The sequence below is a fragment of the Rhea pennata genome, chromosome 4 (assembly GCF_028389875.1).
Source record: "Rhea pennata isolate bPtePen1 chromosome 4, bPtePen1.pri, whole genome shotgun sequence".
NCBI lineage: Eukaryota > Metazoa > Chordata > Aves > Rheiformes > Rheidae > Rhea > Rhea pennata.
Window position 1 is genome coordinate 53,954,032 of NC_084666.1, and position 72,089 is coordinate 54,026,120.

At 36.9% G+C, this 72,089-nt stretch overlaps 2 long non-coding RNA genes across 2 annotated transcripts; both read right to left on the minus strand.

The window, feature by feature from the left end:
• Positions 1-2,313: 2,313 nt before the first annotated feature.
• LOC134139980 (uncharacterized) lies at positions 2,314-6,677 on the minus strand. Its single transcript, XR_009958301.1, has 4 exons — positions 6,537-6,677; positions 3,329-3,550; positions 2,748-2,896; positions 2,314-2,459 (listed from the first exon to the last, which is right to left on the minus strand). It is a non-coding gene; the product is annotated as an uncharacterized LOC134139980 (long non-coding RNA).
• A 41-nt stretch (positions 6,678-6,718) lies between these two features.
• LOC134140420 (uncharacterized) lies at positions 6,719-19,930 on the minus strand. Its single transcript, XR_009958399.1, has 4 exons — positions 19,888-19,930; positions 11,503-11,661; positions 9,616-9,687; positions 6,719-6,777 (listed from the first exon to the last, which is right to left on the minus strand). It is a non-coding gene; the product is annotated as an uncharacterized LOC134140420 (long non-coding RNA).
• Between the last annotated feature and the right edge of the window lie 52,159 nt (positions 19,931-72,089).

The following is a 72,089-nucleotide window of genomic DNA, read 5'->3' on the forward strand; positions in this document are numbered from 1 at the left end:
TCTCATCTTGATCCTGATAATTTGCCAGTAGTAAACCACAACAGTGATGCAAAGGGGTGGCAATCTAAAAATAGAGTGATGGGAAAAGCAGATTTCCATACTGCTTTGAAACAGCCAACATGATTGGTTTCTTAATTTCAGAGACTGTTTCCCTAGGAACTCATATCAAACAGCAGTTATTCTAGTACACAGTAAAGGATGCAATGCTACCAAAGATCAGAACGTGAGACTGTTTTAGGGTCCCTGCTGTTCCTATCTGATTATTTCTGCCATCCTTATATATATAGATCAACTTTCTATTCTGAAAGCTTTACATTTTTTGCCGTTGTTCACATTCTTGATTTCCCTCTTACATATCAGCCACTTTCTCCATCATGAAAATCATTGTTAATTTTTCATCCAATTTGTTTTTTCAAGGAGTCTCCTCTAATTCCACTGTCCTGTAATAGATGAGATCATCCCCCAGTCTTTGAGCTAATGATTTAAAAAAATAAATTTTCAGTCCTTACATTCATTCATATTTCAACCTGACTACTCAAGATCTTTACCTAGATGTTAGTCATCAAAAAAAAAAAAAAAAAAAGGAAAAAAAGAAATAAAATACTGGTAGCAATAGGAATAATAAATCAGTTTTGAGTATCAAATCCTAGCTGGTATACATAGATTCTGTTTATGCAAGTTTGCTGTAATACTATTAGGGGATCTGCATCCTGTTCTCTGCTTCAATAATTTCTCTTTTTCCATATCTCTAAAGGCTTAAGTAACCATGAAGTTTAAAGGGATCCAACCCTTTTTTCTTGGCTTAAGTGTGACTTTCAAATGGAACCAATATATGCAGCCAGTGTAAATTTCCGACAGAATGACTTTTCATTTTTTCCCTCTGCCTCACATCCCCTCCTGTCACCCTCACAGCTTTTCCCCCCACCCTCATGCATGAACAACAGTTATAAGACAGAGAGCCATGAAAATGATTTCTAGAAGAAATTCCTGCCTATGATATTAAAATTAAGAAAAAAACACTTCCATCCTTTAAATGTAATTATACTAGAAGGGAATTCTTCCTTTCATCAATTTTCAGTAAGACTGATCATTTGCATTTAATTTACAAAATTTGAATCCCTGTTCTTACACACACAGAACATAAAACCATATCTTCCTGTCTCTGTGAGATGGTTTATGGTCACATACTCCACGAAGTCCACAGCCATATCCTCCGGCTGATCTGCATATGAAAATGAAGCTAGCCTTAATTCCTTCACTTGGTGATAATTCCTACTGCAAGACATAGGGCTTGTGTGTGTCCTTTTTATTTTAATTTTTATTTTTAATTTTATTTTTAATTTTTATTTTAATCTCGGGGAAATAAATTCTGAATAGAAATTTTTTGTGAAAATGTAATTGGTCAGTGGTTGCACAAAACCCACGTTGTACAGTGGGAAGCGGAAGAGCCCAGAAGGAGACATCTTACTCAGTCCGGCTGAGAAAAGCAGCGGAGAACATGGAGCCAGGGCTAACAGAACAGGAGCCTCGATGGTTTCTGGTACATAGCCCAAAATGACTTCCAACACTGTCAGCAGAGGAATGAGGCATTGACTTACCTGCAGACAGAAGGCAGAAGCTAATGTCCACACAATTTCTTTATCCGTAAGAAGAAACAAAATTTGAGAAAATGAAAGAAAGAGAGGACAAAAATAAACTAACTCCCCCCAAAACTCAAGTTATATACAATGTGATGCTGTACACCACTCTTTCCTTCCTATACCCTTCCTACAAATTTACTTCCATCATCCTTTAGGTCACAGCTAAGCTAGTACTACGAAGCTTCCTCCCAGACTCAGAATTTAAGCTGGAAATCATCTTAATTTAGTCATTTAAATTAAAAAAAAAGAAATAAAAAAAAGCAAGCATGGTGTATGGTAAACTGTAACTTTCATTTCCTCCTATAAAAAATGCAGAAGCTTATTAAAAAATTCTCCTTCTGCTCCAGAGCCCTGAAACTAAATCATTGATTTCATAATGTTTAAATTTTAATTAAAACTAAACTCCTGCAAAACACATTAGAAATACATAAATATTGTGTGTTAGGAATACCAAAGGATTGCTCTGACAAGGTACAATGCCAGTACCTCTGTCTCTGTGGATGCAGAACAGTACAAAAACGTGTTTTGAGGTTTCCCCCATCCTAGCTTCAGCTTGTGATCAAAGGAGCTTGTCAAATAAATGCCACAAAATTGTCACTACATTAAAAATGAACATAACTTTTTTTTAAAAAAATGGCTAAGGTTATTACCATTAGAAACTACTAAACGTCCTGGAATCCACTGGAGAACGCTTTTCAATGCAGAAGTCCTGTTACCTTCTTTGCGGGGTTCGGCGGGCTCCCCGAGGCGCTGCTGTGCCGGGCGTCCCACGGTGCCCTGTGCAGCAGCCTCCCCGCTGGCAAACGCCACGGGCGTCTCCTACAGGAATAATGAAAACAATTTTTCCCTTAGCAGTCCATTCATAAAGTTTTCAACGTCATTATCTACATGACACAACGCAGGACTGAAGATTATCTTAAAAGTAAAACGTTTTCACTGGCACGTGTGTTTCACAACCCTTCGTACGCAGGGTGATCATAGTAGTTAATCTATTTTTACAGAATTCATGGGGAAAAACGTTAGAAAAGTTGTAAATATTAAAAGTAAAAGCAAGCTTACACGAGACTGAAGTTTCAGTGAATACCGGCACCACAAACTGCTACATACCTGGAGTAGCTTTATGCAGGCGAGAAGCCAGCCGATCCTAGGGGAACTCCTGAGAGGAAAACTCAGCACTAGCTCGTATGACTTTTGCACAGCCAGGGCTGCTGACTACGGAAAGCTGGGCACGCTACGAAGCGCCCGTCATTCGGAACCTGAGGAAAGAACGCTCTGCATTTATTGTGCTTACTGTGCTTTGTTGCAAAAATGTTTCTTCTGAGTACATGCAAAACCTGTATTTTGCGTGAAGTTCCACCTCTAAACTCATAGAATAAAACAGTGTAAAAACAGTAAGTATATTTCCAAATGATACTAACAGAAAGCATTCCAAAGGAATCGTCCAGCAGACCCTACTACCTACTATCAGAAAACTTTTTTTTTTTTGGTCGCCTAATTCAAAAGTTCATTCAAAAGCTTTAAGCATTTCCACTTATGAAACACAGACTTGTCTCTTGCAAGAAGGACTCTTCTTTTACTGGCAAAAAAACAAATGCTAAAGCCATCCTAAGACTCTGGTCGTAGTTTGCGTATTGCTCAGCATTTTGGCAGACGAATTCTCTGAAGAGCCCCCCCCCCCCGGCACTGACCTGCCCCAGTCCAGGACTGCAAGGACTGTGTGGAATTTGGTCTGTAACTGCTGCAGCTAGATGCCACTGTGGCACAAAGTTCTGTGTCTGAAAGCAAAGATCCTTCCCTTCCCTCTTCAGTGTCTCCCAGGCACCCGCAGCAGGACGAGGGAAGCAGCCAGGAGCTGGGCAGCACCAGGAGGTTTTGCATACAGAAAGGCTTGGATCTGGATCCAAGAGAAGCTAATGAATCAGAGAAGGGAGGAGAGAGCGAATTAGGCACAAGAAAATATTGAAAAATAAAGAATTGGATTGTGTGGAAAGATAGAAACTTAGCAAATTAGCAGGAGCAAGTGAGCAGCTGGAGATACTGTGGTATCACGTCACAAGGTCTACAGGCAGAAAAGGCTGGAGAAACTCGGTCTGGGTCTGTCATTCTTCTTCCTCTAGAGCTTGAAACAGAACCTAAGATTTTGTGTAAAACATCTGCCTCCTGACAATTCACTGCCTTTATCATTTTTCCCTCATTAATGGCAGAGTGATATATCCTGTAGATCTCAATGTTGATTAGCCACAGTCACTCTGTTCAAAACATGAATTTTCAAAAAACTGAGTGAAAACTGAGAGTTTGAATAGGAAAACCAAGGCAGATCTAAGGTACTGCTCTTTCCCATATTATGCCTTGTAAAAATAAATTCCTTCACTTGCATTGCTCTCTTTTTGTTACAAAGAGCCATTTATAACATTAAGCTGTGTTATACGTGAGACATATTTAACACAATCTACTTAAATGAACAATAAAATTCCTGAATCCAATGTGATGAAGTTTGGAGAAGCTTGCTCTTTTCTGAAATCTATACCAATAAGAGATATACTCGGAAATGAAAAAAACAAACAAACAAACAAACAAACAAACAAACATGTATCACAGCTTACTTCTGTGAAACAGAGTTTTATCACGAAGATATGACTGAAAAGGACTGAATAGCAGTACCGCAAGAAGATACAACTGGAAAGGACCTGAAAAGCTGTCTTGACCCTATGCAAAATAGTGTTAGCCTGAGACAAATATGCTCCTGAAGAGAAATTAAGCCTCTTGTTTGAGAGCTGCTGTCATACTCTGAACTTCTTAGAATTACTATCTGATAAAAGGAAAGCGCTCTAGTTAATTTTAAAAAAGCTAAGCACTCAGCAATAATGCTATTGCATTTGTCCCTGACAGCTGTATTCTTTTAATGACTCTTCTTTGCTTGGAGTTAAAAGTTTTGCTGCTTATTGCGTATCTGTAAAAACTACATAAAAACCACAGTGTAAATCTCCAGAAGCTGCAGAGAGACTGAGTCTGATGATTTCTGTCAAGTTTAAACCTTCGGTGCTACTCTGAAAACTTAGAAGATCCATTTTGGGAATTCTCCCTTCAACAGAAGTAATTTTACAGAAGGATCATGGAAGTCGTTCTGGGGAAATTATGCTGATTGCTAGCGGAGACTTTATCTGGAGGAAAAAATAAAAATACTGTACTATACTTATCCTTAACAAGATAACACACGCACAAATAGAAAAAGAAGTCGCACCCAATGTTTCCTCTCGCTCCCCCTCTCCACCCAAGTTAAGACGTCCTCTCCTTTTCCTGCCGTTTCCCAGCGCTCACCTTTCCCCCCGGCTTGCTCGCTTTCCGGGCTGCGAGACCACCAGCTGCGCCAGAGCCGGACTGCACACCCGCACCAGCGCGCGGCTTGCGGTCAGTCCCGGGCTGCTCAGAAGGTGGACGCCCAAGCGCTGACAACCTGCTCCCTGAACTGGTACGTTCCCTCAGAAGTACGTTTGACTAGCAGGTGTTTTCTGATGGAAAACACTTCAGTAAAAGGAACTAGCTTGTTTCAAGCCTTTCTTTTTTCGCTATAGAATCTTTTCTTTTTCTTGCTACAGAACCACCCACATTAGCCAGCCTCACGATTATTAGTGCATTGCAAAGACCTTGAAATCTCAATCTGATATACAGCTACTTCAGTCTCTGTTTCTTCCTACCCCATTATAAACTTGACCTTAATTAACCCTCTTAGTGAAATGGAGTTTGTTGACTCTCAAGGACAGCCTCTTTGAAAAACAATGTTGCAATGTCAATCAAAAGCTAAAGTAATGCTGCTTTATAAAGGGATTTGTACTAATAACCCTTGAATATTAATAGCTTCTTATTCTATGTGGCTTATATAAATCTATCTATATAAGCTAGGACTGAGCCCTGTCTTTCCTGGACTCTAAGAAAGAAAATAAATAACGCTCTAAATTTCCTTTAGCAAAATATATATCTTTTTGGCAATCCTACATCACTTTTGTGAAAAATTTGTTTACATGTAGGTTCCAGAGCAAATACCGCAGATTTCACCACTCGTAAATTGAAACACTCCTCGTCAAAAAGGTAAAAAGGGTCTGTGCTAGCATCCCATCTATATGTTCCAAATATAATATAAGGTAACTTAACAGCAACTGATCTTTTAAGATATATTTTAAAGGATCTATGTTATTCTTATGAGAATAATTGAGACCATAAAAACTAAATTCTTTTGTTTGTCTCGAGTTTAGAGTTATAGATTTCAGAGTTGATAGTCACATGCTTTTTCCACTTATACAACTGTGTGCCAGTCATCACTTTGAAGGACCATTATATCAAGCTATAATTATTTCTTAGACTATTTAGAGACTGAACAAAGATAATGCGTTAGTTTAACAATGAAAATATTCATACTGAGCATATAACTCGCTGAAGTTACAAGAAATTCCATTGGTATTTTCTGAATGGTTTTTGAACATTAATGGTTTTTTGCCAATAAATTACACACTATTTCACAGATGTACAGTACATTTATTACCTTGTCATTAAATATATTTTATCCCCTAGATTCTGAATAACAGTGTGCATATATAGCATTACTGCAAAACAAGGAAATATAAGAAAACATTTACATGCCAGAGAACCAAAAATAAAAGCTATTATTTACCAGTGGGGTAGCATGCAAGCATTTCTCACCAGTCGGCATTATAACTGCAATTTGCAGAAACTCACATTTTTACCCAGGTCTAATGTATTTCTCATTCAGTTTATTTTTCTGCTACTGCCTGGAAGTATTTAAATAAAAACCAAAATAATGAAATGCTTCATCCATGAAAAAGCATGTGCTACTATGCAAAGAATGCAACATCGGTTGGTGACAAAGGACGCGTTCTTTACCTCTGAAAAGATGTCTCAGTGGGTACTGCTTCAGCTCAGTTTTCAGTGCATATCCGACGTTTGGGGTGTTTCAAAGTCCAGCATTGCAGAAGGCTGGCCACTGCACTATCTTAAGGAGGAGCTCAACGCACATTCCCATTGCATATCCCAGCCCTCCTTCTAGTGAAGGCTGCACGGACTTGTGAAATTGGTTCACAAGCACCCAAATCTCTCATCTGTCTTCTTGGAGAGGCTCCTTTCCCTTAAGCAGACAACACAGAGAAAGTAAATTCACATCAAATTCTTGTGGAAACTTCAGTACAGCACTGACAGCCTTTCGTTCTACAATGTAACCTGGAATGACCAACGACTATCAGACCCTGTTCCTTACCATTTTTTAGTCTGTCTTTGGAGTGTTCAGCTGTTGAAAATTATGAGATTGAAGGTTCCCCTTATATGCACACTAAAATAAACTAATTTTCCTCAAAATTATTAAAATACATTAGATAACTTGTTGATGTTACTGTATTTGCAAAGACAGAATTATATATTGCTGAAAGAGGAAGAAGTCTAAAATAAACCCCTAATGCTCAAATCAGTTTATATACAGATGCTATAGACATTTAAAAGCATACTGTGTCTCCCTGTCACAGTAAAATTATTAATTCTTTGTCCAAGTAATCCAGCAAAAATACTGCCGTGTTAGCAGAAAACTCGGAATTATTTCTCTCATACTGAAGTTGCATGCTGTGACTCCAGCATACAACACACAACAGAGAAACACAACTGCTTTCTTTCTTTTTCCCCTGAAGCTCTTCCAGGTTTCGTAAGTGTTCACAGTAGCCTGGCAAAATTATTTAGGATAAAGTAATAATTTTACCTGCAGTGTATGAAATTGCCACCTGTCAGAACAAGCTTTTGTAAAGTTTCTTTTGAATGAAAGAAATTGTTTTAAATGTATCAACAAGTGACCTTGACTGCTCTTCAGACCAGCCATTTTTGGTTCAAAATATTTTAGAGGCCTGTCGCATGCTGCTTATTTAAATGCTGTGGGAGAGGACTGATTCAAGGCTTGCATTATCTTAACCAGTGTGCCTTTACAACCCAAAAAAACCCCAAACAAAACCAAAAATCTCCCAACGACAAACAAACCCCTTGCTATAGCAGCCAGTATAGTCAGCATTCAAAACGTATTACATGCTTTCTTCACTACCATTTCCTTCTTTGGGCTTCATCCTGGAACACGATCCACCGACCACTACTTGCCTGTTGTGTACAGTTATATGTCAGTAAAGGCCAAATTAAACTACATCTGCTCGTGATGAAGTTGGGGACTATGAATCTGAGTAGTTTATGTATCCAACTCAAGATTTATCATCTTTACAGGGTTTATTTGCCATTCTGGCATGCACAGAGCATATTTTCTCTTTCTCCTGTGACAAATAACCTTTAGGATCTAGGACTCAATTTTTCAAACATGTCAAAGTGTTTAGCAATGCTTAAAAAAGTAACATTTTTGTGTGTGGAATGTGCAACTTTTTGATTGATGACATTGTTCCAGAATATTTAACCAAAACAGGAGAGCCTAACACACTGTTGGGAGTGATCTACTGTTTAGTTTGTTTTTCCTTTCCTCTAATATCATATAAATTGTGTAAGCTAGTTCTATTTACCTTCTCAGATAGCCCAAAGTAAATACATGCAAGAAAATGTTTACTTTTTATATTTACTTGGTAACCTTAAATGAAACAGCTGCTTTGAAACCAAAATTGATAAAGTATACTGCAAGTGCAGACAAGTAGCACGGAGTGTGGCTCTTCCATTTCTGCGGTTTAAAGAGGGAAGAACATGGCAATATTCCTCAAGTAACAAAGTTATGACATGATTTCCTTTAACACAGCTCTGTTTACTTTCAGGTATTTGTATCTTAGAACACATAGATTTCTTATAGATACTAGAACTGAAAATACAATATATATCTAGTTATATCCAAAAGTGATACTGTTGCCTTTTTGGAAAAGTCTAAATACGTAAAGGTTGGTAAGCTGAAGATAATGTTTTACAAGCGAGTAGGCCATGATAGGCTTTCTCTTTGTAGGAGAAAAACTGTCAAAAGGACAGGTAGCTCATGCAAGAACTTCTGTGGGATTGAGCCCATCCTTCAGAAGCTACAGGATGAAGAAAGAGAAAATAAACATGACTTCTGTCAAAATCATTCAACGCCTCTTCCACTAGCCCTCTAGAGCCCCATGCTGACTATGGAGCACATCAAAATCTGAGAATTAGGACTTATACAACAGAATGAATCATTCCAAAGTAGTCTAAATTTCTGTCTTCAAATAAGCCATCTCTGTGATTCCAATGCATATTTTATCTTTGACTAAGTGTTGTAGATACAGACACCAAGAAGGGGAAGAATAACAGTTTCATGCTTTCAGTCTCATTACTATAATCAAGTCAGACAACGCATACATTTAATGCAAAGTCTAATAATGGATTAATATACAAAGAATTACATTATTAATATGGATTTTCTTCTTGTTAAATACCACACTTCCATTTGGGATACATGGCCACCTAGTGATTAATTTAAATTGATCGAAACATTCATGTGATGTACACAGTTAATTACTTTTCACCTTCACCACTTTAAAATATTCTGAACCAACTGTCAAGGATGCAGCACCAGCCTGTAATTGGAGGCTGTGTGATGTGTAGCTTTGATAGAGGCTGGGTGAAAACTGTGCTGGTGATTACATGAAGACATTATTTTAAATCAGTCAGAAGCAGCCCCACCATTTGAAAACATGTGTACATATTCTTATTTGGAAGAATTGAACATAACAATAGGAATCGAGGAGGAGATTTTTCCTTTTTATAAGTAAGTAAGTTTAAGATCCAACCTGTCTTTTAATGCAGCAACAAAGCACAACTCTCACTAAAATATAAGTCACTGATCCATTTGAGCAAGTCTGCAGAACTTTAAAAGTTGATCCAGTTTGTATTTTTTTGCCTTTTAACTAGTGTGATATTAGATAAAATATGTATGATGATTATATTTCTGTAATTCCAATTTTTATCCAGAACTACAAATACTTACATGTTCCGTAAGCATGTTCCTGTTCTTAACATTGCCTTTTCATAGTTTCCCTGCTGTCTTGTACCAGATTTCCTAAAATAAATAAATAAATATAAATAAAATAAAACCAAACCAAAACAACAAAGCACATTAAGCAGTCAGGTTATTATCTCCTCATAGTTCTCACAGATGCTCATAGTTCTCTATCCAAACACAAACAGATTAAAACCAAAAGACAGTTTGCTTATGTTTGCTTGCTTATTTTGCATCCCATCACCATATAGCCACATTACTAGCAAATTTTGTTTGTAGACACCAATTCTTATTCATGTAGTAGGAAATGGCTACAATTGCTATCAACCTCCATCAGTAAAGTAAGAATAGAAATAGGAAATCCATTTGTTTACTTGCTGTAACAGATAGCAGAGCTTCTCATTTCTCCTTAGTTTTAAGCAGTTTGCATCTCTGCTTGCTAGTAAAGGGAACACTAACTGGGGAGGTGATCGGGAGAGTGACGATGATACTTGGTGAGGTGATCTCTTGGACTCCCATTTCCAACAAAGTAATCATACAGCAGCAAAAAGGGAAGAAGAAATAATATCCAAGACCTCCAGAGAGAGAGGATGGAGAAGGGAGATTAAATAAATAAATGGTCCTGACAGTTCTTTGTTCTTTCTTGTCAGTCCAGGTTGTTTGAAGGCTTCTGCATCATTAGTCATGACGCAGTGAACTCCTCTCTCTCCAGCTTTGCATACATTTGCCCAACTGCTTTCTCATTTGTAAAGCTTGAATTTACCGTTGTTTTAGCATTGATTTTTTTAGGGCTTTAAAGTACATTTGAGGTTTGTTTTTTTTCTGTGAACTCAGTTTTTATTTTCAGAGCAGTAGTGAATGAAACATATATACCCTGACTATAAAACCACTTTAAATTTGCTACTACTCTGTGAAAGATTGTTTCAATTTGGCATTAAATTTTCACTGGAGAGTTCATTCTGTAACATTATCTATTCTCTATTCATAATTGTAGAAATAAAAGCTCTGGTGAGGACAAAAACCAACAGCCCCCTCCCCCACCTAATTATATTTGACCTTTACTTGCTGTGCAGTTTGCAGCATAAAAGCGATGGAAGTAGAATCAGCAATGGGTGTTTCTTGATAGAGAAAATGCTTCAGAAGTTGCCACAAAACAACAACATAAAGTGGTGTTTTCCATCGCATTGCTTACATTGAATATTATCTGGTCACTCTGAATCGGTATTAAGCCAGAACCAATTACTGGCATATTTCCGTATTCCTGCGGCATTACCTTTGATCTTTCCATGAACTAGGTCGGGTCTCCAGCTTCCTTGCAACTGTCTCGCTTGGAAAACTAACATAGTTTCATATCATATATGGGGAGGTTTTTTTCACAGGTGTGGAAGAAAAGCGTGCATTTGCATTTTGGGATTCACTTATGACCATGACTAGGCTTAAAAAAGGGTAACCTCAGAAATTCCTCCAGCTGGATGTGCGAGCGGGGCGAATCCTTTGTCCAGCCGATACGATCCCAGACTCCGTGATGCCGCAACAGGCCCAGGCCAATTTGTAACAATCCTGGTCTTTTCTTTTTCTTTTTTCAAAACAAACTCAGTCAATAGCTCTCCTGGTCCTGAAAACCTCTCTTCTCTACTTTGGGGACTCCCATTATTAAAAATAACCAGTATAGTACAGAAGTGCTTTGCCATTTTGCAAAACTGAAGGGGGAAAATAGATTTTCAAGAGAATTAATAACAGAAACAGGAAATTAGATTTCCTGCTCAAAATATGTGACTACAGTACTACACGAGAGAAGAGTATTACATAGGAGAGCCTTTTATTTTCAAACTGGATGTTTGATAACTCAGACTGTTCGACTAATTCCCAACTTACCCAGCCTGTGCCAACAGGAGATCAGATGGGAAAGTGGGTCTTCACTTCTGTCAACTGCATGCGAAACAGCAAAACAGCTCTGCTTTCTCCAAGACGGATATCAGGGTAACACCTCCCCTCGGTATCGGGCTCTGTAGGTACCACAAATCCAAGGAGTAGCTGAAAAAAATAACAAAATGCATATACACCATTTGTACCACACCCTCCTCAGACCCGCTCTGTATTAACAAAGTCTTTCTAAGCACAGCTGGAAAATATTGATACTCTTTCCAGGTAGTACAAATATAGAAGGAAACCAGTCATAATCTCTCTTTTTTATTCCTCCCCCCCCCCCAACACACACACATACACTCCCCCAAGAGTTTAACAAATCAGATTATCAGGAACTGGCGTCATTTTCTGGCCACTGATAGTCATTTGGACAACGTTGTGGAAAGAAAGGTTTTACAGTCAACCTCTAAAGCTCTCTTGTGCTAGTTTTAGGGCAGTGGGTAATCCATTTCCAGAATTTCAACTTTTATAAAATGTAACATCAAGCTCTAATCACTTGCAATTATTAAATATTATTTTTCACAACATTGATGTAATATCTATACATAAAACTATTCCAGATAATATGCAAAATTCTACCTTCATACCTATTCTCTGCCAGTACAATTAACTATAACATATGTTCCCTATTCTGAAGGGTTTATACGTTCCCTGAGCATTACAAAACAAATGTTCCTTTTTTCTTCTTTGAGTTACTGAGCATTGAATGGGGACAGTATTCAAAACCAAGTAACGCAAAGAAGAGTTAAGATCATCATGAAATGTTCAGTCATGCACTAAAAGGACAAAGAAACAGTTATTGATAGCATTGAGCACACAGTCAGTATGAAATACAAAAAGACAAATAAGACAGTATAATTGCATAGTCAAATTTCACCTTATATTAAAAATTACATCACCTGTATATTTCATACCTAGGGCACGATGTCTTGCTTACAGAACAATATAAGCATATTAACAGTTTCTAATTATAATTTTCTAATTCATGAGTGCAAGAGAACACCACTTTATGAACATAGGTTATACAAAGTCCTTTCTTTTGAATGCACATTTATTTAGTGTTTGGCACATAATTTATTCTAATTGAAGAATGTTGTTTCAACATTCTGTGTCAAACATTTCATCTTTCTGAAAATGAAATGCCATTACTGTTCCTAATTAAACTATTTTCCTTTTAAGTTTTCTAGAGGATGCTGTGAAGGATGGCAATATTGATGAAGATTAATTTGCCTGAAACAAACTGTGATACAGCGGTAGATAAGGTTATTCTGCTATTAGCAAATGAAAATAATATTGCAGCCATTTAAAACTTAACCTTTTTTTTTTTTTTTTTTTTTTTTGGTTAATGTTCAAATGGTATATGGTAGGAAAAATCCAGGAGCTACAGGAAATATCTCTATTTCAGATATGTTGGCACTCTTCCACTTGATTTAAGAACACAATGAAAATACAACGTCAATTCATTAATAAATAAATAAAATGTGTGTTCTGTTAGAGGATTATTTGGTTTTTGTCTGGGAATTTGATAGATCTGTTTAGCTAGTATAATTAAAAAATTGTCAAGGGAATACAGAGATTTGGCTGAGCACTCTCGCTATAGTTGTAAAGGTACTAAACAAATCACAACACTTTTGGGAAGAGAGTTTTTCAGAACAGATGAACAGGCATTTTACCAGCTACTGGAGGTCATCAGTTATATCTGGTAGATTTCCCAGCCTACTCAAACCTTTAAACTTGTCAAAATCCAATTGACAGCATGACTTTTAAACTGTTAGGAAAACAAAAATCACAGTCCTGAAGATGCTACCTTTCAGTGTAAATAATTCAAAATCCATTAAGGAACCTGAGATTCCAGGCACAGAGTAGTCTTTTGTTAAATGAAAAATAAAAGCCTGCTCAAAACATACTTCTTGGACACTTATTTACATAACCAATTTTGGTCAACAGAAACCGTAACATAAAATTCTCAGAAGATCATCTCCTTAACACTATGCAAAGTAACTATAATAGTTTTTGCAAAAGCCTTACAGACAATCATTATAAAGACCTTTTGAATTAATAAGGAAATAGTTTTGAATAAATCAGAATAAGAGAATAATGTTACTCCAACATCTGTGTATGTGCATACATATTTATATTATATATATATGCATCTATATAAATGCACATATACATTCACATAGACATAAAGATAATAACAAGCTGACAATTTGAAGTTTCAAGTAAGCCATTTCAAATATTTTCCTCAAAAAACTTTTTTTTTCAAAGTTACTGTTTCGTACAACCATTTAACATTTACATTGAAGAAACTAAAGTAGCAGGCAAGTCTGCTAGTAGCAGCGACATTTTGAATGTATTTTACCACTTAGATATGAATCTAGGTGATTCCAGAACATATATTTCTTCCATTGTGTAAGTCTTGAATGCGTTGTATATAGTATATAAGTTAGTATTGGAACTTTATTAACCTTCTCTTGCTCCAGTTGTCACACAGCATGGCTACTTAAACAAACATCGTTTCACATTTACAGCAGTCCTATAGGAGTTATGCATAGGAAGTAAATAAATACTAATGTCAGAAGTACAGACCCTATTCTATCGAATGAGATCAAACGAGACATCTATATACATGCACATATAATGTTTATATTCATTTCATATTAGTACCAGTATTACTGAAATCAATAAAAATCACCTGCCTTGTATACCTCCTTAAAAGAAAGATCATCATTACTATAAATCCTCATATATTTATATATGCAGTTCACAATGTAGAGATACATCATTTACTCCCCAGAAATAAAAATGTTGTAAATGTACCTTGCAAAGATGTAACATTTGCTAATTATTTGTAAATATAATTCTTTCTTAATATACAATGTGCCATTTCTCAGTTTCTTCACTCATCCGTAAAATATCTCTTTTCTATTATTTTTTTCATTTTCCAATTACTGTTATAATTGCCATCACTATCAACCATCCATTAGGAGACTAAGCATCTCCTAGTAACCCATGCATCCCTTCACAATGCAGCGGATGAGGTTCAGCACAGAACCACCTCAAATCTATCCGAATTTGTTAGAAGAAACCGTAAGTAAGAATATACCTGTATTGCATAAAATAGAGCTCAAACTGAAAAGCTTTGTCAGTTTGGTCAGCAAATGGCACTACAGCTGGACACAGAAACACCAAATGGTTTGTCCCAGAGTCAGCTCAGGCTCAGCAAGCCATAAGAACCATAACCTGTTGTCCCTTTTACAGAAAACCACCTTAGTAGCTCTGTAATTTACTCCTCAGCACTCAAGGAGGACTTATCAGCCACGGTAAACTGCCAAATAAATCTATGGAGCTGCCCCAGGACTGGTAAAATCCTCCTGAAATCCTAAATCTTGGGAAATTAGATACACATATGTGAGAAAAGCTATGCACGGAGGCAGCTGTATCCAACAAACCCTATATGAACTGAGCAGACACTGAACTTAGCAGCTTTTCCTCAACTACTACATTAACCGTCAAATTTTGATCTGGGTTATTGCAGCCACATGTCACCACGGGCAGTAGATGAGTATATGGAAGATAGTTCCTTCAGAAAAAAAAAAAATCCTTGTTTATAATAGTGAGAATTTTAGGTTTAACGTACACGAATGAGAGAGATCCTTACTTAACTTGTTAAATAGGCTAAATCCCGTAAGAGGATGTTCAAAGATTTTCCTAGGAAGTAAGAACGTTTCATGAATATCATTAGCTAGAAATGTACAAGAAGCCACTCAGTACAATAAAATTCCACTCTATTTAGCATTATCACAATTTTAAAACAAAAAAATTTATCCTCCACTCTCATTAAGCTCCAAAACAGAGCAACCAACACAAAAAACAGATATCCATGCATTCATCCGGAGGTCTCCAAGGTATTCCAGGATATAGTAAGCACACTCTATTCAAGTTTGCAGGTGGAAATAAAATGGTGATTTAGTATGTTAGCAAGTCAAAGGAAAAGACTCTTACTTTCCTATCTAAAGTGTTTCAGAATCATATTGGAAACTGTGTGTCTTCCTTTAGCTTCCATAAGGACTTGGGTTTTAAGGTAAGCTTATGGCTTGGAGGCAGCACCATCATTTTTAGGTAGATAAAGTCCTTCCTATTTCATGCTACATTTGCAATTACAGTTGATAATATCCATTTAAAAGAATTAGAAAAGGCAAACATTTAACTACACTGCAGAGGAAATAGCCTTACATATTTTATAATTGTTCTAGCCCATATTTATTGCAGAATAATGGTACTGGTACAATTTCTAACATAGTCTATGAGAAATGTTCTTTGACTTCTACATGCAAAAGAATTACAGTATCTTTTACACCAAAGATACAAATGTTTTGATACGGTATTCAGATTGGCATCTTCTTTCTTTCTTTTCTTTCTTTCTTTTTTTTTTTTTTTTTCTTTTTTTTTTTTTTGACAAATCCAATAGGTATGTGATACTCAGAAAATGTGAGTTATAGACTAGCTGCCTGTTTGATACACTTTTTCCCTGAGGCACTATCCCTCTTTCCCTCTTGTGTAGATAGAAAACAGCACACCCTGGGACTCACCAGCCACAGCGCATCTTGAAAGCTGTATTTAGATTGCCACTTATCCACACGCTACAAATGCTTTGGCTCAACTGCAACTCTCATGAGATGCTACATCATCATTACAAACATTTGCTTATTAAATGAAAGACTGATTTTAAATCGAGATTTTTTTTCTTTATTAGCTTTGCCAAAGCCCCAAATTTCCATTAGCAATCTGTTTCAACAGCACACTTTCCATGAACACCACAAGACATTTGGTTGAAAACAGAAACACTTGTGCTTTTATTTTAACAGGAAACTTGGTTATCCCTTCACAAATCATCAAAATGTTTACTTTTAATACAATTGTGATTACTAGGGAAAGGTATGCACAAACGCCTCATTATCTGTTTCTCCTGTTGCTAGTACTTTAAGTTGCACAGGCTGTTTCATAGAAGAGATCCTGGTCAGTAAGGCTGAGCAACATAAGATTACACACTGCCAAGGAGTTGCATAGGATGCTGCCAGGCAGCTCTCATTAGTATTAGTGGAATCATGCAATAGAAATGCCTCCAGCTCAACTTTGGTAATTTACCTCTACTGATGCAATTTATATGAGTATCAGCACAGATTCAACTTTTTTCCCCTTGTAAACAATGTAACTATTCTACAAAACAGAAAATATGCAAGTCCTATGATTCAACTTTGTAAAGCAATTCTATACTAAACTATACTACATCCCAGAAGGTTTTGCCACTAGATCATTATTTACTAATGGGCTGTACGGTAGCAGTAGAACATAACCTCCAAAGACACCAAGATGAATATTTAATCCAGAGTTTCTACCCATTAATATTTTATTAAAGCCAGACTATTTTCCACCATCCTGAAAATACTAAATTCCATTAATGATAATTGTGAGTCTCAATGGATTCAGATGTTAGCAGTTTCTGGATATTACAGTGAAATAATTCATATGCAATTTATTAACACTAAAGATAGTTCTGTTCTCAGATTCAAACCCCAATATTTATTTATTAATAATATTATTTTAATCCAATCTGTATAGTGTAAGGGCTAGATTCAGAAGTCACAATAATGTCATGAACATGTTTCCTCTTTTTTTTTTTTTTTTTTTTTTTTTTTTTTTTTTTTCCTCAGATACAAAGCACCATTCAGGGTCTGATTGCCTTGTGGTATACTAAGACAGAGGCCTTTTCTGCTTGTGAACTGAGCCAACTCTTACAACTGATAGCTCTTCACTCACTCAAGTAACATTAATCAATCACAGTCCGCTTTTTTCTGGCCCTGTGCATATGAGTATACATGATGATATTGCCAGCAACAAAGCAAAAGCAGTGGTCACTAAATTAAATTTTTTAGATCAAGCCCAGTAGATAAAGCTTTTCCTGTGCTTTTTATGACCAGAGAACTAATGTCCAATGACCTTATCAGATGTCTTCCCCAGATATTTGATCATCTAAAACAATAAAAGAAAGCTAAGCAGTTTATTGCCCTGGGAACAGCAATTTTCCTTCCCACTTCATTATGGAGGCACTGGAAACAGAAAAGTGCCTCTTGCAAGTCCTCTAGGACAAGGATGGAAAGAAAACAAGTTAAGCAACTGTTCAGGATCATTACACTTTGAAAAATTTCTTTCACCTTCCTTAAGTCATTAAGTTACAGAAGTAACTGTACAAAGTCTTCCACTATTCCTTGTGAAAGCACTTCTACGCTGTTCAGAGAGTAATTGTACCGGCATAAACAAGCTCTACCTAGCAACAGATGTAAATTCAGCTGCATGGGCTACTTAAGAACTTGAAACCTTTCTAAAGGGAGAGTTCCACCACCTAGAAAACAAAGGATTTAGTATTGTACTCTTTTATCTATTTTTTTTCAATAATGGCAAGAAGGAGTTCATTTACAGTAATTCAGTTATTGATGTGGACTACAAGGCATTAAAATTGTATCTGATGAGCAAGTCTCTATCATCGCTGGTAGCTTCTGAACTAAAAATATTTTTTTTTTAAGGAAGATTCAATATCTATTTATACTCATGCTTACCTATCACTAGGAATATTATTAACGCAGTTAAAATCAAACACATTTTGTTTTGAAGATTAATTCTTCAGAACTATAACAAGTATTGATGTTATATAACCAATATGCACGTTCAATAATAGAGCAGCAGGTTATACCATATCATACTGTCTACCTAAGTAGCAGAAACAAATATATTTATTATTTTTATTTCTTATGAGCACAGTATTTTTCAATCTATATTTTATATGAAATATATGTGCTTATATAGTAATCTATTATGGATATTATATGGGTCTACACATACATATTTAATTTTTATATGTAAAATGATCCAAGTGGACTTTTCACTGTTTACTTTGTACCACGTGGCACATTTATACGCAAGACTATTTTGTCCTGAAAACAGATAAGTCATTTGGCACTCTAATAGTTTCAGAGATGTTTGTAATACCTTGGTTGTGTTTCACTGCTACATATGCTTACTCTTCAATCCCACATTTTACAGTACAGATGTTTAGGGTTTGATCTTACACCCAGGGAGGTCAATAAAAGCTTTCATTTACCAGAATGAAATAAGAAAGTCCAGATAGATTGCCCTTCTGAGTGCAAACTGTCCTTCCCTCAATACAATTTTAGTATCTTACTGTATTTTAGCATGATTGAATGCTTTATTTCAGAAACCTTTTACTTTAACAATACCTTTTGTGAAAGTGCTTTAGCTTTGCAATTAAAGCATTCACACATTTCCTTGAGAAATTATTTAATTTAAAAGGTGAAAATCATTTTTCTTCATCATTTACTTTACTCTTTTCTTCTCTTTAGTCTGGCAAAAGCTAACTCTTTCTACACTTAATTCTCTCAGTGTTTACCCAATGACAGTAAAAGGAAGATTTCATAACGGAAGAAATAAAAGATTCTATTCCTCTTTCCAGGCACACATACAAAAACACAAAAATAAACCAACAAGTTGCTACCACAAAGAAAAAAATTAATGGAGTTATTTACTTTATTTTCCATGTGTTTCACTGAGGAAATGGAAGAGGAGAGAGAGAAAAAATGGTAAGTGTTCTGCCTCATTTCCAAATTCAAAATGTTTTGAAAGTAATGAATATATTTAGGAGAGTGTCAGCAAGTCAGATTGAGAGGGGTAGACAGACACAAGATTTTATGTACTTTCATCACAAATCTTGTGATTTTCAGCACAAAATGATCTTAAACAGCCATTTTGATGTGACAACTAATCAATTTAATAGCTGCAAAACATTTTGCCCTATTCTGATGTGTGACATGCACATCTCCAACAGTGGCCATTCACTCCATTTAAGAACTGCATTTCTGGCCACAAAGACGACTCATACAAAATCTTTAGATAGGCTCTTAAATGTGACAGGTTATTAATTATTCAGACAAAATAGGGAGTTACCAAGGATTAATTTAAATACTGTCGCAGTAGGTGTGTCAGTGAAAACATATATAGACCATTTGACTGATGATATACTGCAAAGCTCTCACATATACTCACAGAGTAGACAGTTGATAATGGCAAAAATGATCATTAATTAAAATACAGAACTGAAAGATGCTTATCTACAATGCCATTAGCTACAAACCGTGTGAGGATGAAGCCGAAGGATATATGTATGAAGAGCTAATGGTCTATGGCTAGCTTCTACTGATCCTGTCATTGATAAGGATTTTGCTTCTGAAAGATAAGGATATGGTAGAAGAGATAACTCACCTGATGGGGTACTTTTCAATTTTCCTTCTAACCAGAACCTCAACATAAAAGAAACATGGAATGAGTAAAATGTATTACAAATTTGGGAGTATTTTTAAATATATATAATATATGCATGTGCATGGGTATGTGTGTATGTATGCTTATATATGCACATGTAGCTGAGCAGTATTTTAGTTATAGCCTAATATTAATGCATGCATTAGTATTTTTACTAAATTGCTTTATATGTAAAAAGCACACACACTCAAAACATAGCTTTAAAATATTCAAGCGTTTCTCTATATATTCATATTTACCCTTACTTCTTTACATGATATTTTCCTTTTCTTTTTTAGAACCATTATAGAAAAAAACAAGTAGTTATTCAAAACTGGGCAGAATAGTGCATATATGAGAAAGAGAGAGAGAAGAAAACACTCACGTAAAGAGTGTGTTAAAAAACAAAAGACTCATGGTTAATTCCCATGTGCTTATGTCCATTGAAAGATGCTGAAGAGCTTGCTGTGGTAAAAGTAAACAGCACTGAGTTGACTTTTAGGCAGAATACAAAGCACTTGATAAATCAGAGTATGACATGATTATTCAAATACATGCATGTAATTCCTACACACCTCAAGTTCCTTTGCGTCCATAGAACCATCTGATATCAAAGTTTAATTTTTTTGCATATTTTTCTGAAAAAATAAGATATTGTGTCAGTTCTGATACTGAGTTCTATGTTTTCCTCAGAGACATGTACTTTTCATTAATAATTTATTTACATGTTATGAAATCAGATAAAGTTGCAGGATGATGATACAAGCGCTCTTTTGTGATGACTTGTATAATCTGCACACAACATCTGTGAAAAAATGCTAATTTCTAACTTACATGGATAGGTAGGTGTATAAGCAAATAAAGAATTTGTTCTTCCATGCTGTAAAATCCCTTAGTCCTCTAAACAATATTAACAGTTACATTAACAAAATCCTCAAGACTACCACGGTGAGTAAGAAGCACAAGGAACACCTATCCTCAAGTAATTTTTACTTCTAATCTTTTTACAAAAGAGTCTTAAAATAAATATCATGTCATCTTGAAAAAAAAAAAAACAAAGTGAACACCATATTTGGTAAAATAGTTATCAGGCTTTAAGAGGAATTAAAGAGAGGAATAGTTCTATAACAATTCATTAAGCTTTTTTATTACAGATTTTTTCCATTTTTTTCCCAACTAATCCTAGAAATTTGTAGAGTAAATTTAAACCCTGCCTTCCAAATGAAGGAACAGCCACTATATACTTGTTTAAAAAAGATATTTAAAAGCTAACACAAACCTACATGATCCCTCCTCCAAGAAATTTTATCCATAAAGGAATATCATTTTTAACTAAAAAAACAAAATCAAAAAGAAATACATGACCGATGTTACTGAAAGCACCTTTTTCAATTGAGAAAAGCATTGCTTTGGGGAGAAGTGAGGGTAATTTCTTTTTTTTAAACAGCAGAATACAAATCCCACCAACTGCCACTAGAACATATGCCAGAAGTGAAACTTGATCATCAGTTCAGGTGCATATACAAGTAATAATTTTGCCACCCATGGAAGGGACACTAAAAAAATATATATAAAAAAAATAAAAGAGAGAGAGAGAGAAGTGAAAGCAAATGAAAGCCAAAAAGTCTTGTGTTAAAATCTCTGAATCGTTCTAAGAACGAGGACACAAATCTCTCCTGCACTGATCTTCTCTAACAATTCAAATGATCCGCACAAGCAAAGAACTAAACCACAGCACTGGGGATAAATGCTTTAACACATCTAACAAAGAGGTACAACACAAAGGTAGTAAACTGATACTGTAAAGATTTATAAATAGATCTCTCTCTCTCTCTCTCTCTCCAGAACGTACATTTTTAAAAAAACTTTAAATACGAAGAATTAACATTTTTCATCGCAAATCTCAGAAGCTTCAGTACCTTACTCTCCTTCTCCCGGAGCGATACAGCATGTTTACTACACCAGATCATCAACCTGAAGTTGGTTTGCTGGAATGGAGAATGACTTCTGATCTGCCCTCTATGTATGCGTACATACTATTGGTCTCTCCATAGGTACTGATCTGTTGGTCTCTCCTCTATGTAATTATCACACAGATAAGAAACAGAGACTCCTATACTACTCATGGTTCTATATTTAATGGCTTACTGAAATACCTGTTAAAATCTAAACTGTATTTTAAGAAAGTTATTAGTAGAAATACTACCAGCCATAAATAGCATGTCTCGGCAATCACAGGCTATTTAATATACACAAAAATACAGATGCATACATACCTCTCAATGAGAGCGAATAAGATAAACCCATTCCTTGCTGAAAACTCCTAGTAGCTTACCAAAAGTAGGGGAACAATTCATTTAATGTAGTTTCTGACAGAGAAATAGCATGCAGTATTCAGCCCTAGTCAGCAACAGAGAAGTAGCAGCAAAACAAACTAAAAGTGTTATTCTCCCCCCCCCCTTTTTTTTAAATCAAAGCTTAATTTTGGTTAAATGAAAAAAAAAAAAAGAAAAAAAATCTAAGCAGGAGTAGTCAGTAAGAGGTTTCAGAGAATTACAGCAGTACCTGGGGATATTTTATGTTTGCTTCCATTTTTTAAAAGTTGAAATAGCAATTTTTATGTAATTAAACAAGCCAGCCCAATTCATTATCATAATAAAATCTAACTTTGGGTCCAGAGAAGTTATGTTCTCAAGCAAAGCTGTGTATTTTGACCTGAGACTACGACACTATAATAAAAATAAATATAATTCATAAACAAATATGCAAAGATTTTACCAGTCCCTTACATAAATCAACTCTCTATAAACATACACTGATGTTAATGGTAACATTACTCAATTGTAATAGCAAAAAGCAAAATGAAGTATCACATATTTTTCTCCAGATATGCACATGGCAGGCTGCAACTCAACCTATTACTTACTTTATGAAGCCTTAAGGATGACAGCCTTTCCTCTTCTGCATTTGAGCAGAAGAAACACAGATTTTAGCATAGCACAGGGAGGCCCTTGCCTGTGGCCTGGACTTTTAGTCACCGCGACTAACCTCAGTGAGCACGTACTGGGGAATATGTAGCCCTGACTGTCCCAACACACATCAGCAGATCCTGTGCTTTGCAGAACAGACCTTGCAGAGGCCCTGCCGCCTGGCCGCAAGGACCACGGCCACGAGGAACGTGGCCACTGCTCTCCTACGTGCTAGGGAGCCGGTGCCTCACAACTATAAACTGTTCGATCGCACCTGCTTTTACATCTAGCCACCTATGAGGGATGAGTCTTAAATTCAAAAAGACCAGAATCAAAGCAGCAAAACACAACTAGCACATTAGGGGAATTTCTTTTTACTGAATATTATACTGGAGCCAAGCGTTCTTTCTTCCTACAGCCACCCATCCCACCTGGCACAAACTTTCTATTGCTGCTAACAGAAAGAAGAGACCACGTAGCTGTTGCTTCAATATCCTTTGTACAAGCATACAGGCCAAACCATAAAATAACTAAAGGAATGCTTATAAATTGTCCAGCTCTGCTATGGATTATATTATTTGTCTCCTCTCTTTTCCCCCTAAAATCGAAGTATATTATTATTACATACCCATTGATGTCAATGTAAATAGATGGTTCACCAAACAAACACTGAAGATGTCTAAAGATGTTCTATTTTAAACTAATACAGAAACAAAAACTGTGCAATCAATTGCTTTCCTATTTCTTCAAGCATTAAGAAAACATAATACAGCAGCAGACTGCTCTGAACAAAAGAAAATTTCTTGGTTTCATGCTGGCAGTAAATGGCCCTTTGAGAATTTGGATATTTTCCCCCCAGACACTCTCCATATTCTTCTGCTTGATCTAAATCTTATCAGTTTCTTCCCCTTGAAGTATAAAGCAGTTCAACTCTCAGATGGCTTGTGGTTTTTGAGACTGAAATGGAGGGAGAATGACAATCCGTCTGTCTTATAACCTATTTCTGAATTCATTCATGAAACCTCATTAAAGATGTAAGGGAATTATGAAGGCAGAGAAATAATGAAATAGAAGTCTTTTCCAAACCAGTCTCACTATCCTACCAAACTCAAATATCCAATATCCATTGTGACATACTTTCTTCCGCACTGCTGAATTTTAATTTTTGTTGCTCAAGGGTAACACTTCAGGAACAGCGTGAATGGTCATTATATCACATACATATTAGAGTCTGCCTCTCTTTAAACTAGATGCCTGAATTAATAAGGTCCTTATCCTGTACTGTGCTGCCATACTGGCAAATACTTTCTGACTGGGTAAAACTAAAGTGCAAAAAAGTGCTTTCCCAGCTGTCTTGTGAAGTCAAGATCAGAGAACAGCATGCAGGCTTTTGATATTTCACTTCAGGATGCACATCCCCTGGAGTCTGCTGTATCACCTGCAAAGGCCACATCCCTTCACAGCCTTTAACTTGGCAAGGGGACAAGAAAAAACAGCAGTGTGTCCCCTCCCAAATAAATCACATACTGTTATCATCACCTGGAACAGCGTTTTAAACAACACATTATTTTTGAGAGACAAAGTACTAATTTAGCTTGGTAAGGGCCAGTTCCACTTGTTTTCTGTACCTATATAAGCATGTGGAATGATGCTTCAGAATACCTAACTACAGGCACTACCGGCTTCACCCCTACGTCATCATCCACCCTCTGCTTCAAAGGCAGAATTTGCTCAACAATGAAGACAGGCAAGCTTATTTTGTCCTGATTTATTAATGTTGTCTTCAAAAACAGTCAAAAGTATAATAACGCTTTTGCTGAAGATACTAAAAGGGACATCTATCAAAACAATGCATGGGGACTGTGAACTAGTCATTCACTTAAAACCACCTACTTTTCCTTCTTTACTGCAGAGTAATATTTTTGCCATTCCCCATTTTCAAATTAAAGTATAAGATTCACAAAAAATAAGTTAATCTTTCAAGAAACACTACACCATTTTCAATTACCAAGAGGAAGTTTGTCTTGTTCTATCTCCTTGGAACCCATGCAGATCAGATAAACTGTTTGAATACTCACCATCATTTACCACAGGAGGCAAAGAATATTTTTCTGTATTTCCATAGATAAAAATCTACCTGCTATGGCAGATATATTGTTTTTCATAGAATCATAGAATCAGTAAGGTTGGAAGGGACCTCTGGAGATCATCTAGTCCAACCTCCCTGCTCAGCAGGGTCACCTAGAGCATGGTAGACAGGGTTGCATTCAGGCGAGCCTTGAAGATCTCCAGAGAAGGAGACTCCACAGCCTCTCTGGGCAACCTGCTCTAGTGCTCCGTCACTCTCGCAGGGGAGAAATTCCCCCTCACGGTCAGGCAGAACTTCCTGTGCTTCAATTTCTGCCTGTTGCCTCTTGCCCTTTTGCATGGGACAACTGAAAAGAGCTTGTCCCCGTCCCCTCGACACCCTCCCTTCAGGTACTTGCAGACATTGACAAGATCCCCCCTCAGTCTTCTCTTCCCCAGGCTGAAGAGGCCCAGCTCTCGCAGCTGTTCCTCATAGGGCAGGTGCTCCAGCCTTCTGATCATCCTTGTAGCCCTCCGCTGGACTCTCTCCAGTAGCTCCATGTCTCTCTTGGACTGGGGAGCCCAGAACTGGACACAGTACTCGAGATGAGGCCTCCCCAGGGCTGAGTAGAGGGGCAGGATCACCTCCCTCGACCTACTGGCAACACTCTTCCCAATGCAGCCCAGGAGACCACTGGCTTTCTTGGCCACAAGGCACCTTGCTGACTCATGGTCAACCTGTCATCCACAAGCACTCCCAGGTCCTTCTCTGCAGAGCTGCTCTCCACCAGGTCAGCCCCCAGCTTGTACTGGTGCATGGGGTTATTCCTCCCTTAGGTGCAGGACCCTGCACTTGCCCTTGTTGAACCTCAGGAGGTTCCTCTCCGCCCAGCTCTCCAGCCTGTCCAGGTCTCCCTGAATGGCAGCACAGCCCTCAGGTGTGTCAGCCACTCCTCCCAGCTTGGCATCATCAGCAAACTTGCTGAGGAGGCACTCTGTCCCCTCATCCAGGTCACTGATGAAAAGGCTGAACAGAATGGGACCCAGTACTGAGCCCTGGGGAACACCACTAGCCACAGGCCTCCAACTAGACTCCATGCCACCGAGGACGACCCTCTGAGCTCTGCCTTTCAGCCGGTTCTTAGTCCACCTCACTGTCCACTCATCTAACCCACACTTCCTAAGCTTATCTAGCAGCATGTTATGGGGGACAGTGTCGAAAGCCTTGCCGAGGCCAACTGAACAAGCAGTAAATAGATTACATACCTCTTAATCAGGGGCTTCTACCTTTAGAAAGATTTTAAGAGAGAAAACATAACGGGATTTTTTCCTAATAAACTAGATGATTGTATAGTCATATAAAATTTTTCTATTTTTTTTAAACCGAGTATGTAGATTTTTATTCAATGTCCTGGTGTGTTATGCACGTACTCATTCCCTGCAGTCACCGCGTCTCCATTACTAATTCAGTTATGTTAATAAGTCAGAAAGCATCATTGTGCCACAAAGCTGAATATTCTCTTTTAGCACAATCCCAACAGGTAAACTCAAGTTTCTGTGCAAAACACAAAGAAAAAACGTCTGCTCATTTCGTTGTGCTGCAGCAATCTCTTCATGAGTTGTCAAGAGCAAAACTGTCCATGTCACATGTCACCAGACTGATCTGCCTGGGTGAAAGGCTGCTGTACAGCTCTCCCAACCGTCTTTTCTAAACATAGCTTGGGTGTCCCAGCACAGCTAGAAGTTTGCCACAGGGAAGTGCCCTGGCTCTGCACAAACTGCCAGTACTTTTGCCTTGTAAGTGATCAGTCAATACTGCCTGATAAGATCTCATCAACAACAGGGGCAGTCTTTCAATATTAACCACTTTTGTGTCTTATCTTTCCCAGGTAATTGGCTGTGATGCCAGGTGAAAGGGTGACTTGGAGTTCGGAAATAGGAGACAAGTGAAAGACGCCTGTAAATTTAATTAGCAAATAGAAACCCAGTGATAGCTGTTATTTAGCACAAAGACACAAACCCTAGCCACATACCTGCGGCCAGAATGTGCACTTGTGGGCTCCTACCTTGACATAAGGAAGGACTGCCGCTGGGAAGGGGAAGAGAAGAGCTAGATTCTAAGCTTTTCCCAAATACGGAGAAAAAAAATGATTTCTTTTCCCCAGTTGGTTTGCCAGATTATTGCTGATTTCTGGTCTTTGTTTGAACCTACTGCGACGTGCCAACTGCCCCCCAGCACAGAGCAGAGCACATCTGCCTACTCTGTGCTTCCCCAGCCCTATACATGGCCCATTAGTAAGCCTCCTTAAGTAGCCCATTAATAAGATCCCCTTCAACAGAAGGGTTTCACCATCCTTGCAGTCAAATCAGGAGCAAGTTCTAGGAAACAGGGAGTCTAGAGGGAAAAAAGCAAACAAACAAAAACTGTAAGGTAGGGAGCAGACGCAGCATACTTTCTCATATAACTTGCTCATCAGTGGATGATCTGTCTAGGTATCTTTTTCTTCAGATGTAGATTAAACATTAAGACACGGTACCCAACATGTTCCTTCAAGAATGGTTGGAAAGAATCTGAATATGCTCTTAGTCAAGCATAAGCTCTTACCTTAGGGTTCTCATATTTCTTTTGGCCTCTGGAAATTTAAGTTACATTCCATTTGTTTTTGAAAAAAAAATAAGTGTTTGAGTACAATACTTTTCTAACTACCTGGTATTAATATTTTAACAATATTTAATTGTGGCAGTATTACTGTGTGTTTTAAATTGTGTTCATTTTCAGCAACCTAAAAATGTTATGTTAGAATAAAGCATTCATACTGCTGTTTTTCATCTCTCTCAGAACCTGACCTGTTGGCGTCTTTCTGTAATGTCAGTTTTGTAATACGTACCAAATACAAGAAAGATGCGTAATAAAATTTGAACCTGACAGACAGCTGGCTGAATTTAAAGAGAAAGTAAGTAGACTAGTGATCGCAACTATGTGAACTTAATAGCAGAAAAGTGAGAGTCATGGGATATCTGGGATCAAATCAGGCTCTGTCAACCAGAAGATGATATTGGGCCTTTAAGGCCATCAGGGCTCACTGTCTGGTATGGAAATAGAAGATTTTAAAACTGTTCTATATGGTGTTTAGAGAGCCCAAAGTAATTTGAGCTGACAGAAGGAAGTGTAAAATTGCTTCTGTTTAGGATGAAATTTGGCCTGTTCTTTCTGGCTAGTTAAGAAAAAGCGAAATGCAATGTGAACAGGTTAATTTCTCTCTGTCTCTCTTTTTAACAAAAAGCAATGTGAGAATAAAGTACGTACATGCTTAGTATGGATAAGCATGCCTACAGCTATTTAACACCATTCCCGTTCTTTGTAGCTATGGTTGTGTTTTTCTTTATTGAACGCCAAATAAAATCCAATAAATAATGCTCCTTCCAGAGTCCCACTATAGACAACAGCACACAAGTGCTAGGGTGCAATGAGGAACGGATTTCTTCCTATTAATGAAGTCACCTCATTTACTGCATCATGGTGTCATTGTTACAGTATAACACTTGCATTACATAACTAATTTTAAATGTAGCGTTACTGAGCTGTGCACTAGGTATTCCTCCCCCCCCAGGAGTTTACATTCAGGGAAAAGGTAAATCATATAAGCAAAGAAAAAGAAAGCTAATAGAATTAATAAGAGAGATCACCATTGGAATATAGCCTCCAAACACATCATCCCACATTAGAATTCATTACCCTACACCGCCCTTCAACATGAGTCTGTATTTTTTGACCCTCATGCAGGCTGTAAAGTCCTTCCTTTTAATTATGTATTTCAGAAACTTCTGTAGGATTTTGACATCTGCATAGATTGTAAATTATTTTCCTGTGCCAACTGATTGTTTAGATTTTAGTCTGATGCTGATTATTTTTAATAGCACTTGTTAAATATTCCCTTGCTGATAGTTTCCACATGTTGACAAGTTCTTCTCAAATATCTTGCTATTATGTTAATTTACCTATAGCAAAGAATCATTACTGGACTCACTATTTTCTTCAAAATCTATCCTACTAATTTAATATCAGTAACTAATAAATAGTAAGCACAGTGATGACTAGTTTTATTTCACACAGCTTCCCCCCCACACACACCCTTCACACTCCAATTTCTTTGCAGGTAGCACAATTTGACCAAAGCCAGAGAAAAAATTGAAAAACCACTTCTAATACTTCTCTTTGTAAGAAGGGAAGAAATTGCTGAAGAACTGGTAGAATTTTTCCTATGAAGGTACTAGAGTTAGTGGAAACCCAGAGAAATGAGTTAAAAATCAGTCCAATAAAAGTGTAGCATTGATTAAAAATGATGCAGACAGTTTAAGCTATGGTCCCCAAAACCAATTAATTTTTTTTCCTTATTGAAATTTGAGGCGAAGACATTGGTAATCACCATGGGCAAGATGGCCAACTGAAATACTGGAGCAGTGAACATATATCCTGAGAAGAGAGCAAAACCCCCAGACTAAATGTGCTCAAATCAAGAGTTAAGGATACAGGGGGAATGCTATTGGAAGCAAATAGATACCCTACCCCCAGATTTTTTAAAAAATTTGAAACTTACAGGAATAATATTATATAATCACATTAAAAACAGAACAGTAATATATAACAAAAGGAAAACTATATAGCTTGTGTTTCTGTTTAAAGATGGAAGAGAGAAAGAAAATAACATGATTTAAGCAAATTCAAGATCATTAGTCTGACCTCAATTGACCACAACTTTATCCCTCAAAACTTGCTTATAAAACTCAGGTATCTAAGTTAATGCAAGTCTGGTAAACTTGTATTGAATTTTATTGAAAGTAGATTGTTCCAGACTAATGCAATAACTGTTTTATAAACAAGATAAATTGAAACTAAGTTCAAATAAATTACTGGACATTCAATATGGCACTGCAACAAAAATCATTAATTCAGATGTAAAAGACAGGTTGTAGTGCAAGAATTGTAAATTGTGTAAAGAATTATCTGAAGAAAAATTACAATGATTTACATTGGACTTGAATGTTGTTCACGTAATTCTCCAAGGATTAGTCTTGGAAACATATTAATTGGTTAATTAAAAGTTATTAACAACTTTGTGTGGGAAAAAAATGGAATAGACTTGTGAAGCACGTTGATCAGGAGAAATTGCCAAAATAAAGTGGGACATAACTGAGAATAACTCATGAGTTAGAAGTGAAGTAATAAAACTGCAATGATATTCAAAGTACAAGTTCATTTATTCATCAGTACAAACCATTTCTAGTTTTAGATATGAATTATTTGGAAGTGACAAAGGAAGAGACAAACTTGGGTTTCTTCTTCAGCCTGACTGAGCTATTAATTCAGTGCAGCCATTGAAGAAAGAAATACAGTCTTGAGAGGTGGTAGTTGATATACTGCCATTTTATAAAGCATCATTAATGTCATTGTACAAACACCCTTGTGAGTTAAAACAGCTTAAGACAGTGACATCTACCCTGCCCATAACACTGAGATAAAGGAAATAGGCCTCTTAGAAAGCAGAGAAGTTAGTCAACTACAATGCTGTCACTATTTCATGAGTAGCAAACTCATTAAAAATAAAGATATATAAAGATATTTGCCTATGCCTGAAGGAATTCCTCACATCAACCTGAGAACAGAAACTATGCCATCATTACAAATCAGCATACACTTCAGCCAAAAAAGGGCAAAGTTAGCCCCAGTAAATCTGGCTGCTAGTATGTGCCTCATGTTTAGTTCTTGAGAACAGAATTTCTAATGAAGAAGCTCTATCTAAATAGCAATCCATTATAAACTAACATTACTAATGATCTAGAGTAAATTGCCGATTCAAATATTGGCATTATAAACTTCAATGATAACAACAATAGAAAGGTAAAGAATCATTTGTATAAAGCTTGTATTGCATTTATGAAGACTGTATAGAAAACCAGAAGACTATAAAATAGGACCTGATTAGTCCTGTGATGCTCTTTGTCACGAGCACACCATGTGCAAGCAGACTTCAGTCTCAAGCCTGTCTCAGTCTAATTTCAGTGGGAATGTTGCTGCCTGCTTTCATGCAAAAGAACCTGGACTCCAGACCAAGGGGCGTGCGGTAAAACTGCAGAGGTTACGCAGTTTGCTACCTCAAGGCTCCAAAGGCTTAAGACCAGAAGCCTGCTAATATGCTCCACCCACGGCAAGTCAAAACAAGGTTTGATAATTATCCTAGTTAACATTTGACATTTCAGGTATAAGTTTGTAATACCTCATATTATACTATAATTAATCCATTTTATTTTTCTATTTACATCATAACTAATGAACGAAAATTAAGAAGCATATGTATAATAAAGGACAGGGTTTTAATGTGGCCCAGAAACAGATGTATTTGTTCTACCTATGAAAGGGGGAAAATGCCATTTATTCAGATTTTGCACATATGTTTTGAAGCTTTTATTTCTCCCAAAACATGATAATCTCTCACTGTTCAGTATCTACTACCTCACCATAAAAAAAAATCCAAAGTCCTACAAACACAACATTATCATTTAGATTTCTAACATTTTCTTTCCTACTATATGTGCCTTTCTCAGCAAGTTCTCAGCTCTCAATCCTTCTGCCAAAAGCAGACTGCCACTAAGCTCAGTCTTGGTCACCATACCAAAGGAGGGGAATCAAAGTAGGGAAAGTTGATCACAGTCGCTCTCTTGGGTTCTATTTTATTTTATTTTGTTTATTTATTTATTATAAAGTTTATACATTTTTCTGGATCACCTGTCAGATCTTAGCTGGGACAGGTTGCCATGATGTGCCGGGAGCACTGGGTGTCATTTCTCAAAAGAGCAAATCAATAAAACAAACTTCTGTAACAGGAGCCAAAAGCACGAGCACTTTACACAGTCTTAACACCTATCTTGCATGACCTTAGTGTATCTAGTGCTGTGTAATTACAGCCTACTCTTTCCAAATACCTCTCTCTTTCTTACCTAATTATAGCAATGAATAGGAAATCTCAGAGTAGCCCAGAATCAGCAAGAGGTAAAGGAACTGAGGGTTTAATCACCAAGCTAAAAGTAAAAGGAGAACTGCTGTGCAGTGTGATTTTGGAAGCAGTCGTACTGGTTTCACATTAGGGGTTCGATACCCAAGGTCAATTTTATTCCTGGTATAAGTCAGTAGATTTCAAAGGAGACACACTTGGGAAGACTTTGGTCTGTGTTAAACCATAATTCATAACTGTAAAATCATCCTGGAGAGGATCCAAAGCATTTCAACTCCTATGCTCTTTACCTTGCCTTTTTGGCAATTCTCATCTATTATTTACTTCTATAAGGCATGATGTTAACAGCCAATCTTTAAAAAAAGACAAAAAAAATCACCATTCTAATCACAATCCAGTAACAAGAACAAGCATATAGAATTGTATGTTTCTGAAAGATTTATAAGCATGCCTCTTTTAAAAGTTTTAGAAAATACAACGTCCTTTACCAATAAAATCCATATACTGATTATAAGGAACCTAAAAAGGACTTTTAAAGTAATTCTATTATTATACAGAATTTTAAAAATATCTCACACGTGATTTTCAGGCAATTACATTAAAAATTCAAGACAGAGAAACTGACTCAAGAGGAAGGAGGGAGGGAGAGGGGAAGGATATTTACTTGGTACTCTGGTATGAGCTTCCATCTTAGAAAATGAACCTAGGGAAAAAGAAAAAGTCTCACAGATCTTTTAAGAAAATAATAATAATTAAAGCACAAAATTTTAGTAACACTGACTAGAGACCTCGTTTGCTTGCTTCCCACTCATCAGAGGTTCATAGTAAATATTCCAACACTGGAACTACTCCAAGTAAGGATATCACTTAGATCCTTATAAGGACAAAGATCCTAAGCTTCAAAAAAATGTTAGGGCATAATCTTAATCTCAGTTGTGTCCAAATGAGCAGATACCATGATCAACTCTGCCATGCATAAGGGCCTGAGACAGTGTGCAGGAAAAACAAAAACAACCCAAAACAAAAACCCTTCTGTGCAATTATGGTATTTGTCGTCAGAAAACAACTTCCCATACATCTCTTATCAAAGGCTGCAGCTTCACCATTATGCCAATATTTTTATCCCTTCTTCATCTTTCTGACAATAGCCACTATTTAATCTGCATCCACAGCTACAGAGCTGCTTCACTATCTGGACAACTGCCTGCACTCACCCCAAAAAGTGGGTTTTTTGTTGACAGTCTGACTTGAACCTTCTGCATCCCATTCCCATGAAAATAAACAAGTGCCTGCACCTGAAGTTAAGTCAGACCAACTTTACCTGGTAACAAGGAGAAAGAAGACATAGATAATACGACTCTTCTTCCACTGCACATTATTAAAATCAGTTACAACATATAAGATAAGGAGATCTGCAAGTGAAAAATGCAGACACAGGTTATAAACTTTTTTCCCCACAGTGCTTTAAGGGAGAGAGATATGATCTGCTCCTGAAAGCGTTAATGATAAAGGTGATAACCCTCAATGAAGGCCTTATAACCCTGAATCTAACCTCTAGATTTAATTCAGCTCTTCTTGTCTCTTCCACTTTCTGCCACATTCTTGCTCAAGAGTTACGTTATCTTTGACCTCTGAAGGTTAGGGGCACTGAGTCAATGAATTCTTCACACCTTAGATCTACCTAAGGTACTCTGTTTCACCCTGCCATTGTATTTGCTTTCTGAAATATTCTCTTTGAATATTGTGAACATGTTTTATCCTCCAAACTAGTGTGAAAATGCAGGAAAACAACAACAAAATCCTTACTTGAAATTTCCTTTTTCTCCTCCATATTTTAGGGGGGGGGGAAACATTTTTTAAAACCCCTCATGACACCTTCAAGAATAAGACATCAGTATATACAAATAAAATAACTCTTCTATATTTTTCTTCAAAACTGGCAAAATCAATTAATCTTGTCTTCTGTATTCATACTCACAGTTCATGGTTTATTTGAAGCCATTGGTAACAGAAGAAAGAGGGAGGGAAAAGGCTATTAATAATTCATACTTGCCTATCCCCTCCAAGGAGCTTCTCAGTGTAGGTAGTCTTTATTTCCACTCTATGTACAGCTATAGATACAAGCTAGTTTAAATATCAAAGTAGCCCATTATATAGCTAGCCAATTAAATAATCTCCATTACAGGAAATTACTGCTGTTTAATTAGCTTGTTAAAAAACACCCCCATACACACATCCTTATGATAAAATCTCTTGAAAAAAAGATATTCAGTCAGTAGAAATGCCAACATTCTCAGAGATACCAGATGTATTTCTCAGATTAAAATATATACAAGATTCTTGTGAGACCGACTCTTAGCCTTCTTTACATCACAGGATGCCTGAACTCTGTTCTCTTGGCTTCTGTGTTGGAGCACAAGTTTGGCCAGATGTGTATCTGAAGAGAAGAAACCCCTCTCATCCTTCTCCAAAGCAAGATACTTAAAATACTAGCTAACTCTGAACAATGCATGAAGAATCCCACAGCTAGCACAGATGCAGCTTTCCCATTCATTTCCTATCCTCCTTCCTCCCAGTTCATTTATCTGCCTTTCCCTCTCCTACATTCCTTTTCTAAGTATAGATTTTAGTTCCCCTCCCCTCAATTAGGAAAACTATGCAAAAGAATTCACTGACCATTAGAAGAACCTGCTAACTGTCAAGCCCTGATTGTGCTGCCTAGAGAGATAATTTCTCACTATATATGAGTTGTAATTAAATATAGAAAAAGAAAACACCAAATGACTCTGCAATGCAAAATGAAGTTTAATAACTTTTATTTAGAATCTGTGCATTCTTGCAAATACTTCTGTAAATATATTTTGCCCTAGTAGCATAAATAACTTTTCCCACTTGTTGAAGTTATATAAAATAGAATTGTGTAAAGTTAAGATAGAGACATTAAACATAGAAAAAACCTTCACAACACAATCTTCCCAGAAGAAAAGAAGACTTTTGCTCTAGATTCAAATACAGACTACATGTATACAGTTTTGATCTGAGTTGTGCTGGGATGACCAGATATTCAGAATCCAACCTGCGCTGCATACAGCTGACTAGACCACCCTGGCAAGAACATTTTCACATCATGGCTTGGTAAAATGCACTATGTCTGTACTGTTCAAATACTAGAGGCCAAGACCCATGGAAACAACATTATAGGTATAAAAGCCCCAACTTAAAACCTTCCCCAGCTACCAAAACAAACAACTACCATTAATAATTCTAGTTTGGCAACTTCTTGAACTATCCAGGAAAAAAGCTCCAAACTAGTTGCAGCCAATACAATTTAATGAATTTTAACAAAAGATTAGATTTAACTAAAAAGTTCATACAAGATTATTGTACTGTTGCCAAATTGCAACATGCTGGCTCCACCTGATTTATGGATGATCATCAAAACAATTTGGTGAAACAGATATCATCATCTTTGCTCCGTATTAAACACAGGATCTTAAAAATGGAGTTAAAGCTCCAAAACAACACATAAGATTCAGAGCTAACCTACTTGCTTAGTGTCATTTTAAATGTCAAATAGTATCCTGCCTGCCTTTAGCTGCTTCTACAAAATGCATATGCCTTGTATCATCTGTCAGCTCTGCACTGACTTCTTGAATACCCTAAGCCTTCTACCATACAGGCAACTGAATCCTAAATGACACCAAGCTCATAACGTACCCAGCAGTAAGCTGAATCTCTAGAATGTGTGCATTTGATCCATTGCATGCAGGCAATACTTAGAACCTAATCTGCAATAAAAGATAATCATCATTTTTTTTCCAAAGGATGAGATCATCCCCCAAACCTCAATCTGGGAAGCTAAAAAAAAAAATTAAACCTAAAATACCTTTAAAAAACTATTCTCATTTTTGTTTTTCAGGAAATAGAATTTTGTTTCACAGCTCGCTCGAAGATATGCAATAAATCTACTATGTAAATCTGCTAAGTGACTAAAGATAATTGTCTCTGAAGCTATGCGAATCTATCCTGTAAACGTGCATCAGGAGCTCTCGTTACTGATCATCTTGAGGTGGCATGCATAGATAACGTTGGCTTCTGCAGTGCTATACAAGTTTCACAGTACTAAATACCATTTTACTAAAAAGCATAGATTTACAACACTTGATGCACAGGAGCTGCCCCCTGCAGAAGTCTCTGCTCAGTACAAACATTCCCCCTTTTCTCAAGTACATTTTTTTTAAGTAAACAAGGCATATACAATCATTATATATAAATGCAAATATGCTCACACTAGTTCTCCCCCCAAGCGCTGATGTTTCAACTAAACTTGACAGACATCGACGAGTATCAAGAAGAATTATATTCCTAGAAATTTCATGACAACTAGCACATCAACAGAGGAGGAACGTCCCTTGGGCTCATTTAGAAAACATGGACTATAAAGCAGAAAACGACTTCCTGGCCTGCCACGAGCCACACATACAGCTCAGAACCACCCGTAGCTCATGTTTCTCTTATTCAGACCGCAGTTCAGTGATACCTGTGCCTGCTGCAAGTACTGCACATGCATGTGTGAAGGAGGTCAGGCGGAAAGGGAGAGAGATGTGTGCTTCATGTGGCCACGCGCAAACCTGCACAATTTCAGCCGAGGAACTCTTGTTTGGTCAGGGTGAGACACCAGTTTTGTAGTTAAGCTGCTGAGACTTCCCTGGAGCATGTCAAAGACAGCAAGTTTGGAAGAGCAATTCCTCCCAATTCCTCAATTTGCTTAATTGCTTCCACTTGCCATAGACCTTCCAAGGCCTTTGAACCACGAGGGTCACATTTCTGCTGACAGCTGGACACCTCACACTTCTAAGAGCCTCCACTCACAGGCTGGAACATCTGGGCAAGTTATTACATACTCTTGATGTATTTTGTGCCAGCTGTTTGTACCCAGTTTTCAGTCTCACACAGATTCAGATATCAAAAGAATGCAATCTGCAATCTTATTTAAGACCTACTTATAACTACCTGCACCCAAACACCATCCATAGCTAAGATGAACTGGGGGGGGGGGGGGGGGGGGGGGAGGGAGGTGGGAAATTCTCCCTCTTTCCCTCCGCCTCCCTTTTCCCCACAGGGAACAGAAATAAGCAGAGTTACGCTACAAAGGCGAGAGCGCTTTTCCTTCTGTGCCTGGTGACTGCTGTTCTCCCCTCACAGCATATGGTCTTGTTTAGCTTCCTTCTCTCCTAGCCGTGAACTAATAAGCACGAGGAAGGCCTCTGTCTTTCCACCGAGGGAAAGAGAGAAGTGTACTTCTAACAAAAGGTAGACACTTGTTTCTGTGCCAAGAAAAAGCGTTCATGCCCCATTAAACAGGAGGTAGATTCCCGTCTCCCCGGCTCTTTTGTTTGTTGCCTCAGATTGTTAAACAGAGCAAGGGCACTCCTGCTTCCCGGCACCTGCCGCTAATTGCAGCTTATTGCATCCCCCACAGGGAGGCAGGAACAGCTGCAAGCGAACGTGGTACCCGCGCAGCAGCAGCAGCAAACACTGCTCTTGAGTTCTCCCGCGCAGGAAATGTGCTCGCCTCTTCCACCAAAAGCAAACTGCTCTAGGGAGAAATCCTTAGGCAAAACAACTAGGGCTGTTTGGTTTTCCTCCGTTGTCTTTCATATGTCTTGGCTCAAATGCAGTAATAAACCACTATTATAAAATAATTATGATCAGCACTAGGACAGACCTGCTTAAGCCTCACCTTCATGGAAAACACATGTTTTTGGCTGAGCAACCTGCTTGGTTATTAATTGAAGGATTTTCCACAAAGTCTTGGCAGGTCATCAAGATTTAAAGGAATACAATTCAATAAAATCAACACATAAGCTTAGTTTAGGAACATGCTTGAAAAGTAAATATTTCTCCCCATCCTTTTATTTGCACAGTGTTTAATCACTTATTTGTGGAAAGCTGTCTAACGAAACCCTGGGATAGCATGTATGTTTTTCCCTTCATGACAATTACATTCAATCTTTCTGTAATTCCAAAGTTTATTCTATTTGTCTTCTCAATAGAATATTAAAGATAACTTCCTCAACACAGAAGTTACTTTTTCCCTTATCTTTGCTAGATTTTTCCTTGTTCCTTTTATAACCTATCCAGTACTATAAAGAATGTTAAAAACACATTTTAATAATTATCACAGAATGGCTTGGAAAGGACCTCTGAAGATCATCTAGTCCATTCCCTGTACTCAGCATGGTCACCTGGAGCACGGAATATGCCACATCTGAATTCCACAAGCTGGCCAGAAGTTCCCACTCCAAACTTTTGAAATGTCCATCAGTAGACTGAACAATGAGCAAACTTCTACTATGTCAAGGAGAATTAGTTTAAGAGCTTCTCCAAATTAAGCGAATGGAGGAAAACTGGAAATCCTATATTCTGGATTGATACACACACACACAAAAAAAAAAATCCAAAAAAAACCCCACAAAACAGCAGAATAGCTCTTCTATGTATATTAAGTTTCTAAGGCTCCCATGCCTTACTAGGTCACCTCCACCAAAATCAAATGGAAACAATAACCCTAGGTTTGGGGAGCCCAAGGGACTCCCAGCATGGTCGTAACATCTCTTTTAGACTGCAAATATTTTCCAGATCCCAAGATTTAAAAGAAAAATATATCTTCCCTATATCATCTTCTGTACCTGGAGGCAGCACAGTAAGAGCATAGTCAATGCATCACTCTTTGTCTAGGACTTCTAATACAATAGGAGGGAAAAAATAATTTTTGTTTCTTTGTGTACCACTCTACTGACTGAGTTTAAAAGCAGCAATCTTTTCCTTTTTCTTTCCTAAGCACTAAAGAAATAGAATATTTAACCTCCTACCACTTGTTTCCCCAAAACAAAAATAGAAATGTTTTCTTATGCTCTTTGAAGTTCATTGGATTATGCAGACTGCAATACAGAAGTTCGGTCAGCTGAACACACTGCATGATTCCTACAATATTCCAACCTTTTTATTTATTTCATTCAACACTAAAAAACGTCAATAAGAAGGACCAATTTGACAGTCCTACTGGTTGAAACCTTTGACGAAATATGTGCACATACAGACATCATTCTTTCCTGACCTTGTTTCTTTGTATCAGCCTCAACCTAGAGATATTTCTTTCTGACTGAAAGGGTAACTTAGCCTTAGTAATCATTCTAGGTATCTGCTTTAGATCTCAAAACAGTCCAGAACTTCAGATTGAAGTTTCCACTTGGATAGAACAAAATATTACACACTGGGGGTAAGTGAATGAGAATACAAATACTCTAGATACAGTGCTTCAGTCACAATTGAGCCACCTGAGGAACCCTAGCGTGTTGGCTCCTTCTTTCCCCTTTCCTTCTCTCCATTCACAGCAGCCTCACAGAAGAGTGGAGATGATGGCAGCTGCTGGCTTGCAAGTCCTCCTCTCGGATCTGTGACCACCTGGCAATTGAAAAAATCAGAAACCATAGCCCTACTCTAAACACAAGAGTCTCCCTGCCTCTCAATGCACACCTCTGACACTGCTTCAGGTTAGGAAGGAACATTTTCTTGCCTCAGCGGAGCCATTATGAGGAGCCTGGCCAGCTCCCTTGGCTAACCTTGCCACGCGTCTACATGCCCTGGGAGAGATTGCTCCGCTCTCTACCTCCTCGTTCTCCCTTGCTGCTCAGTCGAAGGAGCTTGCTCCTGAGTAGAGAAGTGTAAACATCATCATAGTCTGCATCATTTTCTGAGTCGGTAGGAAACTTCCATAGGACTACACCCTTATCAGTTTGTTTCCTTCCTCACAAGGTGTTCCTAAGGGTATTGTTAACAGGCACTCGTCAGTATTGCACAGCCTTCGCTAACAAGTGAACACATACACTAGATAATAGGGGCCAGATCTTGAGGAAACCTAGACTGCCTCAGACAGCAGCAAGGGAACAGTGGCTGAAGACCATTGGTTAGTACTGCCAAGTCTGAATTAAGATTTAACTTTTCCTTCATTTGCTGGATCTGGTTTTGTACTGCCTCAGGTTGATTCACTTTCTACTTGACAAAGCAGTCTGTCAGTCACTTGCAGTAGTGACAGGCATCAGACTGTGAACTGAGGAAGAAGTTCTCAGCTGCTAACCGTGGCTTTACTTCATGTTTGCTTTTCATATAAATGTCCAAGAATGCTTTCTTACCTGCCTTCAAAAGAGAAACTACTTTGTATGTATTAGAGGGCAAGAGTTTGGATAGGAGTAATTACCTCAGAAGCAGTTAACGCTATACAGATTCACATCTATATTTAATGTTTTCAAAGCCTCATTCATTTATTTGCCCACAACATCCTTGATCTAGTTAATTACGCTCCTAATCACAGGATAAAATCAGAAAATGGAAATATTCCTACATATATTCTGGACATAATTTGTCTTGGAGCTTCAAGAAAGATCATTATCACTTGAATTTTGAAATGCATCATGCAAGCATACATAGAACATTTTGCAGAAGATTTCCCAAGCAAAATAAATAAATAAATATACAATACTCTAATGAGAACTTCATTTGCTATTATGTCAACATCTCTTACCTCTAGTAATAAAGCAGAAAAATAATAAATATACAGATAATATTCTGTTATGCCATTTGTATGGCATCAAATAGTGTTAGAATATGTACCATAAGCTAAAGATGAGTCATACAAATCATTCAAAAGTAAGGCCTCTAGAATAGACTAAATTTTTAAGCCTCCACTGAAGGCAGTTTAATTGTTGAACTCTTTTTTTCTAGGGATTATTCTAAACATATATGTAATAAACCACTATCTATGACTAGGCTTATATAATTAGTTATATAATATGATTATCTGAGCATTTAATATCTAATTAGCAATGTGCAGCACGGCTTATTCTGCTACCATATCTCATCATCATCCTCAAACGCAACCACCCAGAAGACATACCATATAACTAATAGGATTTGAACCAAGGATTTTATGTTAATTATCATAACCAAGAGCAAGAATCTTGGAGCAACACTAGCTCCAAAGCAAAATATTCTAAAAATCTTGAGAGGCATTGGACTTAAGTAAAATTATTTCATTAACTCCTTCTTTTGTAATTATCTACATAATGCAAATCTGAAGATGAGAGTTCTACCAATTCCATTTGTTATATTTTTACTCATTATTGTTTAGGTGACACTTCGCATCTCTTCTACTTGCTTCCTATTTGTCAAATTATTTTTCATATTGACCAGCCATGTGTTGTCAGGTTTTATGAATATTAACTACACATGGGTTACACACATTGACAATTTTAAATAATTGATCATAAATTATGCTTTCTGCTGCTTGTCAGCTAGGCTCTTGTTTCAAATTTCTCCCCAGGATCCCTAGCTCAGGTGTCTAAACCCCTGAGATAATCTGAGGTTTTTTAAAAAAAAAAAAAAAAAAAAAAGTAGATTTATTTGGTAAAACGTAGATTTATTTGTCACTCAGATAGGAACAGTACGTTCTGCTAACGTATGTTGGGGGCAGCAGCTCATACCCATGAAATTTTTCAGTCAGAATTAAATGAAATTTGTGTTGATGCACACATTATTAAAATATAACATTTTGATTTATCCAAGATCTAATTGCCTGTACATCAAATGGAGCTTGTATTACTCTCTGTAATAAGATAGCTAGATAACTACTTTAGTTTGTTTGTATGCCTACTAATGCAGAAGTTACATAATTCAATTGCTCAGATTCAAAGCAACTGAGAGGATTGAATTACCTTGCACATTTTTTGAAATATTGCCATTCATAATGTACTAATTCTAAAGCAAAAATATATGCTGAACAATATCAAATATAGACTAGAAATCATAGTTTATTTCTGACTTGCCCAAATAATCTCTCTAAATTGCATGATATTGAATATTGTGGCAAGTGAACACTATAAATATTTTCAATGCATTCTGAAATATCACAGGTTCTATATCTTAACAGAAATTTCTAATGTAGAATTTCATTCAACAATTATTCCTTTTCTTTTCTTCTCTTTTAAGAAGATGTAAATTTGCAGTATCTCCAGGACATGGGAAAGGGGAAAGAAGTAAGAGGGGGAAAAAAAGAAGAATATGCATGTACACTTTTTTTGACTGATACATTTATGCCCTTATTATGAAAACACACTAATAAAAAAACATTTCATGTTACTAGTCTCTACCTGCAAGAGGCTTGTAGGGATTGCTTTACGCTTATATGAATGTTTCACCATCTATCATGCATTTTAAGGTTTCACTAAAGTCAGTTTTGACTGCAAGTAACAATTCATGTGAATACGAACAGCTAAAACACTTGCGCACTGCACCTAAGGGAAGAGCACACATAGGAGAACTCCCAAGCACTAGGAGTAAGCATATGTATCTCTATCAGGATTGTACCAGAGTATCTTGCAAACAGAGGAATCTTCATTTATGCAGAGAAATAGACCTATCTGTGCTGCTGTGATAAAAAAGTTGAATAACCTTAGAGATAGACTTCTGTATTGCCTCTGAAACCTAAGCTTTTTTAATCTTTTTTTTCAAGTTCCTTCCCACAAACCTTCTGACAATGATAATAAGTCTTGACCAGGCATGATGGATAAACTTACTTTTTCAGACCATTCCAAAGTGTTGCAATTGAAAGAAAATGTAAAATCTAATTAACAACTGAAATTAAGGAGATCTGTGACATGCTGTTTGCTGAATAAAGAGTGCACACTATACTGTCTCTCATCCTTCTCTTCTGCTACCTTGTGTGCTGCCTTTCTGGGACAGCATTGTCCTAGGCTCAGAGTCCATTACACGTAGAAATGCTAAATAGTAGTTTATTTTGCCTTTTGGGGACTACCTAGGACTCTGGGGGTTCAGGCATGCTTCCCCTGTGATGCTAGAGTGTCCTCCCACTTACAGACATTTGTTCCCCTTTGGATTCCTGCAGCACCAGCCCTCCTGCTAAGCTGTGTAAAAACTATACAAAAGCATACCCTGTTACTTCTTGGACACTTATCCACCACTCCATGAATATCTGACCCTGAAAATAAAAGGATGAAGAGATTAACAACCTCTTACCTTAATGGGCATAAATTAAAATATGGCACCTGGTCTACCAAGCAGAAATGCTTGAACATTCTTTTATTTCAGTTAAGAGAAATAGCCAGATCTCCTGAATATAAAAGGAAAAGAAAAAAAAATAATTTTTTCTAGCACTCCTGGAAAAACTGAACTGAGAATTTAGCTATAAAAATTAGCATAGCCTACAAACAACAGTGTCTTTCTACAGCCAGAAGCTGGAGAGCGCAAAAGAGCTTGAGGAATCCAGACTGCTAAATACGCATCCTTAACAGTCTTACTTGAAAACAATATAATGCCTTTTTAGCTGAATAAAGATAGCACCACTCACTTTTCCTTCTCACAGAGTCACAGCACTCAATTCACAAGCTGACTGTTCCTTGCTTACTTTTCATATAGGATCAGGAAGACCTGGACAACTCTGAAGATTCAGTTCTCTTCCCTATCCCACCCCATCATTATTTTATAGAAGGGATATGGTTAACTTTCTTACTGATAATTATACAGACCACTGTTTTTGTAAAATGCGGTAACTATCCATAGGACTACAGTAAATTACAGTTATCGGTAGCAAACTGGAAGAGACTAAAGCCTCTCTGAAAGAAACTAAAGACTCTTCCCTTTCTTTCTTAATACAAGCTGATTTGCACAAGCCTGTCAACTCAGTCTTCAGTTATACATCCATACTTTTTATTGAGCATATGTTACAGCACTTATTTTACAAGCTCATTTTCATTTAAAAATATGGTCTCATTGAATAACTGAACTTGCAAACTTACACCCATGAAGGCACCTGAAAACCCCAAACTCAGCTTAGGCTACCTTTCTAACCAAAGAGATTTAAAAAACAACAACAAAAAAAACTCCCCACAATGAAAAAACCTAAACACGTACAAACCAGTAAATTCACAGAACTGCTTTTTTTCCTGGAGATCAGTGCCTTCACTGATGTTTCACTGATCCTCAGCAACAATCCCTTTACACAGACATGCTGATTCATCTTTACAGATAACGTAACCTCCCAGAGTCTCAACCCAAGGCTGTCTCTGCCAGGAGCCGGAGGTTAGTACTTCTGATCTCTGCCACAAATGCAACAGTCGACAAACAGTAGTTAGCAAATATCTTCATTTATACAATTACTAAGAGAGGTATATTTTAGCCGAATTAATAGTTACTGTATCATGTGTCTTGCATATATTCATCTGCATTTTCTTCTTCTTTTAGGCTACCGTTCTTTTTTTTTTTTTTTCTTCATTTTGTTCCCTACCTGCATGGAAGCATCTGTTGGCTCTTTTATCTCCTTCTAACTAATGAAGATTTCTCCCGCCTCATTTCAAAAGCTTCAGCTGTGACAGTTGTAGATGCTTATTTAACCCAGGACAAACATAAACAAAACATGGTTAGACTCCACTGTGCAAGGACTCAGGACTAGAAGTAGTCAGGAACTGACTGCATAAAACATGCCTCTTCTTTTTAAAATTATTTTCATCAGTTTAGCGGAATTAATGGATTAGTATTAGGCTCAGCAGAAATGAATTTTGAAACAGGACGAATATTGTTTAACTGCATTTAGGCTAAATTAGTTTCCTAAAAAAGTATCGCTATCCAGAATGCTTGTATTAATTGTATCAGGACTATGTTTAAAGCAGTACTCAAACCGCTCATATTTCTTACATAACCATTCCCTTAAGCATCAGCCAATCAAAAACATATAGAATACATGTGTGTGTGTAGGGGGGACCTCAAACTCTCTCTTATTTAAAAATTTCACAGGCAGTAAACTCAGAACATAGCATAACACAGCCAAACTTTCTGCTTCTTGCAATATCCATGCTGAGAACATTCTCTTCTTCACATTTTTATTTAGACTGCTTGAAGCAGGGACTATCTGAAGTCAGCCCACTAAGAAAAATACTGGTTCTGCTTAAGTGTTTCTGCAAGTACTACTTTATGCAGCATTACAATTTTTAAAGAGAGACTACTCCCAAAATACTTTTGACTAAGTCAAAATCTTGCTTACACATAAAACCAATACTACAATTTAAATGCATTTAAATGATATAAAAATACCCTTACAATTAAATCCACACTACCTTTGGGTAAGCTGGATTGATTCACACTGGGCCTGTACTGGTTCCTCATGCATCAGTTCAACTAAAGACATTGACTTCATCAGGAAGGGCATTTTCAGCAAGCCTAGATAAAAGGTTTAACTCTAAAATACACAAACGTTAACAAATTTAAGTAATCAGATTTGGGAAATCCGTTGCTGTCTTGGAGTATGGGGGAACCACAACACATTGAATGCACAGGAAGAAGGGAAGCCAAAACATCTCATATTTTAAGGAGGTACATTTTGAGAAAGATCAGCTATATTATTATTGTATTACAGTAAAATAAAAATACCCATTTATGGCTAACAGAACTAACGTCTGTATTTCTCTGTGGATGTGAAATTAAGAAACTCAAAATTTATGTCGACTGCAGAATTACTTCTCTTTTTGATAGTTTTCCTCCTTTCTTTACCATGTTAAAATAAAATAAAGTCACACTGAAAACGCTCTCTACAATACTATCTGTTCTCATATTCTGCAACCTTTGAATGTTACATCAGAATACTTATTTCTTCCATAAAGTCTCTCCATGCTTTATGGCTTCCCTCTCTTTTTATATTTTACCATAACAAATCTTAGTGATTGGTTACTTTGTTCTCAGTCCCACTGGGCCCGTTATCTGTAATTAAATATAAGCCTCCTTGATATTAGTAGTGTACTGATGGATTGTTGCTTACCTACAAGGCAGCACTTAGAGAAATGGAGGTCCTTGAAAACAAACAGCATCAGAGCATAAATCAGCCAGAATGAAGACAGGAGTGAATATAGATTTTGTGGTAAGAACACTCAGGAGATTGTTCTTCGAAGTCCACAGATTGGAGATTACATCCGTATTGATTTATCGTCAGACATTTATTGATCATTGGCTAAATGACTGTACAGATAAACATATGTATCTTTCCACTTCTGCCACTAGACCTAACCTTACTGACTATGTAAAATTGAAAGCCCCCTCATAGCTAAGCCCCCCCCCCCAAGTCCCCTCAAACCTAAAAGGCTGATTAAGCAGTGCATAAAGGCTCTGTGCAGTATAATGATCTGAAAGAGAATGCAAAAACTCTCTTCCCATAAGGACAAAGAGAATCCCAATTTAAAATAGTCCAGATTTATTTTCAACCTTTTAAGTAAATACTTCTATGGCTACTCCTGCAACTCAAAAACCCTTTGCTACTCTTCTTGTAATGTTAGACACACATTAAAAGAAAGAAAAAAACAGAAATCTGAAGCTACTTATAATTTTAAAAATTACAGGGTGCTGCTAGGAGGAATAGATATCATAAAAGCTGGAGACTTTTATAGACTGCTTGTCTGATGACTAGCAGCTGTCAAAAAGCTTCTAAAACAGTTCTAAGTTAGTCTTATCAATTCGCACTCTGTAGGATCACAAAAAGATCCTCTATTCCAGGGAGCTGGGAAGTAGCTTAGTACAGATCATACAGAAACTTTTTTTTAGGTTGCGAAGGTCACTTTTTAGCAAACTGAAACATTAGTTCCCATTTTTAAGTTAAGTTGCATTTAGAAATATGAAATATGGATGAGGTCAGACCACAGATCTATTTTCATACAATAGATAAATACAGTATTTCAAAGATGAAAGTGTCCAAGTGAGCAAAGCTTACCTTTAGTGAAGTTTGCAACATGCAAACTGTTTTGATGAAATTCTTATGAAGCTAAACTTGCTTAGTTCTACTTAAGAATTAAGTGAAATTAATAACAATAACCTGAATATAAACTTGTATAAGCCAAAATGAAGCAGAGAGAGAATGCACAAAAGAATCAATCAGTTAAATACAAACACCAAACTAGCAATCAGTGAGCTATCTAATTTTAATGAGCATATCCTTTTTTTGCCGTGGTCATCAGTAAAGCCTTCACGTGTTAATAAACAGTGAGGTTCATCTAGGCTCATACTTTGTTGATCAATGCTCCTTAACATTCAGAATAGCAGATGCCTCCCAACCTTACCATTCTACGATTTGCACACACTTAACACATCACAAACTATCAGTGCTCCAGATGAAGATTTGCCATTAGTCTCCTCCTCCCCAGAAGCAAAACATTTGGCAAGGAGAGAGATCAGAGGTCTCTGCAACTTTCAGGCCTTCTCTCACCCGATCCCCTTCCAAAGCTTGTTAGTAGGAGAGCCTAACTTTAAACATTTGCACTTCAGGAAACCAGTACAAACTCATTAGAAACACTTTCTACTTCATACATGAGCTCTCTCTTTCGAGATGTTTTTTTCTTTCTAACATTACATGATTTTTTTTCCCATGGATAACGGGGAAAAAACCTGGTGCTGAAAGAGAATCCCCTCCACTTCTCTGAGCCATCTGGCCTTCTGATCTTTCTCCCTCCAGCTGTTGCAGCTTGTAATTAGTCCCAGCTGAACATGTAGTTAATCTCCTTCAGCAGGCAGAATCACATGGGGCATATACATTTCACTGCAGGATATGGACTAATATTTACAGATTTAAAGTAAAGTAGTTTTCCACCATCTCCCTTTCTTTATCCTTCATGATCCATATGAAGAAGATTGGCTTAGAAGCTTAAAGATACAAAGATTATATACTACATTTTATTACATATCAAAAATGAAAAAAAAAATCCATGTTTATTATTAATTCAAATTTCAAATAAGTATATGCCCATTCCACTGGGAAAATAAATCATTAGCTATGAAGATAAAATAAAGATTTATATGTAAACATTGGTTTTGTAAAAGATGATGTCAGAAACCACAGGTTAGAATTTATTAGCAGAAAAATATTTAAATTAGGAATTGTTATGTCAAGAGAAATTGTGCTGATCTGGAACTCTGAAAATATACCTAGCAATATTTGAGAATAACTTAATGTAAAGTGTGCCACTAGACTGGAAATGCTTGGATTAACTATAGTATCAGGAACACTTTGAAAGAAATACAGAAAATAAAATACTGAAAAATAATGATTATTTTAGAATAGAAAAGGCTATTGTTTATATTTTATTTTATGAAGAAAAAACAAACTAATGAGTCTGTATAAAACTGTATTTTCATTTCATGGTTATAGCTCCAGTGAAATGTCTAAACCAAAACAAATGTTGTTCATTACTGTTCATTATTTATGTTGTTATGAGAAACCAACAGCAAATCTTATAAGTGTTAATGCAAATTATTCTCACTACATGCATATACCCATAGTGTTAGAAGGGTGGAAAATTTGTAACAAATAATGAGATTTTTTTCCCCATATTTACCTCACTCCCACCTCAAGGCTACAGCATTCACTTGCCTTTTCCAAGCTAGCCAGTCATTAGAATTGGAAGGGAAAAAAAAAAAAAAAAAAAAAAAAAAAAGTATGTCTATCATTCTTTGTAACAATTACTGGGCTACAATGTTCCGTATACCTATCCTTTCTCTTTCTAGCATTATTAATCTTGCCTTACATTGCTCTTAAGAGCATAATTTCAACAAAGCAGAGGTAGAAGGTACCTCAGCTAGATGCATTTGGGGATAAAACACTGAAGAACCTCTCCAAGCACTTACCTCCACAGGAGAAGTCTCAGCTCTACCTTCCAGGTTGGTGAAGTGCTCATGCTCAGAGGTCAGAGCCACCGCTGTGCTACCCATTGTTGGCCGGTTCCTGTGGTGGCTTCCATCCTGTGTGCTTTTTTGGAGGGGTCATCTTCAGCTGGTAACATGCAGAACTGGTCTATTTTCCTGATTCTAAGCATAAAGATTTTTTTTTTTTATGGGACATAATGTACTTTGGATATCCTGAGCTTCATTTCGTATTATTCACGGAGACCCTGGTTTAATTACAATAATCTGCAGGATAGATTTATGAACTCTTGGGTGCCCTCCTGGGAACCCAGAACAAACTAATTCTCATCAGCTCTCAAGCCAGGAATACCCATTCTCTGCAGAAGTAGAAAGAGTGAAACACATCAAGTGCCTTGAACAGTGATGGCTTTGCCATCATTTAGGATATACAAAACCTGTTTTTTTGGCAGCTAGCACACAGCCTTCACTTAGTGAGAGCTTAGTGAGCGCTGGCATCACTCAGTGATATCCAAATTAGTATCTACAGACACTGCTTGCCAGATGGATGCTGTGTATCCTCACTACCCACTGCAGTCAATAGGGCACAGCACTGTCTCAGGCATGTCTGCGTTCTCCATTGAGTTATAGAGACTACTCAGACATCAAAAAAAATCCTTCTATTTTAAAGTACTGCTAGTAAGAGCCAGAAGGAAAACCGTAACACCAGACACGTCATACAGCGGTGTTTGATGAACATACTACAGATGGGCAGTGATTTACCTTAAGATCTGTTCCTGATTTTGCTGCTGACCTGCAGTGTGTCACTGAATAAATAATCTTTTTATAAATAATCTTTTTATCACTTTCTGCCTCTGTTTCCCATCTAATAGGTAAACTTACTGAAACTTACTTTTCATTTCAATATTTTCAATATTGAAGGCACTTAAAAATGGATGGAGGAACAATAAAATGTACATGTTGAGATGAAAAAACTTAAGAATGAAGTTGGGCAGGAAACAGCAATCTAACGAACACCTTCCAGCAAAGATCTTTCATATCATTTTTTCATCCCTGTAAATAACTGTAATAAACATAATGTAATTCTACAGAACATTACATTTGATGATACCATTTGGTACTTCAATTTTGTGGAAGATCTGAATAGAATCATGTCAATTTTGGCTTTGACAAAATGAAGTTAATAACTACCAATCAATCAATTCTGTTCCGATTTTCTACGAAAATGTACTATAAACATACATTATAAACAGGCTCAAATATTAGCAAGTGAGTATGTTTACTCTGAAAAGATTTTACTGTAAAGTTCTTGTAAGGTCAATATGAAAGGATGGCTATACCTGCAAACTTATTTCACACCAGGGAAAATGTTGAAGTTATAAACTGTGTTCTACTATTTTACAGTCAAGTTTATGTCCTTTGTGCTACCACGTAGCTAACTAGTTTTCCAGTGTTAGTTTGTTAGACTTCATTCTTATTTGAATGATAACAGCTGGGAATGTCAGCATATTATAAACTGCCAATCACTTAGCAAGTTGCAGTTATAACCATTAAGTAAGCATCAGTTATTAAAATTAAGTCTTCAACTTGCTGAGAAGTCTGTGTTTTATTTCTACTACAAGCAAACGTGTTCAAAATGAGAATAGTGTGCTCTTGTATTGCTTATTCCTCCTGCTAATTATAAAGTGTACTGCTTATTGTAGTTCAAGTTATCCACTTCACTACGACGATCAGAACAGTTTGTTGTTATAAAGAAATATATCTGGACAAAATACTACTTTTGTTTGTAAAATGTCTTCTCTGTGTTACTAATGTTTTACATAATTTACATCAAAATAAGTTTTCATATAAATAACTGTGGTCCTTTTAACGATGAAACCATTTGGAGTTGGCACAGAATGAGAGCTACATCTAGACTCCTTTGGGGAAGGAAAAGACACACCAATTATTCAAACAGGATCTGAGACTTCTATTAAGTTAATGATTAGAGAAATACACAGACTAGAAATAGGAGCTTGAGGTGACTGAAACAGAGTAAAGAAGATGTACGAGAAGACAAGTATGTTTAGGTAGACAGGCTATAGAAGCACACAACTAAATTAGGTGAAGGAAAAGGTGAAGGGTATACGACCCTCCATCATATCCTGGGATTAGATGAGATTTCGGCCAAAATTGAAGTAGGAAATACTAATAATCTGGCTACAATCAGTCAAGAGGTATTAGCTGAATGAATTGTCAGTCTCATTTGTTCAACAGAGAGATTAATCTTTGAATAAATCAGGTCTGCAAGAAAATTATTAGAAGGAAGAACGGAGTTTTGGCTCCTACGCTCTAACATGATAGATCAGTTCCTTTTTTCTATATCCCCACATCACATACACATTAAGAAGGCTAGGATCATATTAAAACCTTTAGAGAACAATATGCGGGACAGTTTTCCTCCTGATTCTGTACAGTCTAATATGAACATGGAAAGGCAATATTCAGTGGTAAAGTTAAAATACATTTTTTAGCATAATTAAACCACAATCCTATTTTCTTAACAATCTTAAAGAAACATCTGAAAAGATGCTAGGGTTTTTAATAATTTTACTAGGTAAGTTCTTCCACTTTCTCTGCTTATTTTAGCCTATTTACCTGATACGATTCTCAGAAACAGTGCTTTTTTATTTATTGAAAAAAAAAAACAAAAAAAAAACAAAAAACTTTGCTGTAATACTGCAGAAGTTAAGGAAATGTTCTCATTAGAATAACCCTCTACACAAAGAGTCTTTCTAAAATCGGATGAACTAATACTGGAGCTACAGATCTGTCCTACCTTCCATAACTGAGGAATGTCAGAAAGAGAACTAAGCAGGTCACTCAGCAGTAACTACATTCTCCATAGAAGTCTGAACTCAGGAAAAGGGAAGGCTAAATTTGGCCTTCTTTGCCTTACATTTGTGGCAGCTTTGTCTTGCAAGTTTGAGTTAGCATAACTTGATTTATACACTTCCTTTTCCTTAAGCACTTTTTTCCTCTTTCCCCCTTTTTTCACAGACGCGCGCGCACACACACACACACACACACACACACACACACACACACACGAATCAGATGCCTAGTATATGCTAGCTCAGCCAAATGTCCTGTTGAGCCTCAGAAAAAGCCTTTTTGATCAATACCAGTTCCATGTAACTTGCTGTGCATTCTCTGATCCTTCTCAGCTAGTTATTAAAAAACCATGTCCTGGTGTTAGTCATCCACACACAGAATGGTTGGGTTTGAATTCTACAACAGTGATATGGGCACAGATAGTGTGGAAAGGAAAACGTAATTCCATCTGGACAAATCACACTGATTGACAGAGTTATTTTTAATACTCTTATCACTTAGGGTTTTATGTGTAAAATGAGATAACAGACTTTTCATGTTTCTTTTGACTCAGAAACATTCTCCAACTCCGAAGAGTTGGAGACTCTTTGACTACATTTCAACAGGTAATTCCAAGCTGATGTATCTGTACTTCTGTGTGATTATTTACAATAATTTACAGTTTGGTCATCTATGCACTACAGGATATATATGAACCAGATTCAGAAGATGGACTATCAGCAAAACTATAAATATTGTATTTACCTTGAGAGTTTTCACTAGATCTAACACGTTCAGACTGGAAGCAGAAGACATTAAGGACAAACTAAGAACTCTCTTCAGATTTATACTGATATAATGCCCAGCAAATAACGCTCTGGCCCTCCAAGTGCTTCATAGTGAGCATGAGCATGTATCTAACAGCAGCCAAATCTCTACACAGCACACCAGGTTTTGCCAGTCAGGAAGTCCTAAAGAGACAGAATACATCATTTCCATTTTCTTTTAACTTTTTTTCCTGCTTTTCCTGTTTTTAAAGCATGAAATTGTAATCAGGTGGTGGGCAAGAGATCTTCGGTTTCCACCTAACAGTACATTTGTGTCTAAGAAGTGAACATAGCAGGTCTTTTCATATTCTCAAAGTAAAATATTGGGCATTTATTTGAACAACAATGCAATTTCAGCTGGTAACCAGCTGATGATTTTAGTCATCTAAAACTTAATTTTAGAGCAACTGACTATTTGTTAGTGGTATTACAGAGTAACTGTGGAGCTCCCTGGGGTTAGGTGCTGGAAAAAAAAAAGTCCTTGATTTTAATAAGCTCACACTGTACAAGGAATAAGAAAAGCACCAGAACTGAACTACAGGGAAACTATTGTAAATCAGTTTCCTGATCAGATAGAAACTGAACTAAATCTTGTCCCTCATTTTAACTCACAGATCATTCCTACTTTCCATTGAATGTACTGCTAATTATGTTTATTTCTATAGGTCTCTGGAACTGGAAGGAGTATTAAATATGACCATGTAAAGAAGGGTACCAACTGAGAGGTTGCTAATAATGTTCCAATACTGAAGAAATAAGTGCAGAATATAATATGTCTATCAGATACACATTGGTTCATCAAATGTACTATGAATTATATGTATATAAAGAAGCTTTCACATTACTGCTGTGCACTGAATATTTTCTGCCATACATTCACAAGCTTCATCTGACATACTTTTTAAAAATGTTTCTAATTTATATGAGGAAAAATATATAAAATCACTGTGCATATTACTATTTATTTTTAATTTTCTATGGGTTATAAAACGCACACTGGGAACCAAACACAAATCGTTTCCTCTTCAGTGTTGCTGAACAAGATATCAGATTCTTAATGAGGAAAAAACAGAACATCAGTTTGTTATGCATCTTATTCATGAGCACATCCAGAGAGGCTGAATAGATGGCTGACTGTAATAAGGAATAGCTAATGATACACAGCACAGTAGACATTTTCATTATACATCACTTCTCGTCAGTTAACAAAACTATAGATTAGCAATGCTGCTGCGAAAAGGGGCACACCTGACATTTTGGTGCTCAATTCAGCTCATACAAATGCCCTGATTTTCAATGGCTTATTGCAAGCTTAACAGAACTTCCTGAACATCTTATATTTTCAATAGGGATATAAGGAACAAAAGTATAGATTTTTCTCCTTTGCATTCGCTGGAGAAAAGCAAAAAAAAAAAATAAAATAAAAAATAAAGTAAAAAAAGACTCTGAAAGATGCACATATTTCATTCAAAGGAGTGAAATGTGAATAATAAAAGAAAAATACATAAAAAAGAAAAAAAAAAGAAAAAAAAAATTCAGCTTAAGTGACATTCACATTTCAGCTTTTTTGCCTCCGAAGGCCTAAAGCCTGATGATGGCCCTAGGGCAGCACATGAGGACTCTCAGCCCAACAGAAGACTCACTAAAGTAAACTTAATCTTCCACCTGTGTGAAAGTAATACACACTTAACTGTTTTGGTGGATCAGGGCTCACATTTCCTAACATGGACAGTTATTTTTGTCTGGTATAAGTTATACTATAGACTCACAAAGAATCACAACTATGACAAGACTAACTTCTTTTTTAACCTTGAAAAGAAGGGTCATGTTTGAGTCTCAGAGTGAGCAATTGTTCTGATACAGTGAGGAGGTGAGTACTGCTGAATATGCAAATAAAAAACAAACTGGTTGGGCTAAATACAGGAGAGGACTCCTTAGCCATACATCTCTACACCACTCTACCTGGCAGAGATATCTTTTTCTTTCTTTTTTTTTTTTTTCCCTCCTGCCCTCACATCAGATCTGATCATTGTCAAAAGCACAATATGCAGCCCAGGGCTATGCAATCTTTTCTTTGCTGACCTTTGTAAAACTGATTTATAGTCTCTCATAGGAGACTGAAATTGGTCTACTGGGGGAGAGAGAGAAATATCTGGGGTCAGAATACACTCTCCCTCCTGAAGAAAGCATTTTGTACAAACTGTATGAGGAATATTTCAGAGGAGGAAAGGGGGGGGGGGCCCTTTTTTCTCCACTCTCTATTGTTATATTCAAAATCTGAATGTTTCATTATTATATATGTTTCCTAGGAGTCTTTTATTCAAATATGTTCTCAATGAAATACTTGTAAATGAAAATCTTATGACAGAAAATTCTTAGAAAATTTCTTACAGTTGTGCTGCCAGTCAGAACCTAAGATCTTGCTCCCACACCGCACCAAAATATAGTGAAAAACTGTTGCAGGCCTGCAACAGTTATGTGCAAAATGGGAATTGTTCATGTACATCTAATACATCTCTCTCAAAAACTGTTCTATTCAGACCCCTAAAAACTGATTAGAATCTAAATTTGCTATTAAGCTGTTCAAAAATGATTTTGTGTATTGTTCCAAATGAATCATGATAGGCATACCTTATTCTAATAATTCTTTCATCTGAGAGAAACACCTTTCTCCATTAAAGATATAAGTAACTTGATCCTGCTTTAAAAATAAATTAACAAAAGTTAATGAAGGATTATTATGTGTTTCATAAGGAGCCAATCAATTGTTATATATATATCTATAGAGTGCAGAAGGGCCATACGTTGCCAATTTTGTAGATCATAATATCTATACTACTTTCTATTACTGTTCTTATTATTGCACATAACACATTACTCATGCCCGCAACATGCTTAAAATATTTATTAATTACTCATATGCAATTTATAAGTAGAAAAGAAAAAAAATCAATTAAAGATTTTCTTATTAGTTTTCCATATCGCCTTCACAGAAATGAGAAGGAGCTAGGAAGCAAGAAAGAAAACAATGGGAAATATTTAGGATAAAGCTAACAGACACAGCGAGAAGCACTGCCAATAATGAGGGTGATACACTTGCCTGCTCTTTTGGAGTGACTAATTAGAAAGCTGTATAGAGCAGCCTTCCATAGAAGCTACAGAGGAGGAGGCCAAACATCAGATTTATCCAGTTCTAAACTGAAGATGAACTGAGATTTGCCAAGATGTCAGATCTTTGAGCAGTGAGGTTGATTTCTCATTAACTCTCTTTTACTGCATAATGAGGTTTTCAGATAAGCAAATATGATTTGTCATGAATCTACAAAAATATACAAACCTGTAACAGTTTATAGGTTTGTTTTCTGTTCTAGCCTCTCCCTTCTTTTTCCTTTGAGAACAAAACCCAGTTAATGTTCTATTGCATTTTTAATGAAGAATAATAAACTGTAAATTGTATATCAATCACTTTGTTATATCCTTAATGTAATGAATTAGTAAACTCTTTGACAGTTGTGTTTTTATTATATAAAAATAGGAAGTTGCCAAAACATGGTCAGTAAGTGAAAAAGAACTCTACGTATATAGTATGTTTATTAACACATGATTACTGACTGCTTACAAGACTAACAGTGGCTAAAGCCTTGTCTCTTTTGAATGCTGAGCATGTTCCCAAAGAATGCATGAACATTTCAGGGATATCCAAGCATAACACTGTTAAGGTCATAGAAAGCTATATTAGGACAGAGATAGAGCCAACAGGGGCATATTCTGAGACGGCTATTACTATTTTCCTGGATGCACCTATGAAGATAACCCCATATAAATACATAGGTGTGTGTATATACATTTTATGCACATCCTTCTCAATAATAGAACAAAGAAGAACACAAACCAGCATTTTAGATCCTGCCTCCTTCTTTCTGAACTTTTGGAAAGTCAGTATCTTGATTCCATTTCTCTTGTGAATACCACTTACTAGGTCTAGCCCTACTTGCCAAAGTAGAACCTAGAAACAAACTCATAAGAAATTCATGAAACTAAGTTTTAATCTATATCTCAACCAGAGCCTATGACATACTTTTCAAGGCTCACTTCTCTACACTAAGCCACTTACAAATTGAGTTGATTTAAGAGGTGCTGAGTCAGAACATCAATGAAAGGTAAGGATGGTCTGTATTTCCAAAAGGCAGACCTCAAGCAAGCCCAGTGAAAGAATATGGGTTTTCTAGAGGATGGAATCCGCTAAACTCTAGCACCCAAAGCTAAATGAATTCATTACTGGGGATTCACTGACACAATGCTATGAAGTAAGAGAGAGATTAGACTGTTTGTAGAGACAGCTTTGTGCATCATTATTCAGCTGTTTGAATAAGATTCTGTTCCTCAAGGCATTTCCTAATATTACTAATGCATCTGATTCCACTCATTCAAATCACCAGGCATGTGCTTGTTTGCTTCGGGAAGAAGTCTTTCTTTGTTATTCTTTAAGGATCTCGAAGGTGGCCAATAATTTTTTGAGTGCTGCTCAATAGAAGGTTGTTGCCAGTGGAGGAGTCAATGATAGCTGGCTGTATTAAAACTTGACTTGCATTTGATGACTTTGAACTGTCTAGCAAAGTATCCTCTGACCTTTTAAGAAAATAAGTCACACATTTAAGTATCTAACACATTTAGAATCTCAAGAGCTTCATTATGGAGGTTAGTCCAGGCTTCGGCAAAAGAGGGCAGCGTGGAGCTTCACTGCATCAGCCAAGCTGGCAAGAAGTGCTGCTCCTCAGAAATAAAGGCTTCCAGCTTTCACATGTTTAAAATGAGGACCGTTCTTTGAAACAAGGCCTACTATTCCATCAGCATGCTAGATCTATTTGCTAGTACAGAAACACGTGATCATCATTCTAAAACACCTCAGCCTGACAATGCACGACATGGAAATCTTTATATCTTTTATCAAGAGCAGTCAAGCACTGTGAAAGTTATGCATCCCTGCCAAAAGGAAGAGACTTGTAAATTCTGCTTCAACTGAGCATCCGAACAGTTGCTAGTCATAATCTGCATCTGCTTAGCTTTCAGAGCAAGGTGGTTTTCTGGATGTCTCAGATTAGATCTGAATGCCAACTGCCTGTCTGATTTATTGAAGGAAACTCATTCATTCGTTATTTGCACAGCTCAAATACAATTATAATCTAAAACTAATAGTAATTAATATTTCTTTTATGCATCAGTGAATCTAGCCAGATAATAGAATTAGGTATAAATGGTGAAACACAATGCAGGAACAGATCCAAAATTTCAGTCAATTTTTGTTTTGCAATGTTTTCATAAGGTAATACACCTGTGTAGTTAGAGAAACAGTATGATTAACAGAAATATAGATTCACTGCAGGCATGTTTTGTGTGCAACAGCCTCTCCATAGTGCTATGAGAAGCTAAGCCATAGTCTGCTTCTATGTATTTCTGTTTCTGTCACAGGTTAATAAAGACACAGCTCAGGAGACAGGTTAACAGAAAGTGGAATGTTTTGCTCAAAAATGAAGCAAGTGATAAGACGTGCAAAAAAAGCTAGTAAGCAAGCATAATGTGATGTGTAAGAAGAGGTTCAACCCTGGAACAGCTGTGATTCAGAGCCCTGACCTGGAATCATTTTGCAGCTCAGGTAACACAAACATTTGGCTACTCCATTGCATAGCATTACGTTCACGGCTCAGATATTTTCATTATTTCATACTTCCATCAACTGCTTAATATTAATTGAAATATGTTTGCACTTTAAAAGAGAACAGAACTCTTTATCTCTTCTTCTTCATTCTTGATTATAGTTAAAATCAATTGCTGCCCCAAAGGCAGGAAGGGCTGTGATCTACAATTCACCTTCTGCTGGTGTCACAGGAGCGAGTCAACACCTTGCAATCTGCCAGGAGAAAGCAACATGTGCAGGTCTTCTGGGCCAGAGGTACGGCTGGGATTTGGCAGTCTTTGGTCCTTCACATGGAACTAGCAGGCTGCTCCATGCTATCTTGCCAGGATGTTATTTTGCTATAATTTATTTGGGTATGCTACTTCAAGCTGTTGGGCACTGATTATTAGCATGTATTCACTCTCCCCTCAGGCATAATATATGAGAAGATGTACAGCTGCTGTGGGAAGAATGCCCTTTCACTTTGCTTTGCAACACAGAGGAACAAGATGACCTACACAACATCTTCAACATATACAGGTATAAAGGCTGGTTCACCATTGAGTCCACTGAAACTGCATTAGACCCATTACTGGACATGGCTAGATTACAGGTCAAACATGCATTATTTGAGATTATCTTCTTTTTTAATTTTATGTATGTAGTTGTAAGGCCTCTTGAACACTAAATAATTCTTAATCTTGTGCCTGAGTGAAGAGAAAGTGCAAAAAGAGATTATACATTATATTTTCCTGTTTTCCAATCTGCTTACAAGGTTCTTCTTTTTTTAATATGTGCAAGTAGCAAGAGTCTATTGGGTCAACTAGCTTATAATTAATTATTGATTAGATATTAAAACCATATGCTGAGATTCATTTGGAAACCAAAGTGCTTCCTTGGTACTTATGTTACCATTTATTAAATATGCATTATTAATCTGAATTACTTTGTGTTCAAATGTAAGCCCTTAGAGCAAAGATAATGATCACCACATTAGTATTTGTAAAACAGAATTGATTTTCTAACTCCACCAAATTAGCTGAAATATAGGATAGGTTGCAGGTATTGAAGAATGAGTAGTACTAGAGGAGGAGGCAGTATTTATCCCAGTAGATACTGTAGGCACAAAGAAGATCTGAAGGTCTTAAAGTTTTTTGTTTGTTTGTTTGTTTTGTTTTTTAAAGAAATCATGTTCATCTATCATAGGTAGCATATAATTTCTATTCCAATAGGAGCCCTTGCAATGTATTTTTTTTAAAAATGTAATTAACTTTGTTTTCCATATGCAGCCATTCCACAGAAAGCTTAAGCAAAAACTTAAAGTAAATGTTTGGAAATTTCACTATGCTTTGAAATAAGTTATTGTTATTTCCTTTCTTTTTCTTGTGATTAAGTACAGCTATGTAGGAAAGAAACAGGATTATTTCATTAAATGAGAAGTATATTATACTGTTTATCTGGTATTTCTTAAAACTGTTATTTTAAAGCCCTCCATGAAATTCACAAGTTATCAAAAAACCTATCTGAATAAACTTTCACATGCACATATTCTGCAGAGAAGGACCTGGGAGTGCTGGTGGATGACAGGTTGACCATGAGCCAGCAAGGTGCCTTGTGGCCAAGAAAGCCAGTGGTCTCCTGGGCTGCATTAGGAAGAGTGTTGCCAGTAGGTCAAGGGAGGTGATCCTGCCCCTCTACTCAGCCCTGGGCCCTGGCAAGGCCTCATCTCGAGTACTGCGTCCAGTTGTGGACTCCCCAGTCCAAGAGAGACATGGAGCTACTGGAGAGAGTCCAGTGTGGGGCTGCGAAGATGATCAGAGGACGGGAGCATCTGCCCTATGACGAATGGCTGCGAGAGCTGGGCCTCTTCAGCCTGGGGAAGAGCAGACTGAGGGGGGATCTTGTCAATGTCTGCAAGTACCTGAAGGGAGGGTGTCGAGGGGATGGGGACAAACTCTTTTGAGTTGTCCCGTGGGACAGGATGAGAGGCAACGGGCAGAAATTGAAGCACAGGAAGTTCCGCCTGACCGTGAGGGGGAACTTCTCCCCTGCGAGAGTGACGGAGCCCAGAGCCAGGTTGCCCAGAGAGGTGGTGGAGTCTCCTTCTCTGGAGATCTTCAAGGCCCGCCTGGATGCAACCCTGTCTACCATGCTCTAGGTGACCCTGCTGAGCAGGGAGGTTGGACTAGATGGTCTCCAGAGGTCCCTTCCAACCTTACTGATTCTATGATTCTACACAGCCCAAACTATATGATATTATGCTGCTTGAATATAGATTACTTCAAAGGAATAGGTTAAGTGTCACTACGCACAGGTTAAGAGTCACTTACAGTAGAAAAATGGAGATAGACGTAATTTTGATTAGAACAAATTTGAGTATCATTGTGCAAACGATTTGATGATGCGTCTTGGCTTTTTTTGTGCAGCACATCAAACAAGGATTAATTTTAACATTATAACTGTTCTATTAAAAAAAGTGAGAACCCCCAAACCGACCTAGTATTGCAAAGGATTAATATCAGGTATCTATTTTACCAAATGAATTTCATTCATTTGAGAGCACATTCGTCTAACATCAATTTTACTGTATCTCTATAGCCACAGTTGTCTGTTATTTTCACGGAACACTTGCTTATTTATATTATTTTCAGACAGCAAGACAAGATCAAAAATAAATATGAACAAGTGGCTGTGTAACAAAACAAAACAAAGAATCGTAGGGTACTGGGTAGCAGATACAGAATTTGAAAATATCCTTCTTTCCGTCTTTTTCTTGCTAGGGTGACCAGACTTCAAAATAGTAACATCCCTAAGAATTATATTTTAAAAAGTGGGGGAAAAAAGAGCAGACTCAGTATGTTATAATTACGCACCGTGCAGTGTTTTTGACAGTAGGTTCTACAGGATTGTGCAACATTTGGAAGGGATGGAGGGTCCAAGAACAGGTTTGTGCCCTATGATTTAAAATTCCAGCACGGCTAAAGTCAACGATAGTGTTATTTCACTCTTTGTTTTGTTGTCACAGGGGTTTTTTTGGCCATAGACAAGAGGCTGATATTTCATCTATGATAAGGCTGCTAAACCTGAAATACAAAGGGAATATTGTGACACAGAAGAAAACCATTAGGATGGATATTTAGAGTTAAGTATGCTTCGTTATACCTACTAACCCAGATACCACTTTGCATGAATAAAATATGGAAGTAAAACAACCGAGAAAGAAAAATGTCACTTTTGGGCATACTTGTTTTTAGAATTGAAGTAAGGACAAGAGCATAATCCTGTTCTGATGTTTGTTTGCACTAAGGGAAAAATGAATATTAAACTGAATGCAGCAGGTATAAGGCATGTTTGTGTGTACACACAGACAAATTACAAATAAAGAGCAAACCAGGGATTAGGAAGGCATCCTTCTGTGTTACAAATAACACTGTTTTTATAGTTACTAGTTATATTATGTCTGTATTGCAATTTTTTTGCTGTTAGGCTCTTCCTTTCCCACAATGTCTTTTAAGCTCAGGTATCTTTACTTTCAATTTGTGCTCAAAAAGTTCATAAAAATTAATTTATAATCATGCCAGTTGGAACAAATGAAGAGAAATTTCTGCTTGACGGAATGTACATTTACTTTCATTTGTACCCATAAGCATCGACAGGTATTAAATTGGGGGAGGAAGCTTGCCTATTGTTCTGCAAATACAATAAAATCTGACTGTGAATGAACAAGGAAGCATCTGGAATATAAAAAAGACATTTTATCTACTAGGCTGCACACTGCTGGTTCACATCCTTGAAATTAAGCTAAATTATTTTACAGGTGAAAACACCTTTCACATATCCACACTTATTTTATCACATATTATGGAAACTTCATTACTGATTAAAGCTAATAAAGTGCTGAACAATAAATGATTAAGCTTAATCTCCCTTATTATTGCACAAGTAACAACCACATTTTATTTAAATAAAAAGTTACTAATAATTCCACTTTAATATACATATATGGATTTCATTCTCGTATTTTTCAGGTCCCTGCAGTTTGACATATTTCAGCAAAGATAAATTTTTTCACATATTCTTTTTCATGCATTCTGTGCATCTGGAATACATGTATTTGAAAGACTAGGTGGCATCAGAAAAAGCAAAATGAATTTCTATTATGAAAAGATAGAGTTTGCAAGCTTTCTCACTTCTACTCCCATAACAAAAGGAATAATAATACTCTGAACGAATTTCATCTAGGTGCATGTGTGGCCTGGAAAGACTGTATCAACAGTTTACTCTAAGAGGTTCCTGTGTGTACACACACAAATATTCTTTCTGATTTCTGTCTTTCCATCAATAACTTAATCCAGAAGTCCCAAGTTTAGCAATATGCTGATCATGGGGTCAAAGGGAAAAAGGTAAAAATGTTGAGTGACAGAGCACCAAACAAGAAAAGAAAAGAAAGACCACCCTGTTACGGAATTGCAGTTCAATCACTTACGAGTTATCTGCAGGTACCCAACGAGCGTATGAAGTGAGAGTAAATACGCTGGAAGCCATGCCTTAGCTAGTGTAAAGCCTTGGAATGCTATCGATGTTAATAGAACGTGCGGGAATTTATTCCCTGGTCTTTGATAAAGGTTGGATGAAAGTCAGAATTTCCATTCTGTAGGAAATCTAAAAATCTATTTTTCATTCTGATTTAGAAAGAAAATCAATAGTTTGTATTTCCTATGAAAAGAAAATCCTTCCAAAAATCTAGTTGCTGGGGAGGAGGGGAGAGAGAGACAGACAGACAGACAGACTCATTTCTTGCCTTTCCTTTCCACTCTCTCATTCACACACATTCCTCCTTGCAGCTATTGTGCTTGAAGGTACAGTTTAGCCCACAGAGAATAATTGAATTTAGTATTGTTAAATGACTGAAGTAAGTTAGAGTTTTTTTTTTTTTTTTCCAACACTTTGTTTTAAAAAGGTTGGGAGAATAAATATTGATTTCAAATTGGACTAGCCTGTAAGATTTATAATTTCCTTTGTTCAGTTGTTAACTAGAGTCCTACCCATAAATAAGTATTAGATTTATATATAATATATTACCTAATTGAATGTTATAGTTAGAGATAATGGATAAAGTCATTGTGATATTTTTTCATTACTGTCACCTATCATGATTTTTTAAACCTAATTTGAAAATAAATAAATGAGTCTGGTCTTTCCGTTCTTACTCAGGTATTAGATTACTGTTAGCCCATGTGGGTTTCACAACCTTCATATGGCAAAACTAGAGAAATGTAGGCTCTTAGAATCCAATAATTATATCCTTGAATAAAGCCTTCCAGCTTCTCCTGTTGGAAACTGAATTTCATTTCTATACCAGTCCGATTGTTTGTAATCTCAGTGTAACCCAGACCCACTGCAGGCCACACTTTTACAATACTTATGTCCCATAATAAGTGAATTCATGGTAGGTATTTATTAATAGGCATACACATAGGACAGGGAGGGACAAATTCTGACAGAAATAACCTGAGACAGTAGAGGGAATTGTGACTTGAAACATACAAACAAGTAACTTGAAAACTGAGTTTAAACAAGGTGGCCCAGAATTGATTCCCCATATGGAGAAAAGAATTTCATTCCTCTAAGCTAAACTTAGCTTTGGAGCTTAAATTTTACTTATTGTTTTACATAGTGTATGAAAATAAAAATTAAAAAATTATTGTTCAAGAACAAGCAGTCTTTAAAATAACATGCATACATTAAAAAAGAGAGAAATTTATTTAAGAAAAAATCTCACTAATAAAAATGTCAAACTAATAAAAATAATATTGCTCCAGATGCACTTAAATGTGGTTTTCTTGTGTTACAAACTAAGCAGAACATGTATTCAGATATATTGGCGTACAAATGCGCAGCACCTTCTCAACAAGATCTAAACAATTTAGGGGTATTCAGGATACGTATTTCAGCAGCATTTACCATCAATAAAAAGTGAAATGAATATAGACATAACTCTATATATTACTTCAGTTGTAATTATTTAAAGTATATACCTGAAAATCAAGCAAGAGATGCTTAGATAAAGAAACCAAAAATCTGCACTGAATCTTAGTTGGAGACGATTTTAATTTGTGGCAAAGAAGATTTAAATTAAATATTAATAAAAATATTCTAATAATATTGAAGCACAAAGATAAGTGAAAAGTAAGGTTGTAGATTCTCTGTCATTAGAGGCCCTATCGAACCATTGGAGAACCATCTTTCACGGAACAGATTAGATAACTTATTGAGGTCTACTCCAGTCCCATTTATTTATGTTAATACTTATATATGTATGCATATATACTGTAATGTTTCTCACTTTAAAAAGTGCACGATAAGCATGAGTGATTAACCTTTGGCTTTCTTTATCAGTACATTTAATTTAAAAGTCTTCAAGCAGGCTTTACCATTGCTCTTGTGAAACAAATTTAACTAAAACATTCAAGAGGTCCTCAAAAAATACCCTTGGCAGGTAAATAGGATTGGAAACGTTTCTTGTTCAGCTGTCTTGTTAAGCTGGTATGAACTGCTTTATTCTTGCCTCTTCCAGGAGCTCATTTTCACATATAACACCAGGAAAAGAGATCTGATATACAGTAACATGTATCTGAATGTAAACATCAAAGCAGAAAGCTTGACAAATACAGACAAGCAGAGTCATCCTGAGAAGATGTTGAACAGTGTCACTTCTTGTTACAAAACCTAGTCTCTCAAGAGATTCAAAGGCTCCTACTACCTGAGAAAACGGCATTAGTAAAGGCGCTAGTGAGGGACCAGAGCAGCTTGTAGATCACTTGATAAGACCTGCTGCTGCTGCTAGCCAGGTGAAAAATGATGACTGAGAATACATGAGAAAAATACGTGAGAATGTTTCTTTTGTGTATGGAATTCTGAAGATAAACTACTATTAGTTATCCAAAAGCCAGAACTAACCACTTTGAAACAGTATTTTGAATTCCAGAGTAATAACAAAATGAGGTTATTAAAGGGCATGCTCAGTTCACACACCATAATTTATTTGAACCCATTTGATAATAGCTGAATAAAGCACAAAAATTAGGAAAGGTCCAGAAAGTCTCTGTCAAAAAATCATTCTATTTCGGAAACTTTATGAGGAGAAATGCTGAAAAAAATAATAATCTACTGAGTGAGTTGCCCGGCATCCATGTACAATACATGGTTCACTGACTGACTTATCACTGTCGGAAAGAAATCCATTTGTAGGCTGTAAATTACTAAGCTGAAACTTCCATGCTAGTAGCCTTTAATGCACTTTGTTTGAGGAATACTGACAAAAAATTCCAAGGCGTTGCATTTGCTGCTAGTGCAAAATATATGTTGCAGTTTAGAATTATTGACAAAACACAAAAATCAATTCCTTCTGTCATACCTTTGTGCAGAAACCATTTGGAAGGTGACATGCTGAAGTTCCAATCATTCTTACATTTTCTCCTACCTATGGAAAAAAACACATAGATAAAACAAGAATTGTCACAGAATTAAAAAAGAACAAAATTTAAAGATACATATTTCTAGCGTCATTATATACATCTCAAGAAGTAATCTGCCGTACTTTCAGTTTCTTCTCACTTAGGGCAGGATCCAGCTTTCACTGAAGTGAGGATACAGGCTGTTACTGATGTCATTAGTAACGGGTTGGAAGAGATTTCCAAATCACAATTGGTAGAGTTTTCCTTGCTTCATAATATTTGATGTCATCAGGTATTAAACAGGTACTGCATTTTGTGGGCACATTCTACTGCCCACACAGAATAATAGATTACAAAGAACTCTCATGGAATAGTGTAAAAACTGCTTAGACACCTTCGTATGTTGTGGAAAACACACATTGTATGACAGAGTATTTGCAGAATGTCGTAATAATATTGGAAAATGCTTGATGACTTTATTCCAAAGAATACACAAAAAATCATTACATAACTACACTACACCAAAATGTATAAAAAGGGCTTGATACCAATGAATGACTGAATAAAATAAATTCTAGATTCAAATATGATATATAGGTTTTAAGGTATAACTTATGTAACGAAAATAATTTTTTTCCTATTTGTTAATTGGGTCAAATTCAACCAAGTTTTATTTTGCTTTTATATATATATATATATATACATACATACATATACAAAAAAGTTACTCATCAGTGACCTGGATGAGGGGACAGATGCATCCTCAGCAGGTTTGCTGATGATGCCAAACTGGGAGGAGTGGCTGACACACCTAAAGGCTGTGCTGCCATTCAGAGAGACCTGGACAGGCTGGAGAGTTGGGCGGAGAGGAACCTCCTGAGGTTCAACCAGGGCAAGTGCAGGGTCCTGCACCTAAGCGAGGAATAACCCCATGCACCAGTACAAGCTGGGGGCTGACCTGGTGGAGAGCAGCTCTGCAGAGAAGGACCTGGGAGTGCTGGTGGATGACAGGTTGACCATGAGCCAGCAAGGTGCCTTGTGGCCAAGAAAGCCAGTGGTCTCCTGGGCTGCATTAGGAAGACTGTTGCCAGTAGGTCAAGGGAGGTGATCCTGCCCCTCTACTCAGCCCTGGGCCCTGGCAAGGCCTCATCTCGAGTACTGCGTCCAGTTGTGGACTCCCCAGTCCAAGAGAGACATGGAGCTACTGGAGAGAGTCCAGTGTGGGGCTGCGAAGATGATCAGAGGACGGGAGCATCTGCCCTATGACGAATGGCTGCGAGAGCTGGGCCTCTTCAGCCTGGGGAAGAGCAGACTGAGGGGGGATCTTATCAATGTCTGCAAGTACCTGAAGGGAGGGTGTCAAGGGGACGGGGACAAACTCTTTTCAGTTGTCCCATGTGACAGGACAAGAGGCAGTGGGCAGAAACTGAAGCACAGGAAGTTCTGCCTGACCGTGAGGGGGAATTTCTTCCCTGTGAGAGTGACGGAGCACTGGCACAGGTTGCCCAGAGAGGTTGTGGAGTCTCCTTCTCTGGAGATCTTCAAGGCCCGCCTGGATGCAACCCTGTCTACCATGCTCTAGGTGACCCTGCTGAGCAGGGAGGTTGGACTAGATGATCTCCAGGGGTCTCTTCCAACCTCAACCATTGTGATTTTGCGATTTTAGTTTGTTTGATTGCTTTCAGAAAATGTGGAATATTTTTTTGTCTGCTTTTGAAACACAGTGCTTCAACTTTCTAGTTCTAAAGTTGCAAAAATCCCCAAATAATAGAGACAGAGTAAAGGAGGTTTAAGCATACACATGCATCACCCGTCTTTGATCATTTTCCAGCTTTACACAGGAAATCATCAAAAATAAAATAAACTCAGACAATCTCCCTTCTTTGTTTTTATGTATCTATTTTTTCATTCAGCAATCTAAAGCTGTCTTTCATATTTTCTTTAAGGTTCTATTTATGCAACCAGAAAAAAAAATAGTACTTAATTCACACATCCTTAAATATAAATACTACACTCTATGATAACTGCATCTGCACTTGGTGTCCTCCTTGATATAGATAAGTCATGCGTAAAAGCAGGCCACTTGACCCTTCATAGTTTGGGACTGGTGTGCACCCCAGTCTTTCCCTCAAAGAGCAGGGAAAAAGGTTAGGGAGCCTACACAGACTCCTCCGATTTGGTTCATTCCTGGTTCTCCTGTGTGGTCACAGCCCAAGAGTCTCTGCTGACAGACCTAGCTAAGTGAAGACTCAGCCACATGCATCTCTTCAGAGGTATATCTTTTTATTTTATGGTTTACTTCCCTCAAGAGTATAGATTTTTGATTCTATTTTTCTTCACCTTCATGTGGTGGTAACAACAGACAGACACCCACGCTGACCCACAGATTACAGGTACATTTAAACAAGGTACTGTTTAAAGAAGAAAGAAGAAAAACATGAAGATCTACATTTATTCTTATCCATCTGTATGTACAACTATATCAGCTACTACATAAGGTCCAATGGCTTAGTATTACTGAGGTCAAAGAACAGCAGCTATAGTCTTACCTTCTATGACCTTGATCCAGTTCATAACTCTTTCTTGGAGCTCTCTTGGTTGCTCTTCTGTAATTTTTTGTGTTTCCCTATATCCAGAAGCAGCCGTTTCATGCAAAAAAGTCTCTTTCTTCCTTTTGGTGGGGTGGTGTCTCTACATCTTTCAAATGGCCGCACATCCTTAGAGTACAAGGGATGATAGGGTATTTAATAAATAAAAAAAAAGGGAAGAAAAAGAAAAAAAATGAAAATAAATCCACTGCTGCTCCGTCTAGTATCTCCTTTCTTCAGGTTTTATCATTCTGTAAGTCTGCAAATTTCTGAGACTACAAAGCATATTTTAAAAATTCTAAAAATTTTACTCATAAAATATCCTGTATTATTTGACAATCGCATAAAGGATAAGATCACTAAAATTGTGTTTCTTGCAGTTAGATTAAGAAATATGACAATAAATACAAGGAAAAAAAAACTGAATAAGGAAAAACAAATTGAACCACAGGAAGTTCCGCTTAAACATGAAGGGGAATTTCTTCACTGTGCGAGTGAGAGACAGAGCACTGGAGCAGGTTGCCCAGAGAGGTTGTGGAGTCTCCTTCTCCGGAGATCTTCAAGGCCTGCCTGGATGCAACCCTGTCTAACATGCTTTAGGTGACCCTGCTGAGCAGGGAGGTTGGATCTCCAGAGGTCCCTTCCAACCTCAACCAATCTGTGATATTATTCTCTGAAATCCTTTTCTTGAAAGAGCGTGCATATGTTAGGAGATATTTAAATATTTCACTCAGTCATGCAGAGCACTTAAGCAACTGCATTGTCCAACCAGTCTTTGGGTCCTGAGGGTCCCTCAAATTCTGGGGTTACAACAGCATAGAATGAATTGCATGATAAGGGCTTCCTTGAAGTTGTGTGTTTTGAGGCGGGTGAGAAAGAGCAGTTTTTCACACTCTAGAATAACATACTATGAACCATGCTCACCACTTTATGGTGTGACAGGACCCCGAAAAAACAGGAAACGTCTTATAAATAAAATCTGGTGACATGCACTGAAACTGGAAGAAAGAATAAACAAACAAAAGAAAGTGGCGTTAGTTAACAATTCGAGAGACATTATACATTTACACTCAAAAGGTCTTTTAATAAAGAATTTAGAAAGCAAAATCATGCCCAGAGAGCTAGTTAGATCTAGAGCTACTTAAAAAGTCTTTTTTTCCTTCTCTCTCCCCCTCTATCATATTTACCATGCTTTACTTGATTTTGTCTGATTTATATCCCACACAGACAATAAATCAGGGTAATTAGTTTGAAGGGTTTTTATCATTATTTTGCTTTATTTTTGTATTTCCCCAACAACTCTAATTAACTTTTGCATTGTTAGAAAAACATCTGTAAGTACAAAGTAGGCTACAAACATTTTAATAAGCAGTCACTGGCTTCATATACTATTTATTAAAAAAAAAACCTACAAAAATAGATGTGCATATTTTGATAGAACATAATAAAGGGCTTTGAATAAAACAGGATCTTTCAGAGAAGCTATTAAAATGTGTCAGGCATACTCTTATTTTTATATTTATTATATTCTTATTTATTATATATTCTCTTTTTTTTATATTCTTATTTAGCTCTCATATAGTAACCTGGTCTCCTTTCCCCATGATTTTGGATACCAATTTCTTTCTTCAATTATTTAATTGGGGCTATAAAAGTTACAGAGCTCCCCCCTCATATTCAGATTTCTGATAATGATTTTTCAAAACAGGTGCGAATGGGCTAAGAGCTGATACAGAAACAGAAATATGAAGAATCAAGCAGAGAGTAGAAGTACCTTACTGGAAAGAGATAGGACTGAATGGTTAATCTGGAAGATTTCAAAGTTGAAGCAAAATAGAGGCCTTAAATTTTGAGGAATTATAAAAGACAGAGATGATAACAGCAAAATACTGTAGGAGAGATATCTATGTTGTCAAGGAGTAAGAAAATGCTACAAATGAATTATAAGATTAATGAAACCATGCTTACATGAGACTGTTAAAAAAAAAATTAAAGGCACAATAGCTCTGACCTTGCTTACACGGTTTTCAATTTGATTTTATATCTCAAATCAACACTAAAAAGATTAATTTTTCCAGATACAAAAACATGTTAACATGAGTAACCTAAATAGAATTATTTTAATATGTTTATGTATATATTCTTTTAATACTGCTCTATGGAAAAATACAAATGCTAGGTATTCTTTCTTTAATTTTATTGAAGTGTATTACAGTGAAAAATAGCTGTAATTTATAGAGTAAATTCACCAATTTGGATAAACCATAACTAAAAGGTAGATAATGGACTCTATTTCACAGATGCAGTTCCCCTCTCTATATATAAATACAGAATCCTCTCTTTGAGCAAGGTATGCACAGTGTTACCCAGTACATGCTTTATGTAACTAATTAATAGGTTTTTCAATATTACAGGTCATAGCTGAACTAAATTCTATATCCCTTTGCTCTCTTTTTATTATTTTGAATCATCTTGTACCATTGATTTTAAAACACAATTCCCCACAGAATCCAACAGAGCTCTGCTTAAAAATCAATGGTACAATATGGCCTTAAATATTCTATTTGATTCAGTAGCAGAGATGAACTGAACAGGTTAAAAAAGTTGAAAACTACATCAGCAGGTGGACTGCAAATAGAACAAAAAAGAATTATCTCCTTTAACCTGATGATTTCTGTGAATAGAAAAAGAGAAGTAGATTCTCTTCTGGCCTCTCTGTGGGAGTGCGATAAATGGCAAAAATAGGGAGCTCTCTCGCTACACCTGTTAAATGGTTTGAGTAAGAGAGAAACAGAAGTCTTGTCGCACTGCTGCATCTCCATGGGGGCCTTGGTACAACCCTCCAAAACACGAGCCGACTCTGGTATCACCCTGCTCCTGCCCCTTCAGCCACCATCAAGAGAGGCCGAAGGCCAACTTCTGCAAGTTTCTACGTGCTGGTGAAATACATGCAACAATTTAACATGAATTTTGCCCCAAACTTTTGCAGACAGAAACTTGCACGGTACTGAGAAACACCTAGGACCCATAAATTAGTAAATCTTTAGAACTGTAGCATTGAGAGGTACAGAAACAACAGGAATAAAATCAGGATTTAGCCACTTCAGATTCTAAAGAGTGGACACGAACAGGAATAGGCTCTTCCTCTAGACGTGGTGAATGCAACTGATGATCATATAGATTGAGGGAAGGGGACTGGTTTTGTTTTTAGTGTTGTCAGTTCACCAACTTGTTCAGTGTAGGTCGGAAAACTTTAGTAAAAAAGGAACGAAGAAGAAAATGAAGAAAATGTTTACAAGAACTACTCATTTATAAGGAAAAGACAACCCAGCTGACACGATTTTGCTGTAAGGGTCATAAATTACAGATCAGTGAATAAACACATCTAGCAGAATTCAATTTTTTTTAATGGCTCAAGTGGGCTAATTTGTTTTCCAAGCGGGCCAAAGATGTGTCATGTGCTACTTCTTATTCTACCAGACTAATTTTAAATATGAGCCAGTATGGCTCATTTCCCTTCCTAGTAAATTTTAGAAGAGTGATGATGAGAGCAGTGTTTATTCCAGATCCACTCCCCTCATGTTTCTTCAGGTAAATTGACCTTCGTGCCACACGGGGAACATGGCTCCAGCATCTGACACCTGATCACATCTCATGCTTGCTCCCGCCTCATCTATATAACTGCAGGCCCAAGGCTAAAAAAAAAACATTAATTTCCCCCATATGTTTGTGTGGGCTAGATTATATTTAGCATTTGCAATATAATGAAAACAAAACTAGCGCATAATTCCTTAGAAGTGACAGAACATTTTGATTTTTTTTTTTTTAAAGAAGTGGAAGAAAGAGCCTTTTTCACAAAGAGAAGAGGAGGAGCACTGAAGTAAACTAAAATAGATCTTTTCCATCATGCCCTTGTATGGTCTGACTAAAGCAAGTCTTTCTACAAAATTAGGTGCTTAGTAACAGAAA